At 38.2% G+C, this 72,089-nt stretch overlaps 3 protein-coding genes across 3 annotated transcripts; all 3 read right to left on the bottom strand.

The window, feature by feature from the left end:
* Positions 1–15,115: 15,115 nt before the first annotated feature.
* LOC100663827 (olfactory receptor 6X1-like) lies at positions 15,116–16,225 on the bottom strand. Its single transcript, XM_003418273.3, has one exon. It carries the CDS (start codon positions 16,073–16,075, stop codon positions 15,116–15,118), a length of 960 nt encoding a protein of 319 aa, XP_003418321.2. The 5' UTR covers positions 16,076–16,225.
* A 40,791-nt stretch (positions 16,226–57,016) lies between these two features.
* LOC100664400 (large ribosomal subunit protein uL6-like) lies at positions 57,017–57,713 on the bottom strand. The gene has a single exon (XM_064268366.1). It carries the CDS (start codon positions 57,685–57,687, stop codon positions 57,109–57,111), a length of 579 nt encoding a protein of 192 aa, XP_064124436.1. The 5' UTR covers positions 57,688–57,713; the 3' UTR covers positions 57,017–57,108.
* Positions 57,714–68,704: 10,991 nt separating this feature from the next.
* LOC100664113 (olfactory receptor 6M1-like) lies at positions 68,705–69,737 on the bottom strand. The gene is given in 2 exon segments (XM_010597942.3): positions 68,705–68,750; positions 68,752–69,737. Coding segments are annotated over 2 exon segments (942 nt in total). The 5' UTR covers positions 69,648–69,737.
* Between the last annotated feature and the right edge of the window lie 2,352 nt (positions 69,738–72,089).

Here is a 72,089-nt window from a genome sequence, read left to right as displayed (position 1 = left end):
CGGTTCCCCGGCTGGCATGCTGCTCTTCCTGCTCCAAGACCAGTCACTGCCTCCCGGGGATTTCTCCTACCGGCTGCGTCCCACGCCGCCTGCGGAACCGGCTGGTCCCCCTCCCGGGGTTAGTTCAGGGGGGTGGAGCAGCTCTCTGTGCTTGTGCCGTACCTGACTGGTACGCTGGCTCCAGGCTCTGGAAACAATCGCTGCTTCCCCGTATTAGTTTGTTCTCCGTCTCTAAATCTGTGTTTGTTGTTCAGGGTTCGTAGATTGTTATGTATGTGATCGATTCACTTGTTTTTCCGTGTCTTTGTTGTAAGAGGGATCCGAGGTAGCGTCTGCCTAGTCCACCATGTTGGCTCCGTCCTCAAATCTATTCTTGAGATGGTTTCTAAATGCGCGTGGGATATAGTCAAGATAATGGTTTGATTCTTGTGGTTCTGACTGATGATATTGAGCTTTTCCATCATCTCTTTCCAAGGTGTAGTCAATTTGATTCCTGTGTATTCCATCTGGCAAAGTCCACATGTATAGTTGCCTCTTATGTTATTGAAAACAGGTATTTGCAATCAAGAAGTCATTGGTCTTGCAAAATTCTGTCTTGCAATCCCCAACATCATTTCTATCACCAAGGCCATATTTTCCAGCTACCAATTCTTCTTCATTGTTTCCAACTTTCACATTCCAATAGCCATAATTATTGATATATATTGATTGCATGTTTGATGAATGTCGGACTGCAAAAGTTGGTAAAAATGTTCAGTTTCTTCATCTTGGGCCTTAGGGGTTGGTGCATAAATTTGAATAATAGCCATATTAACTGGTCTTCCTTGTAGGTGTATGAATATTATCCTATCACTGACAGCATTGTACTTCAGGATAGATCTTGAAATGTCCTTTTTAATGATGGATGTGATGCCATTTCTCTTCAATTTGTCATTCCTGGCATAAGAGACCATATGATCTTCTGATCCAAAATGGCAAATACCAGCCCATTTCAGTTCATTGATGCCTAGGATATTCATCTTTATGCATTCCATTTCATTTTTGACATCTAATTTTTCTAGATTCATGTTTTGTACATTCCACATTCTGATTATTAACGGATGTTTGCAGCTACTTCTTCTCATTTTGTGTATGCCACATTAGCAGATGAAGGTCGCAAAAGCTTAACTCCATGCATGTTATTAAGGTTGACTCTTCTTTGAGGAGGCAGCTCTTCCCTAGTCATCTTTTGTGTGCCTTCGAACCTGAAGGGCCCATCTTCTGACATTATATCAGACAATATTCTGCTCCTATTTATAAGGTTTTCTCTGTCCAATTTTTTTTTAGAATTAGGCTGCCATGTCCTTCTTCCTAGTCTGTCTTAGTTTGGAAGCTCCACTGAAATCTGTCCAACAAGGGTATCCCTGCTGGTATTTGATATACCGGTTGTAAAGCTTCCAGTATCACAGCAATGTACAAACCACCACAGTATGACAAACTGACAGACACATGGTTTGGCATGGAGCCTACCAGGATGGAACACGTGGGGCCTTTATCCCCGTAACCAGAAGCTGCAGCTTGCCCTGCCTCCTCACTGTGCTGGAACCTTCCCCATGGGGTCACTATGAGTCGGAATCAAATCAATGGCACCTAACAACAACCTGTGCTCTGTGCAGATTGACACTGTACGTGGCAGAAGGATCTAGTGGAAAAACCACAGACTTATTCTTCCTATCTGCCTGGTCTCTCCAGTGAATAAATTAACATTCTGGGCATTCAGTTTATACACACCCTGTGTGGACTTTTTCTTTTACCTGTTTTTTTTTTTTCTTTTGTTTGTTTTGATTTTGGTGGCTATGTATTTTTACATTTCCATCCTTTTTTTTTTTTTTGCATTGTCCTCAAAGCGTGGTAGAAAAAAGCGCCCCTTTGTGTTCAAGTATTGGCTTCTGTATTCATTCTTAGATGCAAGGCCTTGGGCAAGTCTTTCCACCACTCTGAACCTCAGTGTCCATTCTGTAAAATGGGTATAATAATACTGTTACTCTGAGAATTTAATGATATATTGCATGTGAACTGATTGGCCCACAGTAGAAGTTTGTAAGAGATTAGTTATTCTCATGTTCTCTATTTTTCTTTGAGGATTTCTTTTCATTTCTTTACTTTGAGACTGTCTTCATTGATCTCAGGAGGCCCTGGATGGTGCAAAATGTTAACATGCTCATCTACAAATCAAAAGGTTGGTGGTTTGATTTCACTCAGAGGCACTTCAGAAGAAAGACCTGATGACCTACTTCCAAAAATTAGCCCTTGAAAATGTTTTGGTGACACTCATGGGCCCATCATATGTCACAATGTACACAAAAGCAAGTGGCTAACTGGTTTCCCTGATCTCATTTTCGTCTAGGTCAGTGACTTTTCTGTCTTTACCTGTCATTTTTCTTTTCACTCTCTCTGTGCCATGGAGGACCTTCTCTTCCTTGACCATCTTACACATTTCATTTTCATGTGACACATTGCTGGGATCCAATTACTATGTTTTGAACCCAAGATATTCATCACTTTTGGTGGAGGGAAAGGTATAAGCAGTTCGTGGAAACGTACTGTGTGCTAGATGCTTTCTCTCTATATCTCATTTAACATTTTAAAATATTAAGTGCATAAATAATACCAAAACATGTTCTTAGCATTTAAAGCATTACACATAAAGCTAATGACCTTTTACCAATCCTGACTTCCTCCTCTTTCTCACCAAAATTTAGCTATTCTTGAGTCTGGCATATTTATTTTCCAGACCTATTCTATACTTTTATATACCATGTACATATGTAGCCACTAGAAAATATATAGCATTATTTTGTGTGTGCATGTGCGTATGTGTGTGTCCTCATTTTGAACTCCTCCATTTGTTGTTTTCTCTTAGCAGTGGGCCTTGGAGATATGTCCGTCATAGTACATATGTTGTTGTTGGGTGCCGTTGAGCAGATTTTCTACTCTTAGTGACCCCATGGGACAAAGTAGGACTGCCCCATAGGATTTTCTTGGCTGTAATTTTTATGGAAGCAGATTGCAAGGTCTTTCCCCTGCAGAGCAGCTGGGTTGGTTTGAACTGCCAACCTTTTGGTTAGCAGCCAAAGGCTTAACCATTGTGCAACCAGGGCTCCTTTTCTACCTTATTCTTTTTATTTTATTTTTTTAACTTAAAAAATTTTTTTTAGTTGTGCTTTAGGTGAAGGTTTACATGGCAAATTTTCTAATTAAACAATTCAGGTGTTGTTTTGTGACATTGGTTGCCAGCCTCTTGACGAGTCAACACTCTCCCCTTCTTGACTTTGAGTTCCCCATTTCCATTCATCCAGCTTTTCTGTCCCCTCCTGCCTTCTCTTCCTTGGCCCTCAGCCGGTGTGCCCATTTAGTCTCATATACGTGGTTGATCTACGTGTGTTATTGTTTGTTTTACAGGCCTGTCTAATCTATGGCTAAAGGGCAATCCTCAGGAGTAACTTCAGTACTGAGTTACAAGGTGTCCAGGGGCCATAAACTCAGGTATCTCCAGTCTCTGTCAGACCAGTAAGACTGGTCTTTTGTGTGTGTGTGTGTGTGTGTGTGTGAGTTAGAATTTTGTTCTACATTTTTCTCTAGCTCTGTACAGGACCCTCTATTGTGATCCCTGTCAGAGCAGTTGGTGGCGATAGCCGGGTACCCAGTCTGGTGGAGGCTGTGGTAGTTGTGGTCCATTAGTCCTTTGGACTAATCTTTGCCTGTGTCTTTGGTTTTCTTCATTCTCCCTTGCTTCAGATGGACAGACCAGTGGAGTATCTTAGATGGCCGCTCACAGGCTTTTAAGACCGCAGATGCTACTCACCAAAGTAGGATGTAGAGCATTTTCTTTATAAACTATGTATATCATTTGAGCTAGATGTCCCCCAAGACCATGGTCTCCAACCCCCAGCCCAGTAATTCAGTCCCTCAGGGAGTTTGGATGTGTCTATGAAGCTTCTGGAACCCAGGTGGTGAAGTGGCTAAGTGTTGGGACTGCTAGCTAAAAGTTTGGAAGTTCGAATCCACCAGCTGCTCCTTGGTAATCTTATGGGGCAGTTCTACTCTGTCCTATAGGGTCCCTATGGGTCGGAATCGACTTGATGGAAAATTTTTTTAAATTTATTTTTATTTTTTATGAAACTTCTATGACTTTGCCTTGGTCAAGATGTACTGACTTCCCCAGTACTCTGTACTGTCTTACTCTTAACCAAAGTTACCATTTATCTATTGTCTAGTTAGTGTTTTTTCCTCCATACCCCCCCCCATAACCATCAAAGATTGTTTCTTTCTGTGTTTAAACCTTCTCGTGAATTTTTATAATAGTCGTCTTTTACAATATTTGTCCTTTTGCGATTGACTTATTTCACTCAGCATAATGCCCTCCAGATTCATCCATGTTGTGACATGTTTCACAGATTCATCATTATTTTTTATTGTTGTGAAGTATTCCATTGTGTGTATATTCCATAGTTTGTTTATCCATTCATCTGTTGATAGGCACTTAGGTTGCTTTCATCTTTTTGCTATTGTGAATAATGCTGCAGTGACCATGGGTGTGCATATGTCTATTTGTGTGATGGCTCTTATTTCTCTAGGATGTATTCCTAGGAGTGGAATTGCTGGATCAAGTGGTATTTATATTTCTAGCTTTTTAAGGAAGTGCAATCTCATTTTCCAAAATGGCTGTACCCATTTTGCATTTCCACCAGCAGTGCATAAGAGTTTCAATCTCCCTACAGCCTCTCCAACATTTGTTATTATGTTTTTTTGTTTCATGCTGGCAATGTTGGGGTGAGATGGTATCTCATGGTAGTTTTGATTTGCATTTCTCTAATGGCTAGTGATTGAGATCATTTCCTCATGTGTCTGTTGGCTGCCTGAATGTCTTCTTTGGGTTAGAATTAGGGTTAGTATCTGTTCATATCCTCTGTCCATTTTTTTAAATTGGATTATTTGTCTTTTTGTTGCAGAGTATTGGGTTTTCCTGTTGATTTTAGAGATTAGAACTTTGTCAGTAATCTTTTGGTATGGATCTCTTCAGATTTTCTACCTCAGGTTTTGTTAGTTCGGTTAGGTAGTGTGTTTCTAAGAATTTGTCTGTTTCCTCTAGGTTTTCTAATTTGTTGAAATGTAGTTTTTCATAGTGCTCTGCTATGATCTGTTTATTTCAGTTGGTGTGTTGTAATGTCCCCCATTTCATTTCTTATTTGGGTTATTTGCTTCCTCTCCTGTTTTCCTTTTGTTGATTTGGCCAATGGTTTGTTGATTTTGTTGATCATTTCAAAGAACCAACTTTTGGTTTTGCTGAGTCTTTCTGTTGCTTTTCTATTCTCTGTTTCTTTTATTTCTCTTCTGATCTTTATTATTTCCTTTCTTCTGGTGGTTGTGTGTTTCTTTTACTGTTCTCTTTCTATTTTTTCAAGTTGTCTAGCTAACGTTTTGATTTTGTCCCTTTCTTCTTTTTTGATGTGTGCGCCTATTGCTATAAATTGACCTCTGAGCACTGACTTTGCTGTGACCCAAAGGTTTTGGTATGATGTGTTCTCACTTTTGTTTGATTCTAGGAACTTTTTGATTCCATCTTTGATTTCTTCTATTACTCAGTGGTTTTTAAGTAAGGTATTATTCAGTTTCCATTCATTTGATTTTTTTTCCCCTTGCTTTTCCTATTATTAATTTCTACTTTTATGGTGTTGTGATCAGAGGCAATGCTTTGTTTTATCTCAGTGTTTTGGACTTTGATGAGACTTGCTTTGTGGCCCATGATGTGGTCTTTTCTGGAGAATGTTCCATGTGTGTTAGAAAAGAATATATACTGCTGTTGGGCGGAGTGTTCTATATATGTCTATTAAGTCAAGTTGGTTGATTGTGGCCTTTAGATCTTCTGTATCTTTGTTGAGTTTCTTTCTAGATGTTCTGTCCTTTACCAAGAGTGGTATATTGAAGTCTCGTACTATTGTTGTGGAACTATCTTTTTCTCTTTTTAGTGCTGTTAGAGTTTAAGTATTTTGGAGCCCTGTCATTGGGTGTGTAGATATTTATTGTGGTTATGTCATCACAGTGGATTGTCCCTTTTATCATTATATAATGTCCGGCCTTGTCTTTTATGGTGGATTTTGTCTCAAAGTCTATTTTATCTGAGATTCATACTGCCATTCCTGTTCTTATTTGGTTGCTGTTTGCTTGATGTATTTTTTCCATCCTTTGATTTTTAATATATTTATGTCTTTGTTTTTAAGGTGTGTATTTTGTAGACAGCATATTGATGGGTCCTGTTTCTTTTTTTCTTTATCCATTCTGTCACTCTGTCTCTTTATGGGTGCATTTAAGCCATTTATGTTCAGTGTGATTATCAACAGGTGTGTTTACTGCTTTCAATTTGGTGCATATAGGCAGGAGGGAGGGGAGAGGATGTGATGTGTGGAGCTAAGTGGTTAGAAACAGAAGCAAAAAAAGAAAAAAGAAAAAAGTAAATAAAATGGCAGGATGGTGGAATTTGGCAGGTGGGGGCAGGGCAGACCTGAGGAGGTCATGTGCCAGTGGCTTTCTAGCTGAGCAGTGTGGCATGGCCTGTTGAGAAGAGGCATGGACAGTACCTGGGACTAGGTGGGCAGGAGAAAGGAAAGGAAAGAAGGGAAAGAGAGAGAAGAAACAAACAAAAACTAGAAAAATGACAACAACACCACAAAAGCGAATATGGTGCTGAGAGAGTTGGCCACTGGGGCGAGTAGAATCAGGGTGGTGGTGAACTGGTATTTCTGTCTCTGGTCTGCATGGCACAGCCTCTCAGAAAGGGGTGGAGGAAGCGCAGGACCTAGGTGGAAGGGAGAAGGAAAAGGGAAAAGATGAAGAAAAATAAAAAATATGGCACTGAGGGAGTTGGCCTGTGGGGGCGTCATGAAATGAGGGAGACTGTGCTGGTGGCTCTTGGGTTAAGCAGTGCAGCACAGCCTGTGCAGAAGGGATAGGCGTAGCACAAGGGATTTGTTGGGCTGGAGAGAAGAAAGTGGGAGAGAGAGAGAGAAGAAACAAAAAACAATAACAAAAAGATAAAAATAAAAAATATGACATTGGGAGAGCCAGCTGCTGGTGGACCTGGGTAGCAGTGAGCTGGTGTCTCTCTGGTCAAGCGACCATGGGACATTGAAAAGCGGTGGAGGCTGCATACAGGAAAGGAACATGGAGGTAAGAAAGCATGTTTCTTTGGTTACCGGGTGCTCTGTTGCCTGTTGGGAGCTTCATGAAGTTGCCTCCCTATACTCCCTGTCCATGGTTTTTGGTGGCTGTGGTCCAAGATGGTGAATCTGTGTCACGTTAGCTGGTAGGGGACCTCCACTCTATAGATCTCATTCTCTGTTCTCTGTCAGTTTCTTCTTCCGTTCAGTTCTTGACTGAGTTCTTTATGCTCCATTTGATGCTTAGGATTCCAGGATTGATGGTCCTATCTGTTTTACTGAGCTTTTTGGTCTTTGCTGTAGAGGGACAACATGGTGCTTCTGTCTATAGTGCCGTGTTGTCTCCACCTCTCCTATTCATTTTATTTTCTGCATAGCATTCTAATAGTCTGAATAACCCACAGTTTCTTTGGCCATTGTCCTGTTGATAACATATAAGTAGTTTACAATTATTGCTATCACAAACAGTGCTATAATGAACATATTTGCACATATATGTAAATGTTACTCTGGGGCAGATACTGAAAAAACATATTGGTGGGTCAAAGTGTGTGCACATTTAGTAGTTTGTTGCCAAATTGTCCTCCCAAATGACTGTACCAGTTTACACTCCTAATAGGAGTGTATGAGAATCTTTTCCCAATATCTGTGCCATTGTTAATGTTGCCAAACTCTTAAATTCTGGCCAATCTGATGAGTAAAAAGTCGATGTTAATGTTTTAATTTGCATTTCTCTAGTTAATAAAAACAAAACAAACAAACAAAAAAAAACTCTGCCATCGAATCAATTCCAACTCATAGCAACTCTATAGGACAGAGTAGAACTGCCCCATAGGGTTTCCAAGGAGTGGCTGGTAGATTCAAACTGCTGACCTTTTGTTTAGCAGCCCAGTGCTTAACCACTGTACCACCAGGGCTCCAATGATTAACAGTGAGGCTGGATACCCTTAATATGTAGGTTGGTAATTTGTAATTTTTCTATTGGGTCATTTGTGTTTTTCTTATTTACTGTTAGATATCCTTTATGTGTTCTAGATACTAATCTCTTGGCATATACATTGTAAATAGTTTCTCCAGTTTTATAGCTTATATTTTAACTTTGTCTATAGTATTAAAGTTTCAAATTTGATACAATGTTTTTCACAGTTGCTTTGGATTTTGAGTCTTCTTTAAGAACACCTTTCTGCACCAAGGTTCATAAAGGCATCCTCCTATGTTTTCTTCTACTATGCTTTTTATGTTTATATTTTTAACTAATTTTTGTGAATGGTATAAGTTGGGAATTATAATCTTAATATTGTTGTAGTAAATAATTTCTGCTTTGAAAACATGGAGTGTGGTATGTTTATACAATGGAACTATAGAGGAGTAATACATATGTAAGACCTGTGCTGTCAGTCTACTTAATCTGATTCTTCAATAGTTTATTCATTTGTTCATCAATGAATTTATTGAACAGCTACTCTTGCAAGACACTGTTCTTGGTATTACAAAACCATTTTCTTAAAATGCTGTGTTGAGAGATTTGAGGCTCTGGCTGGAGGCCAATTATCCCCTTCTTAAGGAGCTGATTAAGACCATTCTCCAACCACTCCCTTTATCAGGTTCTCACACTTCTGGGCCACTATGCACCCATTGTAATTGGCCCAGGGCTAAAAGCCCAACAAATAGGGACAGCCTCTATGCTCTCTGAGCTTGAAGAATTATTCAGAATGCCCAATACCCAGTAAGTCCACAAAACCTGGTTTACCCCACTCTGTTTGCCATACATAAGTCCTCTCCTACAACTCTAGCTTATTGTAAGCTTGTTCCTAGGTGCAACCCCCTGTGACAGTCCTATATCATGGCATACTGTGCCTCCCTGACTGTGATTATAATGAACCTAGCACTTTCCATGGCCTTCCAACTTCTCTTTCTTTCATCACACCTGACTTACCATCCCATAAGTCTATTACAGAAGTATAGGGAATAGAGTGGAGAACAAAAAAGACATAATATCTATCCTCATGGAGCTAACTTTCATGTGGTATGAGTGTGTGTGTGTGTGTGTGTGCGTGTGGCATGAAGAATTTGGGAGAAAGGAAACTGAGTTGACATAATTTGTGCAATAAATTCATTATGATTATGGTAAGTTCTACAAAGGGGGAAGTACAGGGTGCTATGAGAGCTTGTAACTTGGGGGTCCTAATCCTAGAGGTGGTGGTAGACAGGCGATAGGGAAAACTCTTTTAAGTAGTAATATTTGAGCTGAGTTGTGAAGAATGACTAGGAATTAACTTGACAGAATTAGATTGGGGTAAGGGATGGGAGGTAGGATGGGTAGGAAAGAATACTTCAGGTAATGGGAAATAGCATATAGTAGGGCCTTGAGAGGAGAAAGAACTAGGGATATTAGAGAAGCTGACAGAAGGCTATTATGGCAGAGGCCAGACAGCAATAGAGATGATGTGAAGCAGGCCTGAAATTGTGGATAGAGAGCAGATCCGATAGACCAAGGGTCTTATAGATCAAATTAAGCATTATCTGCTAAAGTTAATGGGAAGCCACAGAAGGATTTTAATTAAGTGACATGATTAAAAAAAAAAAAAATTTTTTTTTTTTGACATGGTTAGATATACATTTTTCTAATCCTTCTGGCCACTTATGAGAATGGAAGGGTCCAAGAGTGACGGGAAGCCGTAGAAGGGTTTTAATTAATTAAGTGACATGATTAGATGTATGTTTTTCTAAGATCCTTCTGGCCACTGGTGAGAATGGAGGGATCCAAGAGTGAATGTGCAGCAGTCATTTAGGAAGGTGTTATTGTAGGTCATGTGAGAGATGGACTAAAGGGTAGTGGAGATGGAAGGAATTGGTATGTTGTTTCCTTAACGCTATTTCATGAAGAGCAAAGAACTAATTGTTAGGAAAATTGTTGGTTCTGCACTTAGAATAACCAAACTGAAATCCATTGCCTTCATATCGTCTCAGGGTTCTCTAGAAAAACAGAACCAATGAAATATAAAATGTAAGTATAAATATAAGTGTATATGCCTCATGCTACTGTCAGTTTGTTGTAATGTGGTGGCTTGCATGTTGCTGTGATACTGGAAGCTATGCCACTGGTAATTCAAATACCAGTAAGGTCACCCATGATGGACAGGTTTCAGTGGAGCTTCCAGACTAAGACAGACTAGGAAGTAGGACCCGGTGGTGTACCTCTGAAAAAACTGAACGGTGGAAACCTTATGAATATCACTGGGACATTTGGTGGTACAGTACAGTGCCGGAAGATGAGCACCCCCCAGGTTGGAAGGCACTCAAAATACTACTGGGGAAGAGGTGCCTCCTCAAATTAGAGTCAACCTTAATGATGTGGATGGAGCCAAATTTTCGGGACCTTCATTTGCTAAGGTGGCGCAAACTAAAATGAGAAGAAACAGCTTCAAACATCCATTAATAGTTGTAATGTGGAATGTATGGAGCATGAATCTAGAAAAACCAGAAGTTTTAAAAAAATGAAATGAACTGCATAATGATCAATATCCTAGGCACTGGTGAGCTTAAATGGACTGGTACAGGCCATTTGGAATCAGGTAATCATATGGTCTACTATGCTGGGAATGACAGATTGAAAAGGAATGGCCTTACATTCATCATCATAAAGAACATTTCAAGATTTTTCCTGACGTATTATGCTGCCAGTGACAGGATAACATCCATATGCTTACATGGAAGACCAGTTAATATGACTATTATTCAAATTTATGCACCTACCATTAATGCCAATGATGAGGAAATTGAAGATTTTTATCAACTTCTGTGGTCTGAAATTGATCAAAATGCAATCAAGGTACATTGATAATTATGATTGGAATGCAAAAGTTAGAAACAAAGAAGAAAGATTGGTAGTAGGAAAATATGGTGTTGGTGATAGACATGATGCCAGAGGTCGCATGATAGAATTTTGCAAGACCAACAACTTCTTCATTGCAGATAACTTTTTTCAACAACATAAGTGGTGACTATACACGTGGACCTTGCCAGATGGAATAGACAGGAATCAAATCGATTACGTACGTGGAAAGAGACAATGGAAAAGCTCAATATTATCAGTCAGAACAACGCCAGGGGCTGACTGCAGAACTGACCATCAATTGCTCATAGGCAAGTTCAAACTGAAGCTGAGAAAAATTAGAACAACTCCACGAGAGCCAAAATATGACCTTGAGTATATCCCACCTGAATTTAGAGATCATCTTAAGAACAGATTTGACGCTTTGAACACTAATGATGGAAGGCTAGAGGAGTTGTGGAATGACATCAAGGACATCATATATGAAGAAAGCAAGAGGTCATTAAAAATACAGGAAAGAAAGAAAAGACTCTGAAACTTGCTCTTGAATGTAAAGTAGCTAAAGTGTAAAGAAGAAATGAGGAAGTAAAAGAGCTGAATAGAAGATTTCAAAGAGGGGCTTGAGAAGACAAAGTATGAGAGTGATATGTGCAAAGACCTGGAGGTAGAAAACCAAAAAGGAAGAACATGCTTGCCATTTCTCAAGCTGAAAGAACTGAAGGAAAGATTCAAGCCTCGAGTTGTAATATTGAAGGATTCTACAAGGAAAATATTAAATAATGCAGAAGCATCAAAAGAAGATGGAAGGAATACACAGAGTCACTGTACCAGAAAGAATTGCTCAATGTTCAACCATTTTAGGAGGTAACATATGATTAGGAACCAACTTCCTGAAGGAAGAAGTCCAAGCTGTACTGAAGGCACTGGCAAAAAACTAGGCTCCAGGAATTGATAGAATACCAACTGAAATGTTTCAGCAAACAGGTGCAGCACTTGAAGGGCTCACTTGACTATGTCAAGAAATTTAGAAGACAGGTACCTGGCCAACCCCCTGGAAGAGTTCTGTATTTATGCCTATTCCCAAGAAACGTGATCCAATCAAATGTGGAAATTATTGAGCAATATCATTAATATCACATGCACGTAAAATTTTGCTGAAGATCATTCAAAAGTGGCTGCAGCAGTATGTCAACAGGAAACTGCCAGAAATTCAAGCTGGATTCAGAAGGGGACATAGAACCGGGGATATCATTGCTGATGTCAGATGGATCTAGACCGAAAGCAGAGAATACCTGTGTTTTATTGACTTTGCAAAGGTATTCGACTATGTGGATCATAACAAATTGTGGATAACATTGCAAAGAATGAGTATTCCAGAACACTTAATTGTGCTCATGACGAACCTGTACATAAATCAAGAGGTAGTCGTTCGAACAGAACAAGGGGATATTGTGTGATTTAAAGTCAGGAAAGGTGTTTGTCAGGGTTGTATCCTTTCAACATACTTAGTCAATCTGTATGCTGAACAAATAATCTGAGAAGCTGGACTATATGAAGAAGAATGGGCATCAGGATTGGAGGAAGGCTCATAAACTACCTGCAATATGCAGATGACACAACCTTGCTTGCTGAAAGTGAAGAGGACTTGAAGTACTTACTGATGAAGATCAAAGACCACAGTCTTCAGTATGGATTACACCTCAACATAAAGAAAACAAAACTCTTCACAAATGGACCAATAAACAGCATCATGATAAACAGAAAAGATTGAAGTTGTCAAGGATTTCATTTTACTTGGATCCACAATCAATGCCCGTGGGAGCAGCAGTCAGGAAATCAAACATGTTGCATTGGGCACATCTGCTGCAAAAGACCTCCTTAAAGTGTTAAAAAGCAAAGATCTCACTTTGAAGACTAAAGTGTGCCTGACCCAAGTCACGGTATTTTCAGTCGCTTCAGATGCATGCAAAAACTTAACGATGAACAGGGAAGATGGAAGAAGAATTAATGCCTTTTAATTTTGGTGCTGTTGAAGAATATTGAATATAGCTTGGACTGCGAAAAGAATAAACAAATCTATCTTGCAAGAAGTGTAGCCAGAATGCTCCTTAGAAGCAAGGATGGTGAAACTTCATCTCACATAATTTGGACGTATTATCAGGAGGGGCCATTCCCTGGAGGAAGACATCATGCCTGGTAACAAAGAGGGTCAGCGAAAAAGAGGAATACCTTCAATGAGATGGATTGACAAAGTGGCTGCAACAATGGGCTCAAGCATAACACGATTGTGAGGGTGGTGCAGGACCCAGTAGTATTTCATTCTGTTGTACATATGGTTGCTATGAATCAGAACCAACTCACTGGCATCTAACAACAACAAAGTGTATACACCCACTTCTCACTTATTGACATGGTTATGTTCTAAAGACCAGGTCTTTATGCAAAAATTGGCATTCCAAAAATATGGAGGATGACCACATCAGATCATAAAATGGTGGATGAACACTTCATTACATAATGGCCAAATTGCATTGTTACATAACTGCCAAACTACTGAGAATTATGGTGAAGCCGCGTTGACACATAACCGTAACCATCAGAGCCAGTGTTATTCTTGCCTCACACCTTGGTGTTTGTTACTGCCAAGTGTATGTAGTTAATAAGCAAAATATTCAGATAGATTTTATACTATTTCAAAAATGTGAAATTTTGGATAATGACATAGTCAATAAGTGAGGAATAAGCAAAGCCAAACCAACCCTATTGCCGTTGAGTCGATTCTGACTCATGGCAACCATATAGGACAGAGTAGAACTGCCCCATAGAGCTTCTAAGAAGCACCTGGTGGATTCAAACTGTGGACCTTTTGGTTAGCAGTCATAGCTCTTTACCGCTACACCACCAGGGTTTGAAAGTGAGGAACAGGTGTATATATATGTATATATAAATGTATACATATATACATGTGTGTATATATAGAGAGAGAAAGAGAGAGAGATAGAGAGAGAGTAAGACTGAGTCAGAGAAAGAGACAGAGATTGAGAAGTAAGATTGTGGTGAGCTGGTAAGTACAAAATCCATAGGTCAGGCTACAGCCTGGAGACTGTTGCAGTCATGTCCAAAAATTTGTAGGTCAGGCAATGAGAAGAGTGAAGACTAAGAGTGTTCTGGAAAAATACCTGTTTATAATCTGGGGGAAGAACACACCTTAGAGAAACTCCTTTTTTGCACTTAAGATCTTCAACTGATTGAATGAGACCCATTCATATAATAGAAGGTAATCTGCTCTCCTTAAGACCAACTGATTTAATCATGTGTAATTTCTTTATAACAGCAACTAGACTAGTGTTTTACCAAACAAAATTTTACACGTAAAATTAACCATCACACATATGAGACATGAAAAATTTTTCTTCAACATGGTTTTAAAGGCTCCTGAGAAGTTCTATAGTGAAGGAACCTGCTTAACCTTAAGTCTGAGTAACAGATCCTGTTGTTAATAATTAATATCCTGTGGAACACATCATGAAAATATTGTTTTACTTAAACATGTACATTTCCAGGAATAAATTAACTCAGTGTCAAGCCAGGATTTGACTCAGATCTAACTATGAGCTCAACCTTGTCATTCAAGGCACTGATAGTAGAAAAATAATTAATATCAAGGGATCTGAGTAGTTGGTTGTTAATATTGTTTGGATGAGCCCTGTGTGCTTCCTTACTTTCTTGGAGAAAGGTGGACTATATACATTTTGTAAGAACATTTGGACTCTAGAAACCCAAGAACCAGTAGGGTGCAATGTGAAGTCTCAAGCTCTGTCATGTTTCTGTGGCTTCTCCTGGCACTGGGGGTAGACAACAGACTCCATGTGTTTTTGGACCTTGGTGTTTCAAATTGGTATAGGATATTGGATCTAATGCCTGACTCCCTGGATGTCTTCTTGTAACTTCTGTCAGTCTTGATGCTCAGGTGTTAGAAACATCACTATAGGGCTTGGATAGGCTTCTCTAACTCTGGCATTTCCAGCTTCTAGAACTGATTCTCTGGTGGACTTAAAATGCTCCTTAAGCACCCCAATTAAAACTATGGGCTGTGTTGCACATTTTTCGATTGATGACGAACCTTTGCACAAGCCATTGTTTTCCTTAGTGCTCCTTTCACCTCCTTGTTTCTAATGGTATAAATAAAGGGATTCAGAAGGGGGGTGAGGATAGTATTTAGCACAGATACCACCTTATTAATGTTAAAGGAGGAGTGTGTTGTGGGTCTTAGGTACATGAACAGAACAGCTCCGTAGAGTAGGGAGACAACTGTCAGGTGAGAGGCACAGGTAGAGAAAGCTTTCTGGCGGCCAGTGGCTGAAGAAATCTGTAGGATGGTGGACAGTATGCAAATATAAGAAATCGTTGTAAAGAAGAGTGACCCTGGGATCACAGAGATCGTTGCTAGGAAACCCAGGAGCTCCAAAAAGGTGGTGTCAGTGCAGGCTGCTTTCAAGATGGGACCAATATCACAGTAGAAATGATTGATGATGTTGTTGCCACAGAATGGCAGCTGGATGAGCAGCAGCATCTGACAAAAGACAATGGTGAAGGCTGTCATCCAGGTGCTGAGGGCCAGCCACAAGCAGAGGTTGCTTGTCATGATGGTAGGGTAGTGAAGGGGCTTGCAGATGGCCAGGTAGCGGTCAAAAGACATAACAGTGAGAATGAGGAACTCAGTGGTGCCCAGGAAGAAGTGGAAGAAGGCCTGCAGCAGGCAGTAGGGAATGCAAATAACTGTTCTTGCTACCACAAAGGTTTCTAGCAGTTTGGGGATGACCGTGGTGGTGTACCAGATCTCAAGGAAGGACAAGTTGCAAAGGAAGAAATACATTGGAATTTGTAGCCTGGGCTCAGCCCAGACAATGATGATAATGAGCCCATTGCCTCCAAGGGTTAATATGTAGATGAGAAAGATCACTATGAAGAGAGGGATTTGTAGTCCTTGGATATCAGGAAAGCCTATGAGAATGAACTCTGTGATTGCTGTGCCATTTCTCATGTCCCTTGATGTTCTAGAAAAACAGAAAAAGAAAGGAGCATCTCAGAAATTTTACAATTCGTTTGAGTATAATTTGGGAAGAAAAAGGGAGGATTCTGGGTTCTTCAGGACTCCCACCCACACATACACGGACACACACATGCACGTACACACACAGGGCCCCCTTCATAGTGATGGTTTGGCTTGCCCCTTTGTTAGCAAACTGGCTTTTAATGGACTTTGAAAGTATTAAGTACCCTTGAATAATGAAACGGCATTATTTTTTTACACTTACACAACTATAAAAACAATCGTTTTTAAATCTAGTGGTTTATCTGTCAATAATCCATATGATTATTTAAATAAACAGTTGTATATAATGGCCATTTACCCACATAGTCTCCTGTGTCTACTTGAGCCAAGAAGCTTACTCCTTACCAGTATCATTTTCTGTGTTATCATCCAGTCAAATCCCTGTCTGAAGAGTTGGCTTTGGGAATGGTTCCAGTCTTGGGCTAACAAAGGGTCTGGGAACTGTGACCTCTGGGGTCACTCTAGTCTCAGTCAGACTATTAAGTTTGGTTTTTTAATGAGAATTTTAGGTCTACATCCCACTGTTTTCCTGCTCCATCAGGGATTCTCTGTTGTGTTCCCTGTCAGGGCAGTGATTGGTGGTAGCCAGTCACCAACTAGTTTTTCCAGTGTCAGGCTGATGTAGTCTCTGGTTTATGTTATAACCTATATATTTATATCACTAAAAACCATTGCCATTATATTAATGGTGAGATACTGCTTATATAATAGAACAGATTTTTTTTTTTTTTTTTTTGTAAGCATATACTTCCGAGTCGTACTTCCCATACATTTTTTTAAAGGACACTCAAAAATGTTCAAAATTAAATGGGAAAAACTGCTTAGTAAATCAGGAAATGTAATAAACTTTAATGCAAAATTCCAAGGTCAGCTGAATCAGGGCCTGATATAGGTACCAGATATCACACTAACTCTGACTCATGGAGACCCCAAGTATGTCAGAGTAAAACTGTGCTCCGTATGGTTTTCAGTGGCTAATTTTTTAGAAGTAGACCACCAGGCCTTTCTTCTGAGGCATCTCTGCGTGGACTCAAACTTTCAACCTCTTGGTTAGTAGCCAAGTGCGTTAACCATTTACATCACCCAGGGACTCCTCTGGTATATAGTGAGTACCTAATAAAGGTTTGTTGAATAAAGACCTGTAGATGCCATCCTAAAAAAGTGAAAAGGATAGTGAATGCTAAGGATAACAAATTGGAAATTCTGGAAAGTATAGTCCTACCAAAACTTTCTATCTTTTCAAACCAATTAAAACATTGTATTTGTATATAAAATTCATAGGCTGAGAGATTTCCTTTTGTTCTACTAATACTCACTGTTGTTGTTGTTGTTGTTGCTAGGTGCCGTCGAGTTGGTTCCGACTCATAGCGACCCTATGCACAACAGAACTAAACACTGCTCGGTCCTGCACCATCCTTACAATAGTTGTTATGCTTGAGCTCATTGTTGCAGCCACTGTGTCAATCCACCTCATTGAGGGTCTTCCTCTCTTCCGCTGACCCTGTACTCTGCCAAGCATGATGTCCTTCTCCAGGGACTGATCCCTCCTGACAACACGTCCAAAGTACGTAAGATGCGGTCTCGCCGTCCTTGCCTCTAAGTAGCATTCTGGCCACACTTCTTCCAAGACAGATTTGTTGGTTCTTTTGGCAGTCCATGGTATATTCAATATTCTTCGCCAACACTACAATTCAAAGGCGTCAACTCTTCATCGGTCTTCCTTATTCATTATCCAGCTTTCATGTGCATATGATGCGATTGAAAATACCATGGCTTGGGTCAGGCACACCTTAGTCTTCAGGGTGACATCTTTGCTCTTCGGCATATTGAAGAGGTCCTTTGCAGCAGAGTTACCCAATGCAATGCGTCTTTTGATTTCTTGACTGTTACTTCCATGGCTGTTGATTGTGGATCCAAGTAAAATGATATCCTTGACAACTTGGATCTTTTCTCCATTTATCATGATGTTGCTCATTGGTCCAGTTGAGAGGATTTTTGTTTAAAAAAAAAAATTTTTTTTTTTTAATGTTGAGGTGCAGTCCATACTGAAGGCTGCGGTCTTTGAATTAGTAACTGCTTCAAGTCCTCTTCACTTTCAGCAAGCAAGTTTGTGTCATCTGCATAACGCAGGTTGTTAATGAGTCTTCCTCCAATCCTGATGCCCCATTCTTCTTCATATAGTCCAGCTTCTTGGATTATTTGTTCAGCATACAGATTAATGGGTATGGTGAAAGAATACAACCCTGATGCACACCTTTCCTGACCTTAAACCGATCAGTATCTCCTTGTTCTGTCTGAACAACTTCCTCTTGATCTATGTAAAGGTTCCTTATGAGCACAATTAAGTGTTCTGGGATTCCCATTCTTCGCAATGTTATCCATAGTGTGTTATGATCCACACAGTCGAATGCCTTTGCATAGTCAATAAACCACAGGTAAACATTCTTCTGGTATTCTCTGCTTCCAGCCAGGATCCATCCAACATCAGCAATGATATCCCTGGTTCCATGTCCTCTTCTGAAACCCGCCTGAATTTCTGGCAGTTCCCTGTTGATATACTGCTGCAGCTGTTTTTGAATGATCTTCAGCAAAATTTTCTTGAGTGTGATATTAATGATATTGTTCTATAATTTCCACATTCGGCTGGATCACCTTTCTTGGGAAGAGGCATAAATATGGATCTTTTCCAGTCAATTGGCCAGAAAGCTGTCTTCCATATTTCTTGGCATAGATGAGTGAGCACCTCCAGTGCTGCATCTGTGTGTTGAAACATCTCAATTGATATTCCATCAGTTCCTGGAGCCTTGTTTTTCGCCAATGCCTTCAGAGCAGCTTGGACCTCTTCTGTCTTGTACCATCGATTCCTGATCATATGCCATCTCTTGAAATGGCTGAATATCGACTAATTCTTTTTGGTATAATGACTCTCTGTATTCCTTCCATCTTCTTTTGATGCTTCCTAATATTCACTAGGAAATAGTAAATCTCCTTTCCTTTTATTTAGGATATTTTTTCATATGGTTTTCATTTGATATGGTTAAGGTAAATTACTGTGAAATGAATTGCACAATTTTCAAAGTACGTACCCAGGACACTTTGCATGAAAGAGGCAGCTCACAGTTCATTGATATGTTTCATAAGTTTTTCCCCCTATGAGAAAGCAGTAATTCTCTGAGTGCTTAGGGGAGAAACTACTTCCTTTTTCTCCTACCCTTTTTCTAGACCAGGGAAGGATTTTTCTTTGTCTGTAATGCCACAAGCTCTATGAAATTAAAGAAACAGACAGCTTTTAAACTTGTACTAATGACCAGTATAACTGACCATGAACCTGGTCTCTCTGTATAGGACAGATGGGGAATTATCTTCATTCCCCACATGGAGAGTGGCAGTTTTTCCAGCCCAATATAAAATTTGCAAGGGCTAAACATCCCACAGTTTGGAGAATTATGCTTATTAATTCCACGAGCATTCGTTCAGAGCTTACTATATTACAAGTCCTGTTAGACACTTAAGGAGTTTATGGACAGGGCAAGGGGTCACATATAATAATCACAACATAGCCTGTGAGTGAAAGTGTGGCATTGTGCACAGATTATTTTGGGAGCGCACAGAAGGGACCCCTTACCTTGGTAGGGAGTAAAGGAGGATTTTTAGAGAAGGAGGTGCTAAGCTGAATCTTACTGTTACCTGCCATGGAGTTGGCCCCCGACTCAGGGGGACCCCATGCACAGTGCTGCTGAAACCTGTTCAGCATCACAGCCAACACACAAGCCTCCACTGAGAGACGGGTGGCGGCTGCACAGAAGGTGCATTGACCTGGCAAACCTGAGCGTCTCACATGAAAACAAGAATTCTACCACCGAATCATCACTGTTCTCCAAAGGTGAGTCCTAGAGAAGTTAAATAGGAAAGGAACATGGGGTAGGCAAGGGGAAATGCATTCCAGATAAGGATCAATGTTTGTGGGAATGGAGGTAGAACAGAGACTCCACAAAGAGCCAAAGCTGGGATTCAGGGTTGTCCTGGCACATCTGATAACCTCACAGGTGGGGCAGGCCTCCTGCGAGTCAGCTGAACATGATGGATTCTCCATGTTTTTGGAGGGGAGAATCTTGAGTGAGGGAGTTGCTAGCATGGGCAAATGTGTGTGTGTGTCTGCGTGTGTCTGAGTGTGTGCATGTGGGGTTAGCATGGTGTCAGCCGACCTCCCTGAAATATGCTTTCTGGAGAAAGGGGGTGCAGCCGATGGCTGAATGAGCTCTTTTGAAATCCTTGTGACAGTCAGCACTGCTGTGCTATCTAGGTGAGAAAGCGGGGCTCATAGAGGGAGAGACCTACCCTCTCTCTCTAGTCTTGTAAGGAACTTGCCTGGGTTTGCATCAGGAGGGCACAGGAGCAGCAGCAGTAGTGTTGATAGAAATGGTGCTGGCAGGAGTGGCATTACCAGGCAAGAGCAGTGGCTCCCAGGGAAGTAGCAGCCATGTCCACCAGAAAGATGCAGAGCAAGAGATGTGACAGGAACCAGGGCAGCTGCCTGGACAGCCGATTGGACTGGGTCATGAGTATACGTGACGTTTTGTGAGATTTTGAGGAGCTTAGAGGTCTTGAATTAGCAGGACAGCAATATTCAGAGAAACACAACGAGGAATCTTAGGAAACTAAGGTTATATAGAATTTAAAATACTGGACTGAACACTGTTGTCTATATGCTTATCAAAATTTAATTGTACACTCTTGACTGTTTTTCCTGTAGAAAAGTGACAATGCATAGGGTCATATGATATTCCTCCTCATTTCCCTATATTAACTACTCACCAAAACAAATGAACACACAAACCCAGTTACTCCTCATGGCAAACCCATGTGTGTCCAAGTAGAACTGTGCTCTACAGGGTTTTCAGTGGCTGATTTTTCCAGAAGTAGATCACCAGACCTGTCTTCTGAGGTGCCTCTTGGTGCACTTGAACTGCCATCCTTTCTGTTAGTAGTGCCTGTTTGCATCACCCAGGGATACCTCAATTGGTCGCTAAGTCTTGTTAATTTTACCTCCTTAAAAAACAAAAAAAACAAACCTGTTGCCATCGAGTTGATTCCAACTCATAGCAACCCTATAGGACAGAGTAGAACTGCCCCATGGAGTTTCTAAGGAGCACCAAGTGGATTCCAACTGCTGACCTTTTGGTTAGCAGCTATAGCACTTAACCACTATGCCACCAGGGCTTCCTTTATCTCCTTAATTCCAATTTGTTCCTTTCTTTCCAGGTTATCTGAGGCTACTTTAATTTATGCAGTCACCTTTCTTCAGGATTAAACACAGCCATATTCCAAGTTGTTGCATGGATGACCATTCTAGAACACAATTCTGACATGTCATTCCTGAGAACCTTGAGGGTAATATCCAAACTCCTTAGCTTGACATTCAAAGCCATTGATGATCTGGTCTTACCTACCTTTGCAGTTTGGTCTTTTGCCATTTTCATTCTTCCCTCCACATTCGATGCTCCCTAATCAGATTACTGTAGTTCAGAAGTCAGCACACTATGGCCCCTGCCTAGTTTTGTAAATAAAGTTTTTCAGGAACACAGCCATGGCCACTCATTCATGTATTGTCTGTGGCTGCTCTTGTGCTACAGTGGTGGAATTGAGTAGCTGTGACAGAAACCATACGGCCCATAAAGCCTGAAATATTTACTATCTAATCATTTACAGAAAGAGTTTGCTGACCCCTGCTCTAGTCCTGAAAGTTCCATCCTCTCTCTTGCCTCCTAGTCCTTGCAAGTGCTGTTCCCTTTGCTGAGTACCCTTCCCTACTATCTCCATTATTTGGCTGAGTTCTATCTGACTTTTAGGTCTCAGATTAGGAGCACCTCCATGGGAAGCTGTCCCTGACTCTCCATGCCAGCCTATTTTAGGAGCTAACCTTACATGCATCCATAATACCTCATGAGTATCTATATCTGGACACTTACAGAATTGTATTTCCTCTTTACTTGGCATCCCACATAGACTTTAAGCCCTTTGAGGGCAGCAATATATCCATAGGGCCTAACACAGAGTTTAGTACAAAATAAACCCTAAAAGATACTTTAAAAACAATTATATCAACTGCGTAGCTTGTTGTTCCTGTGTCTCCAGGTACTTATAAGTCTGTGTAGACTGATACGTGCTTCCATTTATGTGTGCTACTATCGCTTATATTTCAGATGCTGCAGACATGTCATAACAGAGGACTGTTCACTGAATAATTTGTCTCAGAGTCTACTGCTGCTTCTAGCCTTTCTTTATGTGAGTTCTGCTCCATGGGAGGCTTTCTGCCCCACCTTTCCCGAATCAGGGGTACACTGTTTCTTACTATGTCCTGATTGTGCTTCTAGCTTCCCCAGGGTGTACTGCGTACAGTTAGCTTCCTTAGCTCATTTCATGCTCCGTGGCTTTGAGATTGAGCTGTCATTTATTTTTTTCCTTTTGAGCTATAAGTACTGTATTTTTCTTACACTTTTCATAGTTTCAGAAGAAGAAAAAGAGAACAGTGCTTATGAATTTATTTTCTGCTCTGGATTTGAGCTAAGGACAAAATATCCCCACGCTTCACTTTGTTGTTGCTGTTTTTTTAATTGTGGTAAATATATATGCTACAAAACATTCACCATTTCACCAATCTTGACCTGTACAGTTCAGTGATGTTAATTCTGCCCATCATGTTGTTCAGCCATCACCCTTATCCATCCCCAAAGTTTTTCATCATGTTTTGTTTTATAATTGTTGGTGGAGGACAATTTCCGTTTTTCAAGACTTTGATCATGGAGTAAATTTGAAGAATCCCAATGGTTGTACACCCTTAAAGCAGAGGCAACCCGTATATAACCTATAGATCCACAAAGGGAAGAGCATCCAGAATCACTACTTGGGGGGCTGTACTGAGCTGGAATGCAAGTAAAGAGAGCCAGTCTGAAACTCATGCCAAGGATTGATGGTTCTGGGTAAGGGGCAGAGAATAAAGACTTCTCTCTTTAGGAAACTCCATGTCTAGGCCATTGTTACAACTTTTCTGCATGAGACAGAAATCTACCTATTGGAATTTACTTCAAGACTTCAAGGCATCAAGGCTAGCTATATATGTTTATTATGGAGAAAAGCAAAACTTTATTGAAAATAGTATTCTCTCCCTCTTTGACAAAGCAATACTCACAGCACTATTGATTCCCAGGGAAGCACGTTCGGTCCTGTGGTGTGTCCTTGTCCACAAGTGGATTGAAAGGAAAGACAGAAAGTGGTTATAAACCAGTCTAATTGTAACAGAAAATTTCCTTTTTCCTTTCTGACCTAGGAAAATCAATCTCTCTCTCTAAAATTTAAGGCAAGTGGCATTATGCAATATTGAAGTCTATTTGTAAAGCTGTCAAGAAATGTCAAGACTTCTTCAAAGTTTAGGAGAATTGTATTCAGAGTGATTAATGCATTAGTTCACACTAGATCAGGATTTCTTCTCTCAGAATAATGATTTGTTAGTGGGGCCCTTTCATAGCTTCCTTTGGGACATCAGTCTCCATGGATGTGCTCCAGAGAATCCCAGGAGACATGTCTTGCTAAAAGTTTATATCTAAGTCAAGCTGAGGAATTTGCAGTTTTCTGAGTTCTGATTGGTACCAATTATCCCTGCAATCCTGAGATAATTAATCAAAATCTGAGAATCTATGGCTTTATGAGTTTTGGCTCTTGTATTTCCCAGTTTCTCCAAGAAGGAAATCAGTGGCGTCTTAATAATTAAATGAGCCTCTCTAATGAACTAAATTGAACCCAAAATAGGAAATTTGATCAATGATATGAACAATGGCCAGGTATGTAGGAATACAAGAGTTGACAGAGTAGAGCTGAATTTGATTTTCTTGTGAACTATCTCATGACGAGAGGTGAAAAGACAGTGTTGAGGGTTGTATAGAGAGTGTATGGATATAGTATGTATAACTAATTGTTGGAGGTCAGACTCTACAAAATAGGAAAATAGAGTTGGAATCATAACTTTAAAAAATCACCTTTATTGAGGATAAATTACATAGAACAGAATGTACTCGGTTGAAGTAGTCAATTTAATGAGTTTTGTTAGATGTGTACACCCATGAAACCAGTGCTCAAATTAAGTATAGAATGTTCTCAGCACTCCAAAAAGTTTGCTTGTGCCAATTTGCAGTCTGTCTACCTCAACACCCTCTCCCCCACCCCAACAACCACTGATCTGATTTCTATGCCTATAGATTAGTTTTGCCTGTTGTATAATTTTAAATAAATGGAGTCATACTGTATGTATACTCTTGTGTTTGGCTGCTTTCACTTAAGAAAATGTTTTTAAGATTTATTCATGCTGTTGAATATAAAACGTTCATTCCTTTTAAGTGCCGAGCAGTGTGCTATTGTATAAATATACCCTACTTTGTGTATTCGTTTACCCATTGATAAACATTCAGGTTGTTTCAGTCTTGACTATAAGGCTGTGGTGAACATTTATGTAGAAACATTTTTGTGGACATATGTTTTCATTTATTTTGGGAAAATGATGAAGAATGAAATTCCTGAATCATAAGTATATATTTAACTTTTTAAGAAAGAGCCAAACTATTCTACTAAATGATTATATCAATTTATAGTCCCATCAATAATTTATAAGAGCTCTAATTGTTCCAGACTGTCACCAACATTTGCTGTTATCATTTTTTTTTCAGTTAGACATTTTAGTAGGTGTAGGCTTTTATCATTATTAATTTTATTTGCATTTCCCTGATGACTAGTGATATTGAGCACATTTTTATATGCTTCTGCTAACCAATATATCAGCAGTTCAAAACCACCATTGGGTCCTTGGGAGAAAGGTGTGGTAGTCTGCTTCCATAGTTATTTACTGCCTTGGAAACCCTACAAGGTCACTATGAGTCTGGATCAACTCAACAGCAGCGGGGTGGGGTGGGTTTACTTTATCAACCATGATATCTTTCTCCAAGGACTGGTCCCTCCTGATAACTTGTCCAAAGTAAGTGAGATGAAGTCTTGTCATCTTCACTTCTAAGAAACAATCTGGCTGTACTTCTTCCATGACAGATTTGTTTTTTTTGACAGTCCATGGCATATTAAATATTCTCTGCCAACACCATTATTCAAATGCACCAATCTACAGTCAATGCCCATAGTCAAGCAATAGTCAAGAAAACAAACAACATATTGCATTGGTCAAATCTGTTGTGAAAGAGCTCTTTAAAAATGTTAAAAATCAAAGATGTCACTTTGAAGACTAAGGTGTGCCTGACCCAAGCCATGGTATTTTCATTAAGTATTAGAAAGCCAAAATCAACTGTGTGTAGGGGTTTAATCCCAGAGCTGCAAGGATGGTTTTGTATTAGAGTTTCTATAAATAGCTCTTCACACGAACAGATTCAAGGACAAATACCACATTACCATCTCTTTGGTCAGAAGCATTTAATACATTTTAACGCACATTCATGACAAAAACAGGTAGAAAGGTAGGACTAGAAATCACCTTCTTTAGCTTGGTAGAAAGTATCTACCAAAAAGCTACATTAAGTATTATTCTAAATGACGAAACATTAGAAGCATTCAAAATCAGGAATAAGATAAGGATGCCCACTATCGCCACTTTTATCAAGAGTGTATTGGAGGAAGAATTTATTCTCTCACATATCAATAAAAAAGTGCTTGTACTTAAGAATATGTGTTATTTGTGCAAATAGACAAATTGAACAGAGAATAGACAGCGTATAAAACAGACCTGTATAAAATAGGGGACTTGGATACGTTATTGATGTGGTGTGGCAGGTAATGGAGAAAGAAGAAATATTCAAAAACTGGAGGTGGAAAATGGCTGAACATATAGAAATTTTTTTTTTTATTACTACCTACACAAATATCAACTTCAGTCAAGTTGTACATTTAAATATAAAAGCAAAACTTAAACACTGAAGAAAAAAAACATATAAATAAATGTGTATCGGAACCTGTATAAAATAGGGGACTTGGATACGTTATTGATGTGGTGTGGCAGGTAATGGAGAAAGAAGAAATATTCAAAAACTGGCGGTGGAAAATGGCTGAACATATAGAATTTTTTTTTTTTATTACTACCTACACAAGTATCAACTTCAGTCAAGTTGTACATTTAAATATAAAAGCAAAACTTAAACACTGAAGAAAAAAAACATATAAATAAATGTGTATCGGTGGGTAGGGATGATTTTCTTAATAATATACCAACAAAGCCTTAAACATAAGAGGAGATATTAATAAATTCAAATGTCTTAAATTTGAATTATTGCTATTCCAAAGTGTACCTGATGGAAAATGGACAGACAAGTCTACAGCTGGGCAAAGATACTAACAATATCTTTATGTTAATAAAGGAGTATACTCTAGCTATCTAAAGTAGTCTTATAAATTAATGATAAAATTCAAGTAACTGAATGGAAAAATCAGCAAAAAATATTAGTAGAAACTCACAGAAACACATAAAACAGCAAACATATAAAGTGATGCTCAGTCTTATTAGCTAACAAGTGAATGGCCTATAAACCACGATGTAATACCAATTAATATTCTTTCAATTATCTAAAAATAGGAATTCTGGGAAAATACCAAATACTGGAAAAGACATGGATCAAGAGGGTCTTAGATACTACTGGTGGATGTGTTACATGAAACAACTGCTTTGGAAAACAAGTTACCATCATCTTGTAAAGTTGAATAATTACCTACCCTAGGACCTCACTACACGCAAGAAATGTTCTTTATTCTAGAGATGAGTCCTTTTTTAGATAAAAAATTAAAAGTAATTTCTCTCAGCTTGTGCCTTGCTATTGATTTTCTTTACAATATATTTTGATATAAACCTGTTACCATCGAGTCAATTCTGACTCATAGCAACCCTCTAAGACAGAGAAGAATTGCCCCATAGGGTTTCCAAGGATCACCTGGTGGATTCTAACTGCTGACCTTTTGGTTAGCAGCTGTAGCTTTTAAATATTATGCCACCAGGGTTTCCATTTTGATATATAGGATTTTTAAATTTTCAAAATCTAATTTACAATTTTTTTCTTTTTATGGTTCATACATTTTTGCATCCTTTCCAAGAAATCTTTGTCTACCCCAAGGTTGCAAAGATTTTTTTCTATTTTTTTTTTTTTAGATGTTTAGTTCTAGGATCCATTTTGAGTTAACATTTGTATATGGTGTGAGGTAGTGGTTGAGGTTCATTTTTTTTTTTTCCCTATTGAACATCTAGCCATTCTAGTATCATTTATTAAAAAGATTCACACTTTTCCCCTTGAATTGCCTTCACACCTTTATAAAAAATCAAGTGAGTGTATATATCTGAATCTATTTCTAAATCTTTCTGTTCCATTCATCATTGTCCTCATGCTAACACCACAGTGTTTTGGTTACTATAATTTTACATTATTAAGTCTTGAAATCAGGTAGTTTAAGCCATCTAACTTGCTCTTTTTCAGGATTATATTTGCTATTCTAGCTCCTATGCATTTCCACATAAACCTTAGAATTACCCTGTCAATTTCTACATTAAAAACATTAAAAAAAAAAAGGTGGGATTTTGATTAGGGTTGTGTTAAGATAATTGAAGGAACATTATTATATTAACTTCTTTAATTTCTCCCAGCAATATTTTAAGTGTAGTAGTTTGTTAAATTTATCTTTCAGTATTTCATGTTTTTTGATGCTATTATAAATGGCATTTAAAGGTAATTTTCCAATTTTTTGTTGTGAGTACATGTTCCTAGTATAGAAACACAATATTTTTACAGGACTTTTATCTTGCTACATTGATAAATTCATTTATCGGATTTTGTAAATATACTCAAATCAGGAAATAAAGGCTGTTTAATTTGCATTTCCCCAAAGACTGGTAACATTGAACACATTTCCATATTCTTATTGAATATCAGGTTTTGTGAAGAATTGGTTTGAATCGTTTGCTCTTTAAAAAAATGGATGGTTTTCCTTTTATTATGGAGTTGTAAAAGTTATTTATTCTGGATGATTCCTTGTTAGATAAAATATTGAAAATAATTTTTTATTTCTTTCTTTCCAATCTATACACCTACTTTTTTTTTTTTTTCTTCTTGAATTGATTAAGACCTCCAGTACAATGTTGAATAGAAGTAGTTAATGCAGGTATACTTGCTTTGATCTTGATATTGAGGGAAAAAGTTAAGTGTTCTCCCGTTAAGTATTATATCAGCTGTAAATTTTTTGTAGATGCTTTTTATGAGGATGAGGAAGTTTTTTATTATATAATTGTCTTTATTTTGTTATTTTTGTTCAGAATATACACAATAAAACATATACCAATTTAAGTTTCTACACGTACCATTCAGTGACATTGGTTACATTCTTAGAGTTGTGTAACCATTCTCACCCTCCTTTTCTGAGTTGTTCCTCTCCCATTAAGATAAACTCACTGACCACTAAGGTTCCTGTGTAACATTTCAAGTTGTTGTCAGTTGATCCCATACAGATAGTTCTTAAAAGAGTATAATGCTCAAGGCAGACATTTTTTTGCTAGTTAAGCTAAACTACTGTTTGGTTTTAGGAAGACTTCAGGGGATATTTTTGGTTTAAAGTTTAAAGTGTTCATCCAACCTTCATGGTACCTGTTCCTATTTTGCAAAGATCTTTTTACTGTGAATGATTGTTCAGTTTTGTCAAATGATTCCTCAGTATCTGTGGAGATTATGCATGGTTTTTCTCCTTCATTTTGTTAATGTGCTGACATTGACTGATTTTCTAATATTAAACCAACATTGGAATTCTGGTATAATCCAACTGACCATAAAATATTATTATTTTTTTTTAATTGCTGGATTTAATGCACCAATACCCTCTGTCTTAGTTATCTAGTGCTGCCATAACAGAAATACTACAAACGGATAGCTTCAACAAACAGAAGTTTGTTCCTCTCACAGTTTAGGAGGCTTGAAGTCTGAACTCAGGGTGCCAGCTTTCTCTCTCCGTCAGCTCTGGGAGAAGGTCCTTGTTATCAGTCTTTCCCTGGTCTAGGACTTTCTCAGCGCAGAGACCCTGGGTCCAAAGAACGCCCTCCCCTCCTGGTTCTTTATTCCTGGTGGTAGGAGGTCCTTCTCACTGCTTGCTTCTCTCTTTTATATCTCAAAAGAGATTGACTCAAGATACAGCCTAATCCTGTAGATTGAGTCCTGCCTTATTAACATAACTGCCTCTAATCTTGCCTCGTTAACATCATAGAGGTTAGGATTTACAACACAGTATAATCACATCAGATCACAAAAATGGTGGACAATGGCACAAATGCTGGGAATCATGGCCTAACCAAGTTAACATACATTTCTGGGGGACACAATATAATCCATAACACCCTCTTAAGAGATTTTGCATCTATGTTCATGAAGGATATTAGTCTTTAGGTTTTTAATTCTAGTATTTTCTTTAGTTTTGGTGTCAACATAATGCTGACCTCATAAAATGAGCTGGGAAGTGTTTCTTCCTGGACCATTATTATTTTTATGTTAAGCAATCATCTTAAAGAAATGTATAAACAAGAAAAACATTTTATGTTTAACTTCATATTTACCATTTCCAGCAAGTCTTTATATTTTTTTGTATAGATGTGAGCTTCTATTTTTCTTATGCTTCAAGAAATTCCTTTAATATTACTTGTAGTGAAAGTCTGATGAGAAAACTTTTTCTCAGTTTTTTTTTGTTTGAAAATCTATATTTATAGCCTTCATTTCTGAAGAATATTTTTAACGGATATATAATCCTAGGTTACAGTTTTATACCCACATGCTCTTCCCCCTACCCCTAGTAGTTTAAGGATATTTTTTCCATTGCCTTTTGGCTTTTATGATTTCTAATGAGATATTAGTGGTATTGTTATCTATGTTTCCATATATATAATGTGTTGTAATGTGGGGTTTTTTTTTTTTTTTATCTCTGCTTTCAGTTTTTATCATTGCTTTTCAGAAATACAGTTATATATGTCATGGTTTTGTGTTTATGTTGCTTGGTGTTTATCGAAGTCCTTGCACACTTAGGTTTATATTTTTCATCCAATCTGGAAAAAAAATTGGCCATGATTTCTAATGATATATTAGTGGTATTGTTATCTGTGTTTCCATATATATAATGTGTTGTAATTTTTTTTTTTTTTATCTCTGCTTTCAATTTTTATCATTGCTTTTCAGAAATGCAGTTATATATGTAATGGTCTTGTGTTTATCTTGCTTGGTGTTTATTGAAGTTCTTGCACACTTGGGTTTATAGTTTTCATCCAATCTGGAAAAAAATTGGCCGTGAGTTCTTTGAATAATTTTCTTTCAACTATTTTTTTCTGCCTCCACTCACTTTTTTTGGTATTCTAATTGCACATATTCTAACTGCTTATATAGCTTTTTTTTACCCCCTGACTTACATTTTTGATAGTTTTTAAAACTAGTCCCCAGTTTTTTTTTTTATTCTAATGGCTATTAAACTCATCCAGTGAGTTTTTCACTTCAGCTCTAGATGTTCCATTTGATTATTTTTTATATCTTCCATTTCCTCGTTATGCTTACATTTTTCTTTATATCTTAGAATGTATTTATCACAGCTGTGCAAATCCCTTATCTGTCAATTTTGTCATCTCTGCCATTTCTGGGTATATTTCTATTGACTGATATGTCTCTTCATTTTGGAACACATTTCCTTTTTTTTTTTTGTGAAGTAATTTTTGATTAGGTGTTAGACATTATAAACGTGGAATATCTGGGTTTTGTTTACTTTTAAAGACTGTGGTAGTTTGGGCTGGCTGTTAATTTATTATTATTTTTTTTAAGCCTTGTTTGGATATGTTTATACACTTTTTTCCCCCTAAGGCTAATTACTCCCCACTGCTAACGCACGAGGTCCCTCCATTCTGATTGGCTGAATCTCAAACATTTAATCCTCTGTGAGCTCTCTGGTTGTTCACCTTTCACCTCCCCAGTAGTTGTTCTTTGTCTTATAGTTGTCCTTTGCCTGCTATTATTCAGCCATAAACTAGAAGGGACCCATATGCAGATTTCTGGAGCTCTTTCTTTGTACAGATCTCTTCTTTTTGTTACTCTGTATGATAAATCTCAGCTGCCTCAGTCTCCTTGAACTCTGAACTCTCTGTTCAACTCAGTGAGACTAATGGCCCCTACTTGGGTTTCTCCTCCCTACAGTGGTGACTAGTAGATGCCTCCAGGCAAAGAGCCTTAGCTATCTTAGGGTTCAATTCGTTTATTTCTCTCTCAGAGATGACTGCCTTTGACTGCTTGTTATCTAATGTCTGAAAATTGTTGTTTTTTATATATATAAATTTTTTTGAAATTGCAGAGAGATGTATGGTTTTATTTTTTAATTATCAAGTGCATTCACAAGACAGAAATAACAAGCTTGTACAAGGGTAACAAGCTGGCCTGGTCCAGCTGTACCTGACACACAGACATGAGTATCTCCAACAGTGAGCTCAGTGCCATCAGAATAGACTTCAGTGCCCATCACTGAGGGCTTCAGCAGTCACTAGTGCCACATGCCACTTTGGAAAATGCCTTTTTTTTTTTTTAAAGGTACACTGGGTTGGGTTATACAGCAGGGGCATGTTTACCAATTTTCAGGCCTCTAAACATTTGCAGGGATAAAGGCCAAATATATTTTTACTAGAGGTAATGCATGCTGGGTATACATCTGGCAAAATTTACACCTCAATGCCCAATACTGTTTTTCTCACTTCTTATTTTAATGGAACCAATTGTCTAATTTGGCAAAAAAGTTTTTCTAATTTTATGTTAGTTCTGGTCTTCCTGGGGTTAGATACTTTATCAACAGACTTGTAATCACATTGTGGAGAAAGAAGAATCAAAAAAATAAAAAAAGAGAATTTTTCTATTATAATAAAATATCATACTTCAAAATATACAGCCATAGAGCAGTGACTATATATGACATTGTTTTTCTGGAACTAAAGAAATAAATAATGCAATGTAATAATTTAAACACAAATATTAAGACTAAAATAAATACTAAACAATGAAGTCTACAAGTCACCTACATGTTTATATATGAAAAGCTTTTTTTAAAAATAATTTTTATTGTGATTTAAGTGAAAGTTTACAAATCAAGTCAGTCTCTCACATAAAAACTTATATACACCAAACTACATACTCCCAATTACTCTCCCCCTAATGAGACAGCCTGCTCCCTCCTTCCAGTCTCTGTTTTTGTAACCATTTCGCCAGCTTCTAACCCCCTCCACCCTCTCATCTCCCCTCCAGACAGGAGATGTCAACATAGTCTCAAATGTCCACCTGATGCAAATAGCTCACTCCTCATCAGCATCTCTCTCCAACCCATTGTCCAGTCCAATCCATGTCTGACGAGTTGGCTTCAGGAATGGTTCCTGTCCTGGGCCAGCAGAAGGTTTGGGGACCATGACCACTGGTGTCCCTCTAGTCTCAGTCAGACCATTAAGTCTGGTCTTTTTAAGAGAATTTGGTGTCTGCGTCCCCATGTTCTCCTGCTCCCTCAGGGGTTCTCTCTTGTTTTTCCTGTCAGGGCAGTCATTGGTTGTGGCCAGGCACCATCTAGTTCTTCTGCTCTCAGGATGATGTAGTCTCTGGTTCATGTAGCCCTTTCTGTCTCTTGTGCTTGTAATTACCTCGTGTCCTTGGTGTTCTTCATTCTCCTTTGATTCAGGTGGGTTGAGACTCATTGATGCATCTTAGATGGCCACTTGCTAGTGTTTAAGACCCCGGACGCCACTCTTCAAAGTGGGGATGCAGAATGTTTTCTTAATAGATTTTTTTTTTTTGCCAAATGACTTAGAAGTCCCCTGAAATCATGGTCCCCAAACCCCGCCCCTGCTTCACTGACCTTCAAAGCATTTGGTTTATTCAGGAAACTTCTTTGCTTTTGGTTTAGTCCAGCTGTGCTGACCTCCCCTGTATTGAATGTTGTCCTTCCCTTCACCTAAAGTAGTTCTTATCTACTGTCTAATTAGTAAATACCCCTCTCCCCCCTCCCACCCTCCCCTCTCTTGTAATAACAAAAGAATGTGTTCTTCTCAGTTTAAACTATTTCTCAAGATCTTATAAGAGTGGCCTTATACAATATTTGTCCTTCTGCAACTGACTAATTTCACTGAGCATAATGCCTTCCAGGTTCCTCCATGTTATGAAATGTTTCACAGATTCACCACTGTTCTTTATCGATGCATAGTATTCCACTGTGTGAATATACCATAATTTATTTATCCATTCATCTGTTGATGGGCATCTTGGTTGCTTCCATCTTTTTGCTATTGTAAACAGTGCTGCAATAAACATGGGTGTGCATATATCTGTTCGTGTAAAGGATCTTATTTCTCTAGGATACATTCTGAGGAGTGGGATTGCTAGGTCATATGGTAGTTCTATTTCTAACTTTTTAAGGAAACGCCAAATCGATTTCCAAAGTGGTGTACCATTTGACATTCCCACCAGTAGTGTATAGGTGTTCCAATCTCTCCACAGCCTCTCCAACACTTATTATTTTGTGTTTTTTGGATTAATGCCAGCCTTTTTAGAGATCGAATCTCATTGTAGTTTTAATTTGCATTTCTCTAATGGCTAATGATTGAGAGCATTTCCTCATGTATCTGTTAGCTGCCTGAATGTCTTCTTTAGTGAAGTGCCTGTTCATATCCTTTGCCCATTTGTTAACTGTGTTGTTTGCCTTTTTGTGGTTGAGTTTTAGCAGAATTGTGTAGATTTTAGAGATCAGGCACTGGTCGGAGATGTCGTAGGTGAAAATTTTTTCCCAGTCTGTAGGTGGCCTTTTTACTTTTTTTGGTGAAGTCTTTAGATGAGCATAGGTGTTTGATTTTTAGGAGCTCCCAGTTATCTGGTTTCTCTTCGTCATTTTTAGTAATGTTTTGTAGTCTGTTTATGCCTTGTATTAGGGCTGCTAACGTTGTCCCTATTTTTTTTTCCATGATCTTTATCTTTTTAGGCTTTATGTTTGGGTCTTTGATCCATTTTGAGTTAGTTTTTGTGCATGGGTGTATGGGTCCTGTTTCATTTTTTTGCAGATGGGTATGCAGTTATGCCAGCATCATTTGTTAAAAAGACTATCTTTTCCCCCATTAACTGACACAGGGCCTTTGTCAAATATTGGCTGCTCATATGTGGATGGATTTATATCTGGATTCTCAAGTCTGTTCCATTGGTCTATGTGCCTGTTGTTGTACCAGTACCAGGCTGTTTTGACTACTGTGGCTGTATGATAGGTTCTAAAATCAAGTAGAGTGAGGCCTCCCAGTTTATTCTTCTTTTTCAGTAATGCTTTACTTAACTGGGGCCTCTTTCCCTTCCATATGAAGTTGGTGATTTGTTTCTCCATCACATTAAAAAATGTCATTGGAATTTGGATCGGAAGTGCATTGTATATATAGATGGCTTTTGGTAGAATAGACGTTTTTACAATGTTAAGTCTTCCTATCCATGAGCAAGGTATGTTTTCCACTTATGTAGGTCCCTTTTGGTTTCTTGCAGTAGTACCTTATAGTTTTCTTTGTATAGGTCTTTTACATCTTTGGTAAGATTTATTCCTAAGTATTTTATCTTCTTCGGGGCTACTGTGAATGGTATTGATTTGGTGATTTCCTCTTCGATGTTCTTTTTGCTGATGTAGAGGAATCCAAGTGATTTTTGTTTGTTTATCTTGTAACCTGAAACCCTGCATAACTCTTCTATTAGTTTCAGTAGTTTTCTGGAGGATTCCTTAGGGTTTTCTGTGTATAAGATCATGTCATCTGCAAATAGAGATAATTTTACTTCTTCCTTGCCAATCTGGATGCCCTTTATTTCTTTGCCTAGCCTAATTGCTCTAGCTAGGACCTCCAGCACAATGTTGAATAAGAGTGGTGATAAAGGGCATCCTTGTCTGGTTCCTGTTCTCAAGGAAAATGCTTTAAGTTCTCTCCATTTAGAATGATGTTGGCTGTTGGAGCTAGGACCTCCAGCACAATGTTGAATAAGAGTGGTGATAAAGGGCATCCTTGTCAGGTTCCTGTTCTCAAGGAAAATGCTTTAAGTTCTCTCCATTTAGAATGATGTTGGCTGTTGGCTTTGTATAGATGCCCTTTATTATGTTGAGGAATTTTCCTTCAATTCCTATTTTGCTGAGAGTTTTTATCATGAATGGATGTTGGACTTTGTGAAATGCCTTTTCTGCATCAATTGATAAGATCATGTTTTTTTTTTTTTATTTATATGGTGTATTACATTAGTTGTTTTTCTAATATTGAACCAACCTTGCATACCTGGTATAAATCCCACTTGGTCATGGTGGATTATTTTTTGATATGTTGTTGAATTCTATTGGCTAGAATTTTGTTGAGGATTTTTGCCTCTATGTTCATGAGGGATATAGGTCTGTAATTTTCTTTTTCTGTGCTGTTTAGCTGATTTTGGTATCAGGGATATGCTGGCTTCACAGAATGAGTTAGGGAATGTTTCATCCTTTTCTATGATTTGAAATACCTTTAGTAGTAGTGGTAACTTCTCTGAAAGTTTGGTAGAACTCTGCAGTGAAGCCATCCAGGCCAGGGTTTTTTTTTTTGTTGGGAGTTTTTTGATTACCTTTTCAATCTCTTTTTTTGTTATGGGTCTATTTATTTGTTCTACTTCTGTTTGTGTTAGTTTAGGTAGGTAGTATGTTTCTAGGAATTCATCCATTTCTCCTAGGTTTTCAAATTTGTTAGAGTACAATTTTTCATAGTAATTTGATATGATTCTTTTAATTTTGGTTGGTTCTGTTGTGATATGGCCCATCTCATTTCTTATTCATGGTATTTGCTTCCTTTCCTGTATTTCTTTAGTCAGTCTGGCCAATGGTTTATTAATGTTGTTATTTTTTTCAAAGAACCAACTTTTGTCTTTGTTAATTTTTTCAATTGTTTTTCTGTTCTCTAATTCATTTAATTCTGCTTTACTTTTTATTATTTGTTTTCTTCTGGTGCCTGATGGATTCTTTTGTTGCTCTCTTTCTGTTTGTTCAAGTTGTAGGGACATTTCTCTGATTTTGGCTCTTTCTTCTTTATGTACGTGTGCATTTATTGATATAAATTGACATCTGAGCACTGCTTTTGCTGTGTCCCAAAGGTTTTGATAGGAAGTGTTTTCATTGTCATTGCGTTCTATGAATTTCTTTATTTCCTCCTTAATGTCTTTTATAACCCAGTCTTTTTTGAGCAGAGTATCGTTCAGTTTCCCAATATTTGATTTCTTTTCCCTGCTTTTTCTGTTATTTATTTCCACTCTTATGGCCTTATGGTCTGAGAAGATGCTTTGTAATATTTCAATGTTTTGGATTCTGCAAAGGTTTGTTTTATGACCTAAATTGTGATGTTTTCTAGAGAATGTTCCATGTGCACTAGAAAAAAAAGTATACCCTGGAGCTGTTGGGTGGAGTGTTCTTAATAAGTCTATGAGGTCAAATTGGTTGATGGTAGCAGTTAGATCTTCCGTGTCTCTATTGAGCTTCTTAGTAGAAGTCCTAACCTTCTCTGAAAGTGGTGTGTTGAAGTCTCCTACTATAATTGTGGAGGTGTCTCTCTCACTTTTCAATTCTGTTCAAATTTGTGTTATATATCTTGCAGCCCTGTCATTGGGTGCATAAATATTTAATACGGTTATATCTTCCTGGTAAATTTTCCCTTTAATCATTATGTAGTGTCCTTCTTTATCCTTTGTGGTGGATTTAACTTTAAAGTCTATTTTGTCTGCAATTAGTATTGGCACTCCTGCTCTTTTTTGATTGTTGTTTGCTTGATATAATTTTTGCATCCTTTGCTTTTTAGTTTATTTGTGTCTCTAAATCTAAGGTGTGTCTCTTGTAGGCAGCATATAGATGGATTGTGTTTTTTTTTTCCAGTCTGTGACTCTCTCGTTATTGGTGCATTTAGTCCATTTATATTCAGTGTGATTATAGATAAGTATGAGTTTAGTGCTGTCATTTTGATGCCTTTTTTTGTGTGTGTTGTTGACAATTTCATTTTTCCGCTTACTTTTTAGTGCAGAGAAGTTTTTCTTTGTAAATTGTGCGTTCCTCATTTTCATAGTAGTTGAATTTATTTTTGGTGAGTCGTTAAGTTTATCTTCATTTTTATTTTGAAATATGGAGTTGTTAGACCTCTTTGTGGTTACCTTAATATTTACCCCTATTTTTCTAAGTAAAAACCTAACTTATATCACCCTATATCACCTTGGTTTCCTCTCCATATGGAAGATCTATGCTTCCTGTATTTGGTCCCTACTTCTTGATTATTGTAATCTTTTTCATAATGACATCAATGATTCCCTGTTTTGAGCTTTTTTTTTTTTTAATTAATCATATTTTGTTTTTGTGATTTCCCTATCTGAGTTGTTATCTGGATGTTCTGTTCTGTGACCTTGTGTTTTGTTGGTATCTGATATTATCGATTTTCTGGCCAAAGAATTTCCTTTAGTAATTCTTGTAGCTTTGGTTTGGTTTTTGCAAATTCTCTAAGCTTGTGTTTATCTGTAAATGTCTTAAATTCACATTCATACTTGAGAGAGAGTTTTGCTCGATATCTGATTTTTGGCTGGCAGTTTTTCTCCTTCAGTGCTCTATATATGTCATCCCATTGCCTTCTTGCCTGTGTGGTTTCTACTGAGTAGTCTGAACTTATTGATTCTCATTTGTAGGTGATTTTCATTTATCCCTGTCTGCTTTTAAAATTTTCTCTTTATCTTTGGTTTGGCAAGTTTGATAATAATATGTCTAGGTGATTTTCTTTTGGGATCTGTCTTGTATGGGGTTTGATGAGCATCTTGGTTAGATATCCTTTCATCTTTCACGAAGCCAGAGAAGTATTCTGCCAACAGATCTTCAACTGTTCTTTCTGTATTTTCTGTTATCCCTCCCTGTTCTGGAACTCCAATTACATGCAAGGTATTGATAGAGTCCCACATGATTCTTAGGGTTTCTTCATTTTTTTAAATTCTTTTATCTGATTTTTCTTTAACTATATTGGTGTCAATTGCCTTATCCTCCAACTCCTCCACTTTGCATTCCAATTTCTTAATTCTGCTCCTCTGACTGCCTTTTAAGTTGTCTAATTCTGTAATTTTATTGGTTAATCTTTTGGATTTCTGAATGATGTCTCTTTATGGATTCTTGCAGCTTATTAATTTTTCCACTATGTTCTTGAATAATCTTTTTCATTTCTTCCAGTGCTTTATTTATGTGTTCCTTGCCTTTTTCTGTTGATTGCCTTATTTCCTTTCTGAGGTCATCCCTGATGTCTTGAAGCATTTTCTATATTAGTTTTGTATATTCTGTATCTGGCAATTCCAGGATTGTGTCTTCATTTGGGAAAGATTTTGATTCTTTAGTTTGGGGGTTTGTAGAAGCAATCATGGTCTGCTTCTTTATGTGACTTGATATTGACTGCTGTCTCCAAGCCATCTATAAGATATTGTAATGATTTATTTTATATTTGCTCACTGAGTCTCATGTTCTTGTTTTGTTTTGTTTCAATACACCCAGATGGGCTACTAGATTGTCCTATATTGATTGTTGTAGCCTTTGAATCACTTATGTCCTGTTACCAGCTGGTTTTAGCTGTTACCGGATATATGAGCCTATGAGTCCATTCACTATTTTTGAATAGAATCAGCTTAGGTGTCCTGATAGTGGGTCACCTAGTGTGTGGTGTAGGCTGTCACCTATTAACTTAGAGGAGTAGTGGTGATGGTAGTATGCAGCAGATTCTTGTACCGGAAGGGGGTCACACTCCGAGGAGGGAAGGATGCTGACAGCCTTCCCCCATGTGCCAGTGAAGTAGGAGTGTCTCTATTCTCTAAAGCACTGTGGTGGGTGGGTTCTGCAGCTGTACTTTAGGCACCCCATGCTTGTACCTCTAAAAATTGGTTGGCTTCACTATACTAAGACCCCTTTAGCAGGTGGCTAGGTGGTGTGGCTGGAGCTTCAGCCCTCAGTTCCCTGCTGTGGATCAGTGAGGGCTCTTTTTAACAGGTAGAGAGGTATCAGACCTCCAAAACCTACCTTTCCACTGCTCAGCTAAAACAATTACAGTCAGATCTGTATCAGAATTGCCTTTGCATTAGAATAGCCACCTGAAAGCCCAAACTGTGGATCTCTTATGCTTGGCTGGAGCTGGTTCTGTATTATTATTCCAGTTCAGGGAAGTCAGGGAAGGATTTTTCCCCCTGATTGTTAATTGCTGCTTCTCTCAGGCCAGGAGAATGGGTTAGGAAAACAAAAAACAAAAAACAAAAAACAAAAAAAAACCTGCAGAGCACTTCACTCCCTGGCCCAGGGAATTCCAATGTTAATGCAGCCGACTGGGGCAGGGAGGAGAGGGATCAGATAGATAGGAGAGAGTAGTGCAGTTAGGTAAAGTTACTTATCTTGTTTGGTGAGGACTGTTTTATCTGAGATTCGAAAGGGATGTGTAGCCTGAGTGCACTGGCTGGGTTGAGATTGCCCCTGAAGGTTAGGGCCGCATCCCATGCTTGTGCTGTCTCAGGAAGCCATGATCAGCTCCTCCACGCTTAGTCCAAATCCAAGCGCCAAGGTTTTCTGGCTGGGATGTTGCACTCCTGGCTCCGAAACCAGTTGCTACATCCCCGTGTTTTCTTGTTCTCCTGTCAGCTGTGTCAGTGTGCAGCCTGCGTGTGCTGACTGGGTCCACGCTGAGGTTACTCCAGAGGGTTAGGGCTTTATCCCGTGCTTGCCCCATCTCAGTAAGCTGTGATGAGCCCCATTACTCTGGCTCCAGGGAACCATGAGGTCTCAAGGCTGTGGCATGGCACGCCAGCTCTGGGAAGCACTCGCTGCTTCAACACGTGGCTTTTCTCTCCCCTTTCACTCGGGTCAACTCCTTAGTTCTGTGTTTGATGGTCAGGGTTCATAGATTGTCATGTATGTAATTGACTCACTTGTTTTTGTGAGTCTTTGTTGCAAGAGAGGTCAGCGGAAGATTCTACCTAATCAGCCATCTTGGTCCATCCTCTCCCTGAAAATTTTTTTTTAAAAAGTGAAAAAGAAAATCAGAACACTGTTGCTTGTGCAGCCAAAAATCATTATGAGTTTAGGTATATCCCAAGTTACACATATGATTCTTTCTAAACAAATATAAAATTTTAATGCTAATAAAGCAAGTTGTTCTATTTTAGTAACTTTCTGACCATTTGGAATACACATAAAGCTGCTTATCTTTTATAGAGTTAAATCTCAAACGCAGATACTTCATAATGTGAGCATAACACCACATATAACCACAATACAGATAGAATAATATTAAATAATTACTTAACAGACATTCTAACAATATAAGTACTTTTTCTTCATATCTGCTGAATAACAAATACTTTTTTTTCTTTATTGATTTTTCAACAGTGGTAATGTAATTCTGATATAATTACTAATAAATACAAATACCAATACTTTGACCGACAATAATCACAATGGTTTATAACAATTGAGATCAAAGGCCACATTCGTTTTTCTACCCACACCTGGCTTCTGATTTTTCTGGATTCTTTCACCAGGTCAACAAATAGTGGATCCTTCCTTTCTTCCTCAGCATTTGAAAATTCTGAACTTTGAAGAGAAATTCCATCTGGTTTAATGTGTCATTTCATTTCTATGCATTTGGTTCTTTGTTGCTTCATTTTTCTTCACATCTTTATTAAGGTGACTTGTTGACCCCGTTTGCTCATTCTTCTTCACCTGCATGTCCATCATGTGTTCCTGGTTCTCACGGCTCTGTTCTTTACCCACATCAGAATGTGTCATAGATTCTGAACCCAGCCTGAAGTTCTGGGACTTGTCCTTCATGACTGAGTGCAACTTCCTGAATGAGGAGAAACCATGCCTGTTCTCTGTTTTATATATTTTGTCTAGTTTTGAAGTGTTTGTGGTGGGAGGGTTGGTCCACTAGGAATTACTTTGTTTTGGTAGTTACTGAATTCTTCCAGAATACTGGAATGGAAATTTACAAGTTCAGCGGTCTCTGAAAGATGATTTATTCAGAACTGGAGAGACTTGAGATACTTCAAAAGCAAGGAAGGAAATGTGGGAAGAGAGAAGGTGCTGATATTAGAGAAGAAAGCTTTTCTGTAGCAGAAGTTAAAATGAAATCACATATCCTATTTATGTGTGTGGTTATTAATTTTAGTGTTACTGGTATTTTTTTCTCACTACTTCTCAGAGCATTCTTGACCAAGTATTTGTCTTTAGCAGCTAAACATTCCCACTACACTCTCCACTCCTGCACCTACCAAATTGGCATCTTCTCTTCTGCCTTAAGAAGGCACCGTTCACTCTCATAAAAACAAAAGAAAGCAAAGGTTTGACAATTCAGTTGTCTTGAGTTTCTTTTATTGCAAAATTTCTTAAATAATATGTAATTTTGCTTCTTTTTTTTCCTATTTTTTAGTTTCCTGATTTTTGGCACCTACTTCATGGTTTTCACAATCGTTGTTACGCTTGAACAACCATTGTGAGGATGGTGCAGGACTGGTCAGTGTTTCATTCTGTTGTACACAGAGTTGCTATGAGTCAGAACCAACTCGACGGCACCTGACAACAACAATGATAATGTCATGGTTTTACTGAATCTACATTCCTAAGAATATTAAAAAAAAATTCTTCTTGTCTTCCAAATCCAAAGGGATTGTCTTAATGCTCATTTAAGAAAATCAGTTTGTAAAAGTCAATACCACTGACTACTTCTTTCCTGGGCCTGTCTTCTCTGTTGTTTTTTATATTACACAGTCTTGTCTTCTCTGTCTGTAATTTCTTTTTGTCTTTTATTCTTGTGGAGAAATCTCAATTTTTCTTAACTTATTTTTTTCTTTTGTATAAAGCTAGACATCTCCAATAGTGACCAAAATATATTAAATTTAGTATCTTGTTTAAATGAGTATCCTATAGGTCCATGTGTGGAAAGGATAATACTATTATTCTATTAAAGTCTTCTTTGTGTTTTGGTCAGACCATCCTTTTATAACAGAATGTTCAAATTTCTCACCTTTCTTGGAATATTCTAGATATCTAACTCAGATTGCTAGATCATATATCTTGATGTAATTCAGGTCTGAGAGTTTCAATGGGCAAGAATTTAAAGTTCATTCATAATTAGAACATTTACAGATATATTTGAAGTTGAGATGGTATTGAATGAAGTGTATTTCAGGAAAGCACTCTGGAAATCCTGAAAGAAAAATCATTACCTGTAAGAAATATGGAAAGGTAGGCTTGGCTTAGAAGCAAGATCTAATTTTAGCGGAGACAGTGATGTTCTAGGTACAGCGTAAGGCTATGCTTGTCCACTCTCCTGACCCAGCAATCCCTCCCCCCACCACATTATGTCACCCCTGAAGTGCTTGTGTGCTCTGGGAAAGAGAGAAGGCTGAGGGTTAAATGGAAGAGCTTTGTTATTAGGCAACCAAATAGCCCTTGGAATTGTTTCTAGGGATATTCCTATCACTCACCAGGCTTGCTCACCTGGGAATCATGACCTGAAGGAACAGGACTAGAAATTACACAGTAATATTAAACATGTCCTAGCACGCACTGAAGTATGTGGGTAATAGAGGAGAAACAAGGCTTAAAACATACAGAGCCAGAAATATATGGAGCTGACCTGAGTCCATGAAAAATCCTTCCCATCGTAGGACACGTAAAGTTGTAAGCAGACAGTTTCCTGATACCTGTTTAAGGCAGAAATTCTGTTGTGTTGGGAGTACATTCTGTGATCCAGTATATACTATTACAAAGGCACTATAGAAGTTTTCCGAAATTTGACAAAAATTCTATAAATTTACATATTACAAGTAATATACTGTGAAGCTAAAAATAACTTTTCTGAAACATCCACAAATAAAAAAAAAATTCAGTCTACTGTGTTAGAGGAAAATCTGATTTAACTTTCCGTTCTCTTTATAGCAAATGATATTACAATGTCATCGTTATATGCCCAAAGAATGTGTGGTTAAAAACACATAACAACTTATAATAAAGGAGCATCAGCTAAGAAAATATCACGCTGTATTTCTGGATTGTGTGATGTTTATAGTTTTTTTGTTTTTTAAAATTGCAACTTGTGATTTTTTCCCCCATTCATTTAAAATTCATGTTCATATTTGTATCTAATCTGTATTTGTAATTTGATATTCTTTTTCTTAAAGAGGGCCTCCCCAATGTATGTGCATCAACCCCCCTGGATCCATCGTATAAACAGAAATGAATAAACCATAGCCTACTAGGAAAGTGTCTGATATTAGACTTTCTTCGGTGTGGGCAGCCATCATTAAGAAAGAATCTTGGTTCTTCTGGCTTTCAAAACATGAAAACCATCTTTTGTTAGAAAACTCACGGTGCCTTAGATTGTTTGGCTCATATTCTGGGTTTTAAAAAGACTTCTAAACCCCTTACCATTGACTCTATTTGGACTCATAGCGACACTACAGGACAGAGTAAAGCTTCTCCATAAGGTTTCCAAGGAGTGTCTCATGGATTCAAACAGCTGACCTTTTGGTTAGTAGCCGACCTCTTAACCACTGTGCCACCAAGGCTCCTAATAAGACTTACAAGGTACTAGGTTAAATGCTATGGCTGCTAACAAAAGAGTCAGCAGTTTGAATCCACCAGGCGCTTCTTGGAAACTCTATGGGGCAGTTCTACTCTGTTCTGTAGGGTTGCTATGAGTCGGAATTGACTCTACGGCACTGGGCACTGGGTAGGTACAGAAAAGAGAAATGGAGTATAAATCAGAATGGAGTTGGGAAACTTCCCAGTGTCCTTTACAGATTTTTAGATTCTGAGTATTATTCTTATGTGTCAATTTTCTGCATTGCAATGCTTCAGCAGGAGTTATAAGTTCAAATAGAAAATTTATGGTTGGCCAAAATCAGAAATATGAATCCCTCAAAGTAAGAAATAAGTACAATAAAAAATTAAAGACAATGATAATCAAAGCAAACATTTACATAGCACTTTTTAACGTGCCTGGAGCCCTGGTGGTGCAGTAGTTAAGAATTCAACTGCTAACGAAAAGGTCCGCAGTTCAAATCTGCCAGCTGTTCCTTGTAAGCTCTCTAGGTCAGTTCTACTTTGTCCTAAAGGGTTGCTGTGAGTTGGAATCGACTCCAAGCAATGGGTTTGGTTTGGTATTATGTGCTAGGTACTAAGTGCTCTTGACAAACATTAAGTCTTTAAAATCTTTACAACAACCCTATGACGCAGTTACTACTATTGCCATATTTTATAGACGAGGAAACCGAGGCACAGAGAGGTGAAATAACTTGGTCATACACCTAGTAAACACCAGATTTGGACCCAGAAAACATGGTTCCAGAGTTTGTGTTTGCAAAAATAACATTCCTGAAAGAAGGGCAAGCATTTCAAGAACAAGAGGAAGTACAAAAGAAACACAAAGTGATACTATGACATAGAAAGAAACATTAGGCCCAGACTGGTTCTGAGTGCCTCTTTGTCACAGCTAGGTAATTCTTTTCAGATGCCTTTCTTCATTTCTGTAGTGAGTTTGAGGGAATTCAGGGCTGATTTTTTATATATATATATATGTAAAACCATGAGATAGCAGTGTTGCACAACAAGCTATTTATTGGGGCTGATACATTGACAGCTGCACGTAGGGGGTGGTCCCCCACAGTAGGAGGTCTTCCAGAACCACCAGAAAGGGAAACGGGCATGAAAACCCCAAAAAGAGGAGAACATGTCCCTATGTGATGTCTTTTTGTAGCAAGATGGGGAATCCCTGGGTCAGAGAACTGTGAAGGATAGACACAGCTGGAGTCCTTATAACTACAGGGTTTTATCCTATCTAATTGCCTAATATGCATGCACAAGCTGGACAATGAAAAAGGAAGACAGAAGAAGAATTGGGAAGAATATTGAATATACCATGGACTTCCAGAAGAACAAACAAATCAGTTTTAGAAGAAATACAACCATAATGCTCCTTAGCAGTGAGGATGATGAGACTTTGGCTCACTTACTTTGGACATGTTATCAGGAAAGTCCAATTGCTAGGGAAGGACATTATAGTTGGTAAAGTAAAGGGCCAAAGAAAATGAGAGAACCCCTCAACGAGATGGACTGACACAATAGACACAACAATGGACTTAAACATACCAGTGATCATGGAGATGGTGCAGGACCAGGCAAGTTTTCGTGATGGCACTGAAACAGTATGGGTAGAGATAGTGAGAATGGTGACAGAATGTGAAGTATGTAACCAATGTCATTAAACTGTTCACGTAGAAACTGTGAATGAATGCATGTTTGGTTGTGTATATTGCCACCAAAAATAAATAAAATATTAAAAAAATTCTGAGAAAAAAATTATTGCTGTCCTAGAATTTAACACTCAGTAAAACTCTAAAAAAAAAAAAAAAAAGGAAACATTTTCAGTTGAGCAAAACTGAGAGCATTTACCACCAAGAGGCTCTCATTAGAGGAAATTTTAATAAGACATCTAATTTAGCAGTTTAAAAAAGACAAAGCTCTCTGGATTGTAATAGTACTTGAGCTAAGCGGGAGATAGTGGAGATAAATGTCTAATGTATTTGTATTGTTAAGGACAAGGGAAATGATGATGATTAATGTAGAAATTTTGAATAGTACATGTTAAAATTTCAAGAGTCCACACTGAAATAATATAAATCAAGTGTAACAAATTTCAAACCAATAAATGGACAAAATGAAAAAAGCAAAACAAAACCTTAGTTCGGAACAAAGCAAAGAATGAGAAATAAAAAGAATCACTGAAAAAGTGGGACAAATGGAAAAAAAAGATCTGATAAGTAGACATCTACCCAAATGTATCAATGATTTAAACAAATGTAAATTGGTTAAACTCTTCAGCTAAAAGAGATATAGAATACCAAACCAGATTTTAAAAAAGGAAAATACATGCTGTTTCCAAGTAATATACCTAAAATATAAGGACAAAGAAAAATCAAAAGTAAAAATATCAAATGGAATGTAGCGGGTAAATACAAAACAAAAGAAAGTGGGTATAGTCATATCAAATGAAATAAAATTTAAAGTAAAATATATTAGAGATAGAGAGTGACACTACATAGTGATATAGCATCTAATTGACCAAAATATAGGCTCACACATTTTCATGCATCAAATGACGTAGTTCCAAACTATATATATAAAACTTGACAGGCTACAGAGATATAGATAAATTGATCATTATAGAGGGAGATTTTAGCATACCTCTCTCAATAACTGATAGATCAAGAAGACAAAAATTATAAGGATATAGAACATTGGAATAACATAATCAACATTGATCTAATGGACACGTATAAAAACTTTTCACCTTCAAATTAGAGAACACATATTCTTTTCAAATACAGTGGAGAAGGACTTGGGGGAAGTGTTGTCATGGAGAAGGGCTTAATCTACACAAACATTAGAGACTTCTGTTTGCTGTCAAGAGAGTGAAGCAACATGGACTGCTGTTTCCCTCACAGAAAATCAATCTAGGAGAAACTAAAGAAGCAAGAAGGAAGCATGGTTTCCAGAATCTAACAATAATCACCACAGAACAACAACAAGAAAACACTGGAAACTCTAGAGAGGCAGAAGGCTTTCTTTTACTGGCTTGAGGTGGGCAGCTGCAACCTGGTGGAAGTGGGCGGCTGTAACCTGGTCCCTAGGACAGAAAGAGGAGGCACTGAGAGGATAGGTTGGAAGAAGGTTTGTAAATTCCCTTTTGCTTTTCCATGCAATACCTTTAGACTATAAGTGGCAATAGCTCAGACCATGTAATATCAGGGCAATGTAGAACCCTGGATGGAATGAAGAGTTGATGAAAATTGGTAATGAAATTACCGGCCACACACTTGCATTCCTACCTTCATTCCTACCTTCATCGCTCCCTTCCAAACCATCAACACTTGTGTATTTCAACTTAACAAATGCAACTCAAAGGTGAAATCAAGATCAGAGGAGTTGCCCAAAGCAGTAGGAACAAACAGAAATTATTACAGGGTGTCTTGGTCATCTAGGACTGCTATAACAGAAATACCACAAGTGGATGGCTTTAACAAAGAGAAGTTTATTTCTTCACAGTAAAGTAGGCTAAAAGTCCAAATTCAGGGCGTCAGCTCCAGGGGATGGCTTTCTCTCTCTGTTGGCCTTCTCATCAATCTTCCCCTAGACTAGGAGCTTCTCTACACAGGGACCCCAGGTCCAAAGGACACACTCTGCTCAAAGGACTGCTTTCTTGGTGGTATGAGGACCCCAACTCTCTGCTTGCTTCCCTTTCCTTTTTTTTTTTTTATCTTTTTTATAATAACTTTTATTAAGCTTCAAGTGAACGTTTACAAATCCAATCAGTCTGTCACATATAAGTTTACATACATCTCACTCCCTACTCCCACTTACTCTCCCCGTCTTGAGTCAGCCCTTTCAGTCTCTCCTTTCTTGACAATTTGCCGGCTTCCCTCTCTCTCTATCCTCCCATCCCCCCTCCAGACAAGAGTTGCCAACACAATCTCAAGTGTCCACCTGATATAATTAGCTCACTCTTCATCAGCATCTCTCTCCCACCCGCTGACCAGTCCCTTTCATTTCTGATGAGTTGTCTTCGGGGATGGTTCCTGTCCTGTGTCAACTGAAGGTCTGGGGAGCATGGCCGCCGGGATTCCTCCAGTCTCAGTCAGACCATTAAGTTTGGTCTTCTTATGAGAATTTGGGGTCTGCATCCCACTGATCTCCTGCTCCCTCAGGGGTCCTCTGCTGAGCTCCCTGTCAGGGCAGTCATCAATTGTGGCCGGGCACCAACTAGTTCTTCTGGTCTCAGGATGATGTAGGTCTCTGGTTCATGCGGCCCTTTCTGTCTCTTGGGCTCTTAGTTGTCATGTGGGCTTGGTGTTCTTCATTTTTCTTTGCTCCAGGTGGGTTGAGACCAATTGCTGCATCTTAGATGGCTGCTTGTTAGCATTTAAGACCCCAGACGCCACATTTCAAAGTGGGATGCAGAATGATTTCATAATAGAATTATTTTGCCAATTGACTTAGAAGTCCCCGCAAACCATGCTCCCCAGACCCCCGCGCTTGCTCCGCTGACCTTTGAAGCATTCAGTTTATCCCGGAAACTTCTTTGCTTTTGGTCCAGTCCAATTGAGCTGACCTTCCATGTATTGAGTGTTGTCTTTCCCTTCACCTAAAGCAGTTCTTATCTACTGATTAATCAATAAAAAAACCCTCTCCCACCCTCCCTCCCTCCCCCCCTCGTAACCACAAAAGTATGTGTTCTTCTCAGGTTTACTGTTTCTCAAGATCTTATAATAGTGGTCTTATACAATATTTGTCCTTTTGCCTCTGACTAATTTCGCTCAGCATAATGCCTTCCAGGTTCCTCCATGTTATGAAATGTTTCACAGATTCGTCACTGTTCTTTATCGATGCGTAGTATTCCATTGTGTGAATATACCATAATTTATTTAACCATTCATCCGTTGATGGACACCTTGGTTGCTTCCAACTTTTTGCTATTGTAAACAGAGCTGCAATAAACATGGGTGTGCATATATCTGTTTGTATGAAGGCTCTTGTATCTCTAGGGTATATTCCTAGGAGTGGGATTTCTGGGTTGTATGGTAGTTCTATTTCTAACTGTTTAAGATAACGCCAGATAGATTTCCAAAGTGGTTGTACCATTTGACATTCCCACCAGCAGTGTATGAGAGTTCCAATCTCTCCGCAGCCTCTCCAACATTTATTATTTTGTGTTTTTTGGATTAATGCCAGCCTTGCTGGTGTGAGATGGAATCTCATCGTAGTTTTAATTTGCATTTCTCTAATGGCTAATGATCGAGAGCATTTTCTCATGTATCTGTTGGCTGCCTGAATATCTTCTTTAGAGAAATGTGTGTTCATATCCTTTGCCCACTTCTTGATTGGGTTGTTTGTCTTTTTGTGGTTGAGTTTTGACAGAATCATGTAGATTTTAGAGATCAGGCGCTGGTCGGAGATGTCATAGCTGAAAATTCTTTCCCAATCTGTAGGTGGTCTTTTTACTCTTTTGGTGAAGTCTTTAGATGAGCATAGGTGTTTGATTTTTAGGAGCTCCCAGTTATCGGGTTTCTCTTCATCATTTTTGGTAATGTTTTGTATTCTGTTTATACCTTGTATTAGGGCTCCTAGGGTTGTCCCAATTTTTTCTTCCATGATCTTTATCGTTTTAGTCTTTATGTTTAGGTCTTTGATCCACTTGGAGTTAGTTGTTGTGCATGGTGTGAGGTATGGGTCCTGTTTCATTTTTTTGCAAATGGATATCCAGTTATGCCAGCACCATTTGTTAAAAAGGCTGTCTTTTCCCCAGTTAATTGACACTGGTCCTTTGTCAAATATCAGCTGCTCATACGTGGATGGATCTATGTCTGGGTTCTCAATTCTGTTCCATTGGTCTATGTGTCTGTTGTTGTACCAATACCAGGCTGTTTTGACTACTGTGGCTGTATAATAGGTTCTGAAGTCAGGTAAGGTGAGGCCTCCCACTTTCTTCTTCTTTTTCAGTAGTGCTTTGCTTATCCGGGGCTTCTTTCCCTTCCATATGAAATTGGTGATTTGTTTCTCTATCCCCTTAAAATATGACATTGGAATTTGGATCGGAAGTGCGTTAAATGTATAGATGGCTTTTGGTAGAATAGACATTTTTACTATGTTAAGTCTTCCTATCCATGAGCAAGGTATGTTTTTCCACTTAAGTATGTCCTTTTGAATTTCTTGTAGTAGAGCTTTGTAGTTTTCTTTGTATAGGTCTTTTACATCCTTGGTAAGATTTATTCCTAAGTATCTTATCTTCTTGGGGGCTACTGTGAATGGTATTGATTTGGTTATTTCCTCTTCGGTGTTCTTTTTGTTGATGTAGAGGAATCCAAGTGATTTTTGTATGTTTATTTTATAACCTGAGACTCTGCCAAACTCTTCTATTAGTTTCAGTAGTTTTCTGGAGGATTCCTTAGGGTTTTCTGTGTATATAATCATGTCATCTGCAAATAGTGATAACTTTACTTCTTCCTTGCCAATCCGGATACCTTTTATTTCTTTGTCTAGCCTGATTGCCCTGGCTAAGACTTCCAACACGATGTTGAATAAGAGTGGTGATAAAGGGCATCCTTGTCTGGTTCCCGTTCTCAAGGGAAATGCTTTCAGGTTCTCTCCATTTAGAGTGATATTGGCTGTTGGCTTTGCATAGATGCCCTTTATTATGTTGAGGAATTTTCCTTCAATTCCTATTTTGGTAAGAGTTTTTATCATGAATGGGTGTTGGACTTTGTCAAATGCCTTTTCTGCATCAATTGATAAGATCATGTGGTTTTTGTCTTTTGTTTTATTTATGTGATGGATTACATTAATGGTTTTTCTGATATTAAACCAGCCTTGCATACCTGGTATAAATCCCACTTGATCAGGGTGAATTATTTTTTTGATGTGTCGTTGGATTCTATTGGCTAGAATTTTGTTGAGGATTTTTGCATCAATGTTCATGAGGGATATAGGTCTATAATTTTCTTTTTTTGTAATGTCTTTACCTGGTTTTGGTATCAGGGAGATGGTGGCTTCATAGAATGAGTTGGGTAGTATTCCGTCATTTTCTATGCTTTGGAATACCTTTAGTAGTAGTGGTGTTAACTCTTCTCTGAAAATTTGGTAGAACTCTGCAGTGAAGCCGTCCGGGCCAGGACTTTTTTTTGTTGGGAGTTTTTTGATTACCGTTTCAATCTCTTTTTTTGTTATGGGTCTATTTAGTTGTTCTACTTCTGAATGTGTTAGTTTAGGTAGGTAGTGTTTTTCCAGGAATTCATCCATTTCTTCTAGGTTTTCAAATTTGTTAGAGTACAATTTTTCATAATAATCTGAAATGATTCTTTTAATTTCATTTGGTTCTGTTGTGATGTGGTCCTTCTCATTTCTTATTCGGGTTATTTGTTTCCTTTCCTGTATTTCTTTAGTCAGTCTAGCCAATGGTTTATCAATTTTGTTAATTTTTTCAAAGAACCAGCTTTTGGCTTTGTTAATTCTTTCAATTGTTTTTCTGTTCTCTAATTCATTTAGTTCAGCTCTAATTTTTATTATTTGTTTTCTTCTGGTGCCTGATGGATTCTTTTGTTGCTCACTTTCTATTTGTTCAAGTTGTAGGGACAGTTCTCTGATTTTGGCTCTTTCTTCTTTTTGTATGTGTGCATTTATTGATATAAATTGGCCTCTGAGCACTGCTTTTGCTGTGTCCCAGAGGTTTTGATAGGAAGTATTTTCATTCTCGTTGCTTTCTATGAATTTCCTTATTCCCTCCTTGATGTCTTCTATAACCCAGTCTTTTTTCATGAGGGTATTGTTCATTTTCCAAGTATTTGATTTCTTTTCCCTCGTTTTTCTGTTATTGATCTCTAGTTTTATTGCCTTGTGGTCTGAGAAGATGCTTTGTAATATTTCGATGTTTTGGACTCTGCAAAGGTTTGTTTTATGACCTAATATGTGGTCTATTCTAGAGAATGTTCCATGTGCGTTGGAAAAAAAAGTATATTTTGCAGCAGTTGGGTGGAGAGTTCTGTATAAGTCAATGAGGTCAAGTTGGTTGATTGTTGTAATTAGATCTTCCGTGTCTCTGTTTAGCTTCTTACTGGATGTCCTGTCCTTCTCCGAAAGTGGTGTGTTGAAGTCTCCTACTATAATTGTGGAGGTATCTATCTCGCTTTTCAGTTCTGTTAAAATTTGATTTATGTATCTTGCAGCCCTGTCATTGGGTGCGTAAATATTTAATATGGTTATGTCTTCCTGATCAATTGTCCCTTTTATCATTATATAGTGTCCTTCTTTATCCTTTGTGGTGGATTTAAGTCTAAAGTCTATTTTGTCAGAAATTAATATTGCTACTCCTCTTCTTTTTTGCTTATTGTTAGCTTGATATACTTTTTTCCATCCTTTGAGTTTTAGTTTGTTTGTGTCTCTAAGTCTAAGATGTGCCTCTTGTAGGCAGCATATAGATGGATCGTGTTTCTTTATCCAGTCTGTGACTCTCTGTCTCTTTATTGGTGCATTTAGTCCATTTACATTCAGGGTAATTATAGATAAATAAGTTTTTAGTGCTGTCATTTTGATGCCTTTTTATGTGTGTTGTTGACAATTTCATTTTTCCACACACTTTTTTGTGCTGAGGCGTTTTTCTTAGTAAATTGTGAGATCCTCATTTTCATAGTGTTTGACTTTATGTTAGTTGAGTCGTTACGTTTTTCTTGGTTTTTGTCTTGAGTTATAGAGTTGTTATGCCTTTTTGTGGTTACCTCATTATATACCCCTATTTTTCTAAGTAAAAACCTAACTTGTATTGTTCTATATCGCCTTGTATCACTCTCCATATGGCAGTTCAATGCCTCCTGTATTTAGTCCCTCTTTTTGATTATTGTGATCTTTTACCTATTGACTTCCATAATTCCCTGTTATGTGTATTTTTTTTGTTAATTAATCTTAATTTGTTTGTTTTTGTGATTTCCCTATTTGAGTTGATATCAGGACGTTCTGTTTTGTGACCTTGTGTTGTGCTGATATCTGATATTATTGGTTCTGTGACCAAACAATATCCTTTAGTATTTCTTGTAGCTTTGGTTTGGTTTTTGCAAATTCTCTAAACTTGTGTTTGTCTGTAAATATCTTAATTTCGCCTTCATATTTCAGAGAGAGTTTTGCTGGATATATGATCCTTGGTTGGCAGTTTTTCTCCTTCAGTGTTCTGTATATGTCGTCCCATTCCCTTCTTGCCTGCATGGTTTCTGCTGAGTAGTCAGAACATATTCTTATTGATTCTCCCTTGAAGGAAACCTTTCTTTTCTCCCTGGCTGCTTTTAAAATTTTCTGTTTATCTTTGGTTTTGGTGAGTTTGATGATAATATGTCTTGGTGTTTTTCTTTTTGTATCAATCTTAAATGGGGTTCGATGAGCATCTTGGATAGATATCCTTTCATCTTTCATGATGTCAGGGAAGTTTTCTGTCAGAAGTTCTTCAACTATTTTCTCTGTGTTTTCTGTCCCCCCTCCCTGTTCTGGGACTCCAATCACCCGCAGGTTATCCTTCTTGATAGAGTCCCACATAATTCTTAGGGTTTCTTCATTTTTTTTAATTCTTTTATCTGATTTTTTTTCAGCTATGTTGGTGTTGATTCCCTGGTCCTCCAGATGTCCCAGTCTGCATTCTAATTGCTCGAGTCTGCTCCTCTGACTTCCTAGTGTGTTGTCTAATTCTGTTATTTTATTGTTAATCTTTTGGATTTCTACATGTTGTCTCTCTATGGATTCTTGCAACTTATTAATTTTTCCAGTATGTTCTTGAATAATCTTTTTGAGTTCTTCAACAGTTTTATCAGTGTGTTCCTTGGCTTTTTCTGCAGATATCCTAATTTCATTTGTGATATCATTAAGCATTCTGTAAATTGGTTTTTTATATTCTGTATCTGATAATTCCAAAATTGTATCTTCATTTGGGAAAGATTTTGATTCTTTTGTTTGGGGGGTTGGAGAAGCTGTCACGGTCTGCTTCTTTAAGTGGTTTGATATGGATTGTTGTCTCCGAGCCATCACTGGGAAACTAGTTTTTCCAGAAAATCCGCTAAAAAAAAATGCAGTCAGATCCCTATCAGAGTTCTCCCTCTGGCTCAGGCTATTCAGATGTTAATGAAGCCGCCTGCGAGCAGTCCAAATCCCTGCGGGACGGTTCCCCCGCTCGGATGCTGCTCTTTCTGCTCCAAGATCAGTCACTGCCTCCCGGGGACTTCTCCTACCGGCTGCGTCCCACGCCGCCCGTGGAACCGGCTGGTCCCCCTCCCGGGGTTAGTTCAGGGGGGTGGAGCAGGTCTCTGTGCTTGTGCCGTACCTGACTGGTACGCTGGCTCCAGGCTCTGGAAACTATCGCTGCTTCCCCGTATTAGTTCATTCTCCGTCTCTAAGTCCGTGTTTGTTGTTCAGGGTTCGTAGATTGTTATGTATGTGATCGATTCACTTGTTTTTCCGTGTCTTTGTTGTAAGAGGGATCCGAGGTAACGTCTGCCTAGTCCGCCATCTTGGCTCCGCCTCTCTCCCTTTCCTTTTATCTCTTGAGACATAAAAGGTGGTGCAGGTCACACCTCAGGGAAACTCCCTTTACATTGGATCAGGGATGTGACCTGGTAAGGGTGTTACAATCCCACCTGAATCGTCTTTAACATAAAATTACTATGACAAAATGAAGGACAACTACAAAATACCGGGAATCATGGCTTAACCAAGTTAATACACGCATTTTTGGGGGAACATAATTCAATCCTTGACACAGGGGTTCTGTGGTGCTTGAGCCTCTCCACCCTGGGTCTTAACCTTCTCCTCCTCTTAAATCAGGGGTCGACTAACTTTTTCTGTAAAGTACCAGATAGTAAATCGTTTAGGCTTTGTGAGCCGTCTGGTTTCTGTTACTACTCAACTCTGCCCTTGTAGTGGAAAGCAGTCATGACTGTGTTACAATAAACTTTACTTACTAAAACAGGCAGTCTTTTAGATTTGCCCACAGGTCATAGTTTGCAGATCACTGCTTACATTAGCAGATTGACATACTGTAATTCATGGACTTTGGCTTCTCACTAACATGCATTACTAGAAGGAGTGGTTAGTGTCTCTAGTGGTACATGAGTTCACAGGCAAACAATATACAAACCAAACCACCAAACCAGATGCCGTCAAGTCAATTCCTACAGAGTAGAACTGCCCCACAGGGTTTCCAAGAAGCGGCTGGTGGATTTGAACTGCCAACCTTTGGTTTGTAGCCGTAGCTCTTAGACAAAGTAAAGCTTCTATTAAAAAAAAAAAAAGACAAAGTGAGCACCAGATACGAACTGAAGTAGAATTATTGATAGATTAAGAATCCAAAATATGCAAAGTAAGAATACTAAGGAAGACAAGGGGAAATATTAGGGGGAGAAAAAGAACACGAAATCAGGAACAAGAACCAAACAGGAAATATTAGGATGCAAGATATAATAATTAAACAAAAGACACAATAAATTGTAGGATAGGTACAGCAGAAGAACAATTAGTGAGTTGGAAGATCACATTGAGGACTCTCCAAAAGGCAACAGCAAGGAATAAGATGCAACTTTTTTTTTTTTTTTTTTAAAGAAGCTGAGAGATACAGAGGCTAACAGGGGTCCTAATATTTGAAAGAATAATGGAAGCAGATTTACCAGAATTAGAACAACAGCAATAACAACAAAAATCAACTGAAAGGTCTCAAATGAAAGGGCTGAGAGGGCCAAACAGAAGATAAAATTGAAACTGTTGCCCTATGAAGCATCTCATTAAAGGAAGACTCCAGATAGTTTAAAGACCTCAATGTGAAAAACAACAACAACAACAACAAAAAACTGTAAAGCTACTATAGGAAAATATAGGAGAATGACTGCGTAATGTGGGGTGGGGTGCCTTTGTTTTGAAGTTAAACTGATGTTCAAAAGCATAGATCATAAGGCAAAAAATTGATAAATTTTCTTACCTCAAAATTAAGGATTTCTTTTCAACAAAGGGCCCTATGGATAAATTTAACATACAGAAGACCAATTGGGGGAAGACATTTGCAATTTCTAAAAACAACAAAAAACTAATATCCAGAGTATTTATGGAAGTTCTGAAAATCAATGAGTAAGTCCCAACAGAAAAATAAGAACAGAACAAGAACTGGCAATTTATGGGAACCCCCCCCCAAAAAAAACACACCTATAATGCTATCTTCAAATTGATCAGTAGTCACAAAAATGCAAAGTAAAACAAATAAGAATAGATGGGAGAATGGTAGTAAAGCAGACAATAGATTATTAAGCCATAGTCAGGAGGAATGGGTTAGATACACCCATAAAGACATGCTTAGATAGTACTCATTTAAAAAAAAAAAGGTAAGAAACATAAGAAGATATGTAAAATAATGCCATTTATGCAAATTAAAAATATTCAAACCAAACAACAGTACACATTATTAAAGAACTCATAAAAATAATTGTTTCCAGTGGGGAGAGCAAGGAGTGGTCACGGAGAATAGGCATGAAAGGGAATAAGACAGGTTAGGAGTTTACAAAAGGACAAAGGAAAAGAAACCCTGAGCTTCCTGATCAATGTAGACGGTTTCAATGATACTCTGTTATCAGTTTATCCAGGTAGCTCAGGACCAGCATGATATATCAGTTTTCCAATTCCTTGATCATTAGCAGGATAACTCGCTTTATGAATCAAATTTTCCTGTGGCTGCTGCTCCTTACTGACTTAACAGCTCTTATAAATGCTCCTATCTTTTGACATTTGACACAATTATTGAACACCTACTTGCATGGTATATCTGTCAGAGAGAGACACACACACATAGCAACAGGGAAAAGGGAAGGGAGAAGGAGGGGGAGGGAGAGGGGGAGGGGTGGGAGAGGCTTTTATTTTAAGAAATTGCCTTGGCAATTGTGGAGAATGGAAAGTTTGAAATTTGTAGGGTGGTCCTGCAAAGTGGACACTCAGCAGGGTTTATATGTCACAGCCTTGAGTCATAACTCCCAGTTTTTGCTCTTAAGTCTGTCAACTGATTGGATGAGGCCTACTCACATTATCAAGGGTAATCTCCTTTTGTTGTTGCTGGGTGCCATTGAGTCAATTCTGACTCATAGCAACCCCATGTGATGGAGTAGAACTGCCTTACAGGGTTTTCTTGGCTGTAATCTTTTTTTTTTTCCAAAAGAATAAATGAATTTTATTGCATCTTAAAAATATCACCCGTAAGTCTTAGGAATCATCCGGCCTCATTTCCGTAGCTGGACAACTCTTAGATCTTACTCGTCGGCCTGTTGAACAGTTCCTTTTTCAGAAACATAGATGCAATCCAAAAATTTTCGGATATCCTTGTTTTTAATTGTCGTGGCTTGCTGAATTAAAGCAGCTGAATTTGATAGAAGTTCAATGTCATTTCCTTCAAGAATTAACTCATCCTTCTGCGCCTGAGATACTGAACCAGCAACACCTGGCCTCATCCGAATCCTACGGATGTATTTTTCACCCAAGAAGTTTTGGATTTCAACAAGTGACCCATTCTCCTGAATAACAACTTTGATGCGGAAGTGAGCATACACAGACTTCATCTTGTAACGGAAGCCCAGTGTAACACCCTCGATCATGTTCTGTACATGACTGCAGACAGTGCGAACCGTAGCCAGTTCCCTTCGATTTCCCCACCATTTGTCAACGCAAAGCCTCTTCTTTCTCTTTCCAAGGAGACTGAGTTCTACATTGATGTGACTGAAGTCCCTCCGCAAAGTTCCTCTGGGGCCCTTCACGATAACTGTGCGTCCCTTCAGAGTGATGTCGACATTTTCTGGAATGTTGACAGTCTGGTTGCTGAGAATGGTCTTCATTCTCGCAGTAGATGTGGCAAAGAGGTTGGCTGTAATCTTTATGGAAGTAGATAGGCAGGTCTTTCTCCCACGGAGCCGCTAAGCAGGTTTGAACAGCCAACCTTTTGGTTAGCAGTTGAGTGCTTAACCATTATACCTTCAGGGCTCCTTTACTTAAGATCAATGGATTATAAAAGTTAATCATTTCTACAAAATATCTTCACAGCAACATCTAGACTAGTATTCGACCAAACCACGGGGCACCATAGCTAGCCAAGCTGACGCATAAAATTGATCACACACAGTAAACCCTAGTTCCTTCTTTAGTCATTTTATGTTGTGCCTGCATCCTTCCTGCCCTAATCTCTGTTCTGCTCACTTGATTGTGTCAACCTGTCACCTACAATGGCCAAACACCTAGCTGTTCCCTTAGTGATCTACTCTGCTTAGCAGTATTGAACCAGCAAATTCTAGTGACTTACTACACAAAGTATGGTGTGCAAATAGCATCAAACCTTGGCGGAGCTTGTTGGAAATGCAAAACACTGGACTCCACCCAAGACCTAGTGAATCTGCATTTTTAACAAGATCACTAGGTAACTTGTTTGCACATTAAAATTTGAGAAGCCCTGTCTTGGATTTGGAAACCCTGGTGGCATAGTGGTTAAGAACTATGGCCGCTAACCAAAAGGTTGGCAGTTCGAATCCACTGGGCTCTCCTTGGAAACCTTGTGGGGCAGTTCTACAATGGGTTTGGTTTGGTCCTGTATTCAGATGAAGCCCTGACATCATAGGCAGTACAGCCACCTTATTTTATAATTGAGGCAACTGAGAAAGGTAGAAAACTGAGGGAGTGCTTGAAGCTACTGTTCTAATGTGTAGCTTCACCTTATTGGAATCCAAGGCATCTCGTTCTGGCTAATAGCGACCCTATAGGACAGAGTAGAACTGCCCCGTGGAGTTTGCAAGGCTGAAATCTTTACAGAAGCAGGCTGCCACAGCTTTCTGCCGAGGATGGGCTGGTGGGTTTGAACCACTGACATTTTGGTTAGCAGCTGAGCATTTAATCACTGCACCACCAGGGGTCCTATATATGGGAAAGGATTCTTAAATTCAACATTTAAACTGGTTCACTTATCACACTTAAAGACCCAAAACACCTAGATCCTAATGTGTCTTGAACTTGAACAATGTTATAGACTATAATGTGGTGACCTCCTGGATCTGTGCAACACAGTGGACTTGCTAATTATTTATCTTCCGACTGGCAGAAAATCAAACCAAACCCATTGCCATCGAGTCAGTCCCGATTCATGGCAACCCCACGTGTTTCAGAATACAAATGCACTCCACAGGGTTTTCAATGGCTGTGATCTTCTGGAAGTAGGTAACCAGGACTTTCTTATGAGATGCCCCTGGGTGGATTCAAATTGCCCACTTTTATATTAGTAGTTGAGTGCTCTACTTTACCAACCAGAGGTAATTCCTCTGGCTGAAAAAACCGAACCAGTTGCCTTCAAGTTGATTCTGACAATGGTGACCCCATATGTGTCAGATTAGAATGGTGCTGCATGGGGTTTTCAATGGCTGATTCTTTGGAAATAGACTGCCAGGCCTTTCTTCTGAGGAAACTCTAGATTTACTCGAACAGCCAGCCTTTACGTTAGCAGCTGAGTACTTAACCGTTTGTACCACCCAGGGACTCCTCCAACTGAAACCAAAAAATCAAACCTGTTGCCATCAAGTTGGTTTCAATTCATGGAGACCCTAGGTGTTACAGAGTAGAACTGCTCCATAGGGTTTGGAGGAGGTAAATTGGATTGGGGGAGGGGGTGGGACATGTTGTTTTGTACTTCCTCTGGTGGTTGGAGTGTGTTACTAGTGAAACTTAATTTTCAAAATTAGCCTCAAGAGGTTCAAGAACTTCCTTATTTAACTATGAAAACAAATAAAAAAGTGATTATGTATTTAAAAAGCAGGCTAGAATATTTCTAGCAGTAACATCTAAACCTGGAAAATTACTAGATTAAGAGAATGGACTTTTAGTATGTTACTAAACTGAATTTATTATAGAATCCCTTTTTTTTCTCTATGTTTGATTATTTTGAAAAGCTTGGAATTAACTTACTGAATATAACAATATCTAGAGAATTTTTCTAATCTATATTAGGCACTTCAAAGTTTCTAAGACATTTCTGCCACATTTCCAAATATTGAATTTTAATAGATCTTATTCTTTTTTTTGTCCTGTGTTATATAGGGTAGTACCAAGCATATAACACTGCCCTAGATGTTTCTTTTACTCAGTGAACAGTTGCATGAGCTGGAACTGATGTGAGGGTTCTTGAAAGTTATCTCAGATATCCAAAAATGCTCTACAGAATCAGTTGATGATGTCTGATATTTGTCTGACATGTGTATTGAAGGTCCCAGACAGAGGCCAAGATTATGTGACAAATTAGTGGGTTAGAGAATGGAGAGTTAATTCATAAGACAATTTTGGCTGGAGAAGGTAGGCATCTGTGGGAAGGCCAGGGTGGTAAGGGCAATGTGCTATTTCTTTCCGATACTGGTTATATAACTAAGCCATGTGAATTCATTTCTAAATCTTATGAATAGAAAACTCTATGAATAAACTCAAGCAAATGCACAAGGGCTCTCTGAGACATGGGACCTAAGCCACCTTATACTGGTGCCCAGGTGGTGAAGTATGGACAATAAAGACTCCTAATTCTGCTTGGGACACAGCTTAGTGTTCCTATAGCGGGGATACTAGGGATACCAGGGAAGAGAGCACCACATCTGGCATCTCAATTGTCTGATGTTTTGGGTTCATTAAGAGACAGCTCTTTTGTCAATGGCATTTACTTTCTTACAGGGGATGCAGGCTGCAATGGCAGTGAGGAAGCTCTGCCTTTGAGTGACTTCAAAGATGCGATAAGTCAGCTAAGAACAGTGAGAGCCAGGTGATACTAAGTGACAGTTCATAAGTACATGTGAAAAACACCCCTTAGGGATTCCAAGAAACACTTTGTGGTAATTGCATAGAAGACAGAGTTGGATGAGCATGAGCCAGTGAAATTTGGAAGTTTATTTTGACCCCCTTTTGTGTCCACAGATTGGTGAGGCCAAGAGAAAACATGGCTGCATCTCTCATATGTAACCCTGCATGTGAGAGAAAGATTAGAAAAGCTAATGGAAATGATCTTTTCTGAGCATTTTATTTATAGATCTGGATTTTGCATTTCAGGCAAAACCATTTTCCACAAAGTCCTTTTTTTATATCTTGAAAATATGATATCATCATGGCCAAATTTCTCTAAGAGCAATGGCTGGAATGGCAAGTTAGAAAAAAATGAAATAATACAAAAACCAACCAAGCAACCAAACAAAAACAACCCAGAAAAAAGGACTTCTAAAAGTCATGAAAGTGTAGGACAAAGAGGGTGGTTATGAGGATGATAATAATGTTTACGAAAATGACTGCCATTTGAAAGTATTTATATAGTAAATTATGTTTAGGAATAATCACTTTTAGTCATTACAACAATTCTATGAGAACAGAAAGGAATCTTTCAAAGTAATGACATCCAGTAACATGTTGTTGTTGTTCGGTGCCATTGAGTCGGTTCTGACTCATAGTGACCATATGCACAACAGAATGAAACGCTGCCCAGTCCTGTGCCATCTTCGCAATTGTTGCTATGCTTGAGCCCATTGTTGCAGCCACTGTGTCAATCCATCACATTGAGAGTCTTCCTCTTTTTCAGTGACCCTCTACTTTACCAAGCATGATGTCCTTCTCCAGGGACTGAGCCCTCCTGATAATATGTCCAAAGTATGTGAGGCATAGTCTCGCCATCCTTGCTTCTAAGGACCATTCTGGTTGTACTTCTTCCAAGACAACATAACACTGGTAACATAGTACTCATTTATTTTCTCCAAATATTAAGTAAGAGAAATTGTGTGGCCTTTTTTAAAAAAATTAGACATCTGTTTAAAATAATAATACAATTTTAAATGATGGGTAAAAGAGTAGGCATTAAGAGAAAAAAATAATTTAAAGCAAATTTAATTGGGGAGTAACTGTTTTCAATAGATTGTTTCATTACTTTCCTACTTAATGTCCTCCAGTAGAAATTAGAGACCCAATTCCTTAGTATGCTATACTACACTATATGAAGTATACTTGGCTTTATTGGCCTAATATAATCAACTTCATCCCCTTTAACTCCAAGTGCCCTATGCTCCAGTAATAACAGACTCTAGCATTTCCCTAGTATACCACGGCATTTCATGTCTGAACTTCTAAAAAAAAAATACTTATTATTTAAGATTTCAAGTAAACATAGAAGTACATAGAATAGTACCAAATGCCCCTGTATGTTTATCAACTCACCTTCAACAGACATCAGTCTCCTGGTGTTCTTGTTTAATGTATCACTCATTATCTCTACTTCTTTTTTTTTTTTTGCTAGAGTAAAGCAAATCCAGGTGTATTTCACTGAAAACTACTTCAGTATGTAGCACTAATAGATAAAGACATCTTTAAAATATGTAGTGTCCCAACATAATGTTGTTATCATGCCCTCAAATTAATAATCTTTATTGTTAATGACAGTGTTCAAGATGTACGAATGTCTCAAAAATGTATTTTTTTACAGTTGGTTTGTATTTTTTTTTTTTATAAATCAGAGTCCAAATAAGATTCACATATTGCATTTGGTTAATGTATTTTTACTGAAAAGTTTCTTTTAATCTCCTTTTAAAAAGCTACTTATTCCTTGAAGAAATGGAATTATTTGCCCTGGGAATTTCCTACAGTCTTTGTGTTGCTGACTGCATCCCTGAGGTGTCCTTGAACATATTTTTCTAGCATACAGACTTGATTGGATTTAAATTCCTTTTTACTCATCAAGAATGCTTTTTAGAAAAACATTCTTTGATGGTTACAAGGGTGGGAGGGAGGGAGAGGAGTATTCACTAACTAGATAGTAGACAAGAGCTTTGTTAGGAGAAGGCAAGGACAAGACACAGTACAGGGGAAGTCAGCACAACTGGACTAAACAAAAAGCTAAGAAGTTTCCTGAATACAACCAAACACTTTGAGGCATAGAGTGGCTGGGTTGGTTGTCTGGAGACCATGGTTTCAGGTGACATCTAGGCCAATTGACATAACAAAGTTTATTAAGAAAATGTTCTGCATCCCACTTTGGTGAGTGGTATCTGGGGTATCAAAAGCTAGCAAGCAGTCATCTAAGATGCATCAATTGGTCCCAACCCATCTGGAGCAAAGGAGAATGAAGAAAAGCAAAACACAGGAAAATATGAGCCCAAGAGACAGAAAGGGCCACATTAACCAGGGACTCCATCAGCCTGAGACCAGAAGAACTAGATGGTATCCAGCTACCACCAATGACTGCCCTGACAGAGAACATAGCAGAGAGTCCCTGACAAGCAGGAGAAAGGTGGAGCACAGAACTCAAATTCTAGTAAAAAGACTAGAATGGTCTGACCGAGACTGGAGGGACCCTGGAAGACATATCCCCTGGACTCTCTCTTATCCCAAAACTAAAACCATTCCCAAAGCCAACTCTTTGAAGATTAGACTGGTCTATAAGACATTCAATGATACTTGTGAAGAGTGTGCTTCTTAGCTCAAGTAGATACATGAGACTAAATGGGCAGCTCTTGTCCGGAGGCAAGATGAGAAGGCAGAAAGGGACAGGAGCTCGTTGAATGGACGTGGGAAATACAGGGTGGAAAGGAAGAGTGTGCTGTCACATTAAAGGGAGAGCAACTAGGGTCACCTAACAATATGTATAAATTTTTCTACACGAAACTAACTTGGACTATAAACTTTCACTTAAAGCACAATTAAAAAAAAAAAAGAATGCTTCTTAGGCAGTCCTAGGATTCCAAATACCAAACCCATTGCTGTTGAGTCCATTCCAACACATAGTGACCCTACAGGACAGAGTAAAACCGCCCCATAGGATTTCCAAGGAGTGATTTGAACTGCTGACCTTTTTGTTAGCAGCCATAGCATGCCCTAGCTCTTAACCACTGCACCACCAGCAGTTCTATGACTACCTTCTATTTAATCACATTTTATTGAGCTTTTTTTAGTGGGTCAAGATTGTTCACAGGGTTGAAGTGCTGTGACTGTGATCCACAAATTATAGAGCTCTCCATCAATATTTTCACTTAGTGATTTTTAGCTGTCAGTGACAATTCTTGATCGGATCAATTATTTCGTTAAAAACCAGCAAAACCAAACCTGTTGCCATCAGGTTGATTCCAACTTATAGGGACCCTATAGGATAGAGTAGAACCGCCCCCTAGGGTTTCCAAGGAGTGGCTGGTGGATTCAAACTGCTGACCTTTTGGTTAGCAGACGAGCTCTTAACCACTATACCACCAGGGCTCCATTATTTCGTTAGGATTTTAAAATAGTAAAAATTTTAAGTTTTATCATTCCTCCTGTATTTATTAGTTATGATTGTTCAATAAACTACCTACCCCACATTAGATAATATATTTGTAACTTCAAAATATTGTGTATATAGCAAAAGTTGGATAAATTCTTAATTCTTTCCTTTTTTACTTATCAATTTCCAGAATAATGATTTGGGATTCTAGCAACTTCCAAAGTAACAATAGAATTTGTTTGTTTTTTACTATCATTATGTCTTGTAGATTTTCATTGACTTGTTTCAATCTATTTATATTTATATTTTTGCATATGCAGTTTCCGTCTGCCCAAAATGGCTTACCTTCATCTCACCTTGCTTGTCTAGTGATCCTCTACCTTATCATTCCGGATTCGCTTAAACGCTTCACGCTGTGCTCTAGCTCCAAACAGCAATGGCAGAATTTATCACTTCCCTTTGTCAATTGCTAGGAAACTTTGTAAATTTTTTTATTTTATCTTCTAGGTCAGCATCATTGAGGTATATTGAGGTATAATTTACATAAAATAATATGCAACTATTTTAAGAATGAAATTCAATGAGTTTTGACAAATATATGTAGCGTTTAATCACCTCTAAAATAGAGATGTAAAATATTTCCATTGGCCCAAAAGGTCCTCTAATGTCCCTTTGTACACAATCATTTCTGTTTACCTCTGGTTCCTGGCAATTACTGATACGCTGTCTTTCACCTTATCTGTAATTTCATATAAGTGAAATAATACAAGAAGTTGTTCTTTGTGTCTGGATTTGGATTTTTTTCTTTCACACATTAGATTTATCCACGTTTTGACCCTTTGCAGCAGGGTTTTTTTTTTTTTTTCAATTGTTGAAAAGTATTCCATAGAATTTTATAATACTATTTGTTTATTCCTTATCCAGTTTTTGATGATTTGGGTTGTCTGCAGTTATGACTCTTATGAATAAGACTGCTTTGAACATTCAGATAAAAAATCTTTGTGTGGAAATTTATTTTCATTTCACCTTCATTTTTGAAATATGTTTTTACTGTGTAAACAATTCCAGGTTGACAGTTCTTTAAAAAATAGATTAAAGGTGCCATTCAATTGTTTTCTGGCTTCCATAGTGTCAGACAGGACACTGTGTTGTCTGTTGTTCAATGTCTGAAAATTTTGCTTTATGTATTTTTGTCATTTTCTGGTTAACTCAAAATGTTAAATAAACTCCCTGTTACTCTATCATGATCAAAATCAGAAGCCTTAATTCCTTTAATTTTAGACTGTGTCATTTGTAATACTTTCTTGTATATTCTTTTTTGTCAAATTAAAATACAAATAAGTTGTAGGTAGAGGTAATGTGTTGCTCATTTTTGTGTCATCAGCATTTACCTTAGAATTTGACTCAGAATCCTAAAAGAGATTAAAACAAAAAACCAAACCCAGTGCCATCAAGTCGATTCCGACTCATAGCGACCCTATAGGAGAGAGTAGAACTGCCCCACAGAGTTTTCAAGGAGTGCCTGGTGGATTTGAACTGCTGACTGTTTGTTAGCTAAAAAAGATAGCTAACATTTATTCAGCACTTCTATATTATACACTATATAAATGTTTTCAAGTTTATCTTACACATAGAACCCTACAGCATAGAAATTATTATCACCTTTGTTTTATAGATGTAAAAACTGAAGTAAGAAGAGATCATTATGGTAGTGAATCAAGATATAAATTATGGTTAGAATCAAGATATAAATTTGGGGACTGTGCTATACTGGCTAAATAAGTGTACGCAACATATCTCATGAGTAAATACCTGACTGAATAATGAATTCTGATTGAGGAAAAAATAATCATCAGATGTAAAATGGTAAAGAACACATAGAACCAGAAAAAATCAGAGAGAAGGATCACAAAAGATTAGGTGACTGAGGAAAGGACCAACAAATTTGGCCTTCAATACAACTGTTGGGAATTCTTTGTTTGGCAATCTGCCTTATTTCATTGCCAGGTGCCTGCCCAAGACTCAATAAAAAGCAAGGTACTTCAGCAGCTCTCTGTAAAACTCCAGCAAAGTGCTTCTCTATAGATAGTAATTAACTCAGGCTTTCTCACTAACTGAACCAACTAACGATAAAATAACAGATGTCATTAAGTACCTATGATAAGAATAAAGATAGTCACAATAATGATCATCTTACTGTGTTATGTGATTTTTTTTAAAAAAATTAGATGTCAGGTACATTTTAAAACAAGTTTCCTGACAATATTTAGTGAAGGCTCTGACTGAACCCTAATTATGATAGCAGTATCCCTGTAACTGGCCGAACTGGCAGCCTGACTGGCTCTCCCTAAGTCTATGGTTCTCAAACTTTTGATTGCATCAGAATCATCTGGGAGGCTTGTAAAGACACAGATTGCTAGGCTTCACCTTCATTGTTTCGGATACAGTAGCTCTGAGGTGGTGCTTGAGAATTTTCATTACTAACATGTTCCTACTTGATGCTAGTACTGCTGTTCTGGGAATCAGATTTTGAGAATTACTGTACTAAGAAAGAAAATTGTGATCACATATTTGATCGGCAAACTCAGATTCTGGATATTTTTTGTTTAAAAACATAAATGAAAATCTTTAACTTTATGCTTGTTACTAAAGGAATTCACAAAACAATAATACTATAGGTAAATCACATATTGTTTTACTTAACAATAAATTTTCTCATGTATAATCAGCATTTATAGCTTATATATGACCTTTTTTTGTGGGAATCAGCCATTTGTGTGCTGGCAGCAGGTGGTACATTTTATTTAGTTATTAATTTGAATATCTCATTGTAGTTTGAGTGAAAGTTTATAGCGCAAATTAGTTTCCCATTTAACAATTTAAACACTTTTTGTGTGTGTGTGTGCCTTTAGTTGCTATGTGGCCACTTTTAGGGAGTATTTGAAGATTCCCTAAACTATATCCCCAGCTTATATATCCCCAGCTTATGTCTCTTTCTTAAGCTTCAAATAATTACCCACCTGCCCACTTATAGATGGGTATCCTGCAAAAAAAAAAAAAAAGAAAAAAAGCTCATTGCATCAGGTTGATTCCAATTCTTAGCGACGCTGTAGGGTGGAGTAGAACTGCCTCACAGAGTATCCAAGGCTATAATTTTTATGGAAGGAGACTGTCACATCTTTCTCCTGTGGTGTGGCTGATGAGTTTGAATCTCTGACCTTTTGGTTAGCAGCTGAGCCCTTAAACACTGTGCCACCAGGGCTCCTTTAGATGTACCACAGGATCCTCTAATTCAATAGGTCTGACACTAACCTGCCCCTTTTATTTTGTTTTTTCATTGAATAGCTATACCTTTCACTCAGAGATATAGCCAGAAGCTTGATATTATCTTTTCCCCTCATTCCTAATGTCATATTTACTTAATCTGGCTAACACAGATAAAAACCAAGTCCCTTTGAAACATGTAATGCCCATGGAAGCAGCAGTCAAGGAATCAAACAACATATTGCATTGAACAAATCTGCCGCAAAAGATCTTTTTGAAGTGTTAAAAAGGCAAAAATGTCCCCTTGAAGACTAAGGTGTGCCTGATCCAAGCCATGGTGCCTCATATGGATGCAAAAGCTGGACAATGAATAAGGAAGACTGAAGAACTGACGCCTTTGACTTATGGTATTGGTGAAGAACATTGAAAATACCATGTACTGCCAGAAGAATAAACAAATCTGTCTTGGAAGAAGTACAACCAGAATGCTCCTTGGAAGAAAGAATGGTGAGACTTCATCTTGTGTACTTTGGATATGTTATCAGGAGGGATCAGTCCCTGGAGAAGGACATCATGCTTGGTAAAGTACAGGGTCAGCAAAAGAGAGGAAGTCCCCCAACAAGATGGATTGACACTGTCACTGTAACATTGGGTTCAAGCATAACGATTGTGAAGATGGTCCAGGACTGGGCAGTGTTTCATTCTGTTGTACACTGGGTCGCTATGAGTTAAAACCAACTTGACAGCACCTAACAACAACAACTAAGAAGTACTGTAAGACTTTTGAAGTTCTCTAACTTTACATGTCTCACTACAAGTAGTGATACTTTATTATCTATAATTTTATTTAGGGATGGAGACATTGAGGCTCAGATAAGTTGTGGCACGATCAAAGTCATCCCACATAAAAATGACTTAGCCAGGACTAGATTTGAGTTCTCCTAAATCCAATTGGAAACCCTGGTGACGTAGAGGGTAAGTGCTGTGGCTGCTAAGCAAGAGGTCGGCAGTTCGAACCCACCAGGTGCTCCTTGGAATCTCTATGGAGCAGTTCTACCCTGTCCTACAGGGTCCTTTTGAGTCAGAATCGACTCGATGGCAGTGGGTTTTGTTTTAAATCTTAATTAGTTGCCTTTTCATAATATTAAGCTATGAATATACAAGATAGTTCATGGATTAGACTTTTTTTTTCCTCCCAGACATGAGCAGAATTTCCTTTCAATTTGGTATCATCGTTGCTCATCCTGTTGACAGTCTCAGGTTTCTGGTATACCAGTATGTCACTGTATTCACACAGAATGAATGCATTGAAAAGAAACGTTCTGCAATGTAAACGCTGAATATCAAGTTCTCCAGAGTATCAAGGACGTGATTCTGTTCATTGTCTCTCAGCACTTTCTTTACCTTTTCATTCCTCAAGCTATAAATAAAAGGATTCAGAAGAGGGGTCACCACTGTAATGAGGACAGCAGCTATCTTGTCAAAATCCAAAGAATAGTTCCGATTGGGTCTCACATACACAAAGATGTTGCTCCCGTAAGCAATGGAGACGACAGTTATGTGAGAAGCACAGGTAGAAAAAGCTCTTTGACGGCCTTGGGCAGAGGGAATGCGTAGGATGGTAGAAATGATGTAGATGTAGGACCCAGTAGTGAATGCCAGGGAGCTCAGGATGACAAGGGCGGATAGGAGAAAGTTTATCTTCTCAATGAGGCGAGTATCTATACAGGCCACCTGCAGAAGAGGAGCAATGTCACAGAAAAAATGATTAATTTCTTTGTTACAGTAAGGTAGCCTTGTCACTATAATAGTTGGTACCAACACAGAAAGGAAGGCTCCCATCCAACAGCTCAGAACCAATATGAGGCAGACTCTACTGTTCATGATGATGTTGTAGCGCAGGGGGTTACAGATGGCCACATAGCGGTCAAAGGACATGACAGCCAAGAGGATGAACTCCACTGTCCCCAGGAAGAAGTAGAAATATGTTTGTGTGATACAGCCAGCAAAGGATATGGCCCTCTTTCCTAGGAGACAGGCTAGCAATTTTGGGGTAATGACAGTGGTGTATAAGGTATCTAAAAAGGACAAATTACTGAGGAAAAAGTACATTGGGGTTTGCAGGCCATTATCAGTCCATATTAAGGAGATGATGATGATGTTTCCTATTGCTGTTAATGTGTAGGTCAACAAGAGAAGTACAAAGAGGAATAGCCGAAGCTCCAGGAGATGTGGGAAGGCAATCAGGGTGAATTCAGTCACTGTGCTCCAATTTCCCAGGGCCATTGCTACATGGTGGGTAGGGCCACCCTGAAGAAACAAGGAAAGGAAAATCAGCTTAAGTAATTTTATAACAATCTGTTGAAAATATCTTACGGAGAATGCTTTATATTGGGAGATGAGTTATGGGATCTAGTTCTCTATCTGAAAGTCATTACTGTGCTACCTTGGGAAACTCAAAATATCATTTTGACAGTTTTTTTTTTTTTTTTGTATAACGAAGGGATAGAACTGGATGAGAACTCTAAGCTTCCTTCTAGGTATAAAATTCTATTCCTCATTAAATAAAAATTCCCTTCTTTTCTACTCTTCTGGCTTCATTTTCACAGCTAAGAAAATGTGCTGAAATACTGATTCATAGCTTTACTAGAAAAAAAAAATTTCCTTTTATTATTCTGAGATTTACAGCTGCTGAAATGAAAATTCTTTTAAATACTTGCTTACCTTATCTATAACAAATTTTCTTTCACTTAGAAGGTTGACATTAGTGACCTGCTATGAGTAAGAGATAAAGGTTGGTTTGTTCTTTCCCTTATTTGGAGATTCCCAGAGTCTCCCAACTTTTTAAGTCTTTTCCTACCCTACCATAAAAAGAAAGCAAACAAAAAACAAAAAACCAAACCCATTGCCATCGAGTTCGTTCCTACTCATAGCAACCCTAGAGGACAGAGTAGAACTTTCCCAGAGGGTTTCCAAGGAGCAGCTGGTGGATTTGAACTGCCAACCTTTTGGTTAGCAGCTGAACACTTGACCACTGCACCACCAGAGCTCCAACCACATATATAGATCTATGGAAATGGTCTAGGGAATGTCTGAAAGGCAAGCTATGTCATGGTTGCTATTAATGATGGCGCTATTAAGATGACACCTCAAAAGAGAATAATGGATATCTTATCTTTAAATTGTACCTTTATGTCTAAAACCTACCTCCTGCAACTTCTATAAGTATGCCATATATGCATCATATGCCTGGCTGATATTTTGAGAAGACAAGCTACTTTATATAGTGTGATAAAATCAGAGAGATGTGTAAATCACACACAGGTGGGTAGAGATAATTCATCTTAGCCACCTAATTTACTTGTTACTCCAAGTGACAAGCTGAAATCTTAAAGGTGTACTTCAAGACGATCCAATTTGTTCTTTATTTCAGTATCTGGGAAATGGTTCTTATGCACAGATTTCCCACATTTCATATTAAAACTACCCATTCTTCCACCCTGTTTCCCTTGAACCCACTGCTGTCAAGTAAATTCTGACTCATAGCGACCCTATAGAACAGAGTAGAACTGCCCCATAGAGTTTCCAAGGAGCTCCTGGTGGATTTGAACTGCCAACCTCTTGGTTAGCAACCATAGCACTTAACCGCTATGCCACCAGGGTTTCCTTGTTTCCCTGAGCTCCTCCTTAATAAATAAGTCAGCAGCTGCTCCTCTTTGTTACTGATCATTTTTCTTTTCCCACCTTCCTTCTTATTTCCACTAAAATAGTTTGCCCTATTTTATTTTTTATTTGAAGCTTTTCCTTCTACAAGAAATACATTTTCAATCCAAAAAATTAAAAAATGCAAAAGCAAAAAAGAAGATAATAATCTGTAATCATATCTCTGGAAACCCTGGTGGCATAGTGGTTAAGAGCTGTGGCTGCTAACCAAAAGGTTGACAGTTCGAATCCACCAGGTGCTCCTTGGAAACTCTATGGGGCAGTTCTACTCTGTCCTATAGGGTTTCTGTGAGTCAAAATCCAATGGCAACGGGTTTGGGTTTTTTTGGTTTTAATCATATCTCTTAGAGATACAGTGACACAACATTTTGGTGGATATATTTTTAGTTTGTTTTCCAAGTTCAAATTACATGCAAGTGTATCTAAAATAATTATATTGACAGACTATTTTGCAAACAACTTAAAAAAATAATATATCATCATCTTTTCATGTCAGTTACTAGACATGTATGCAGCCATTTTTAAAGGTTGGATAGAATTTAATTCTTTGACACGAATATGATTCATTTAGCCAATTGTTTAGTGCTGGAAATTTGGTGATCTACTTTTTTTTTTTACTGTATAGATAATCAAATGAATACTCCTGTACATAAATCTTTGCATTTGTCTTATTAATTCCTTAGAATCCTCTTCTTTTCCAATAGGATGCTTATTCTCACTATTTTTTATGTCAATATAAAAACTCAAGGAAGACATGGTCTTATAATATTAGATTTTGCCCTACTAGACCAGTTAATAATGTAAATCACTTATAGATCTCTTTCATGCGTTCTTTGTCTGAGGTAATAATTCTAGATCATAGCTAGGGCTGGATACTTGATGCTTTAAACGGATTAAGTGGCTTAGCTCTTTTTTTTTTAAAAAAAAATCTCGTTTTATGTTTTGGAGTTCAATTTTCTTATCTGAAAATTGAGAATGTTGGGCTAGACATTTGTAAGGTCCATT

Source organism: Loxodonta africana, chromosome 15 (genome assembly GCF_030014295.1).
Source record: "Loxodonta africana isolate mLoxAfr1 chromosome 15, mLoxAfr1.hap2, whole genome shotgun sequence".
NCBI classification, from domain to species: Eukaryota; Metazoa; Chordata; class Mammalia; order Proboscidea; family Elephantidae; genus Loxodonta; species Loxodonta africana.
Note: the sequence above shows the minus strand (reverse complement) of the source record. Positions and strands in the feature narration are given on the sequence as shown.

What these genes read in the sequence shown, in the direction of transcription:
- LOC100664400 (XM_064268366.1), bottom strand. Translation starts at nt 57,687, where the DNA reads ATGAAGACCATTCTCAGCAACCAGACTGTCAACATTCCAGAAAATGTC.
- LOC100663827 (XM_003418273.3), bottom strand. Translation starts at nt 16,075, where the DNA reads ATGAGAAATGGCACAGCAATCACAGAGTTCATTCTCATAGGCTTTCCT.